Genomic DNA, 60,948 nt, shown 5'->3' with positions numbered 1-60,948 from the left:
ATACCACCAGATGCAGCTGTACAATTGAAGTACATCAACTCACTTGCCACTATAAAGCCTGCCACCAGACGCAGCTTCATTGTCACTTGCCACTCACCGATAGGGTTTTGATATGAGTCTGCAAGCAATTGATTATGGTCTCTGTGCAGTCAGACCTCTCTGCTAATGATAACCTGTATTTGCAGCCGCTCCCCAGCACTAGCATCACTGCCTCAGCTCCACCTCAGATCATCAGGCATTAGATTCTCACAAGGAGCATGCAACCTAGATCCCTCGCATGCACAGTTCACAGTAGGGTTCACACTCCTATGAGAATCTAAAGCCACTGCTAATCTCACACGAGGCAGAGCGCAGGCGGTAATGAGAGTGATGGGGAGCGGCTGTAGATACAGAGGAAGCTTCGCTGGCCCACCTGCCGCTCACCTCCTGCTGTGCGGCCCAGTTCCTGACAGGCCACGGACCGGTATCAGTCCGATACCGGTGGCCTGTTACAGACCGACACCAGTCCATGGCCTGGGGGTTAGGGACCCCTGCCCTAAAGGATGGTTTTAAGGGATATTCAAAGACAGATTATTATCATATTATAATAGTGATTCTTTTTTTATTATTTAACATGCGAACCCTTACATAGTACTTAAAATGTGTTGAGCACTTCTAAGTGAACTTTACAAGTATTAATTTTATCCTCCAAACAACCCTATGAGAGAGGCATTATCATTGTTCTCATTTTATACAAAGGAACTTCGGGAACTTAGAGACTAAGTCAATCACTTAATGTCATATAGTAGGAGAGTCGGGACGTGTACTCAAGCAGTGTGGCTGTAGAGTCAACATGCTTGGCCATGATGCCAGTCCTCTCAACCCTCCATCCCTCGTCCCCAGAATGCCAGTCACTGCTCGAGGTTCTGCTCCCTCTTTTGTTTACAGGCATTGGTTGGTAGAACGGCCCTCCACCCCATCCCATTCAGGGTGTTTAGCACAATGTCCTGAATTATATTGGGTGTGGCTTCCTCTTCTATATTTCAAAGACATTAATTTGTCACTCAAAAGTTACTGTGGTGCCTATTAGCACCAGCACAAGTGTGTTCTTTTTATACTTTATTTTTCTCAATATAGTAGGAGGGAAGACAATTGCTTATATTATAGCTGTGATGTATTTTCACAGTAGCATCTACAGTACTCATTTACTCACAAAATGCAGAACTTGATCTCACTCCTATTATTCTAGATAACAGTATTTTTCTTGTTATGTGGAACACTTTTAGAGTTACAGAATTAGCTGCAGCCACCTCTTCTGTCATATGCCCCTTCAGGTTACAGATACCACAGGATGGATGGAAGAGGATAACAAGATTCGAGAGGTAACTATCTGTGTGCTGAGGGAAGAATTCGGCTTTCAAATTATACTAAATACATTTTCAGTGTTTGAGACATCACATTTTGGATTGCTTTTGAGAGACTGAATGTACAAATACAAAATGGCCAGACCATACATGACAACAGAACTCTGACCTACAACCTCTGCAGCAACCAGTTCAAGAAGCCAAACCACAGTCTCTGAAGCATTCAGCCCAGAGATTGGGCTTTGGTCAGGGACGCCCAGTTCCCCTCATTTTTGCCCCTGCTTCCAGTTCAGGACCAGCCAGAGAAAGCCAAATATGCTTCCCAAACCACTTACCTAGGATACCCCGCCTCTAGTTAGTCTGCCTCCAATTTCCCCATGCCTACCACCCGGCTCAGATCACACCCGAGCATACCCGTTTTTTCACCAGAAAGCTTTCCTATGCCTGCCTTTGAGTTTCTGCCAGATTCAAGTAGGTGGTGGTGACTGATTCCCTTGCTATAGCAAGCCCTAAATAGCCTCTGCTATAGTCTCTGTTTGTCCTCATTTGTATAGTCTTTATTTCCACACTTTCAAGAGAAATGAATCTTCTCTTGCTCTACTTGCCAGAAAATTGATTATATTAGTTCCTCTTTTCCAATGGTGTCTGTAGGGATTGGTTGAAGGGTTGACTATAGTAGCATCTAGATAGTTGGAGGGTTTCTACATTTGTGTGAAAGTCGCCTTACAAATATTAGTTTTATCGTTGTCCTAAAATATTTTTACTTCCTACTACTTGTAATTGGATGTGTTTGCCCGTCTCAGTAGCATTAAAAAAAAAAAATCAGAGAAACAAACCAAAGATATTAAGGAGAGTTTTATTGTAAAGATAGACAGGATCTACAGTTTTACATTTTTCCAAGTCTACAAAAACTCTCAGAGTAGAAATTTCTTTATGTCTGTCATACCAGCAGACAGATTATTTATAAATTAGGGAAGGGGAAGTTCACTTCTTGGTAAACTGAGGTAGAGGAGGTGGCACCTTAATATCTTGGCCTTTCTCTAACTTCTTTTCACAATCCACCAGGTAATTGACTCCATCGATGACTATCTGAACAAGCTCCACCTTTGACAGTGAAAAAGATGAAAGATTAATTTGCATAGAAGACACATGCAAGGCTTTGATCTGTAGGAACAATACTGGGACAAATGAAAACTTGCCCTGTTACATGGACTTTAACAATTTCTTCTCTTTATTTCCCTAACGTTTTATGGGAGGAGAGGTGTCTGATGTTTATCGCCAGGGACGGGGAGCGGAGATGTTACGGGGTTTCTCTCAATCTTTCTGCAGTTAAGATGGAGTTACTACTTTGTGTGTAAGGACTTTTTAAAAATATGAAAACCATTAGTTTGCATCTCAGACACTTCTTCCCCCATCAATCTCTGTTATAACAGTTTGTCTAAAAGTAAAACTACACAGTGACACCCTTGTGATGTTCTCTGACCCTGATCTGAATTCTGACCTTCCACTAAGCTATCTGAGTACTAAACATGCTATAGTTCAGATATTATCATTTACACAATGAACGGCTTTCTGAAAATTGTTTAAACCCAAATGTTTGGCAATTAAATAATGCTTGTATTGTACCAGGCAAGTGTGCTACTTAAAGGAAACTGTGAATTATACTAAGATATACTTTTTAAAATTCCTGCTTTAAAAAAATATATGTTAGAACTTTTGTTTACAATTATTGGTTTTTCTTAAACTAGAGGACATCTACCTATGAATTTTTCCCTGGGAATCACCTCCCAAATAAATTATTTGCACTGCTCCTAAAGGGACCCAAACTAAGACAGGAAGGAATTACTAGTTAATTCTAGACAGCACTAAAATACATGATAAAACTCAAGAATGCACAGCAATAATGGAAGAGATGGTTAAGTGTTACAGCTGAACATACTTTAGGCATGACAGTGTCTAGTACACTCCCCACTTCTTTTCATGCATAAGGAAACTGAAGCCCTATGAAAGGGTTGGGCCAGAAAGCTAGTCATTACTAATAAAAGAAACACTGATTTTCTACTTAGCCAACTGACCTATCTCAGTGTTTATGAGGGTGTGGTGATGGGTCTCTCATTCACTGCCTGTGGAACTCTCTTGGTATAAATCTTCTGGTAGGAAACTTGGTCATAAGTAAGGGACCCTCATCCTTAACCCAGGAATCCCTTTCCTAGAAATATATCCTAACTAACTAATCAGAGTTGTGATTAGAGTTATGTATAGAGATGGTCATACAGTTATGTACAGAGATAGTCAAACAAAATCTCAAATAATCAGGGAGATATTAAGTAGATAATGGACCACCTTTACTGTGCTGTCATTAAACAATATGTTTTGAAGAATTATAAAAATTCTTTTATAAGAATTTTATTTATAAAATATTTATATTTCTTTTATTTAAATATTTATATTTTATTTATAAAATATTTATATATATCTTATTTATAAAATAAGAATTTTATATTCTTTGAAGAATTATAAAATTATAGGAAAATGCTCATGTTATAATACACTGGGAAAAGCTGTGTTATATCTAATATGTTGTAATAATAAATTCTGTAAAAAACGTTTTTTGAATAATTGTAAGAATGGAAGGCAATTTAGAATAATGTTCACAATGGTTATCTCAGGGTTGTTAGGTTGAACAAGTGGTTTTATTTTTTTTTTTAACACTTTTGGGAATTTTTCTAGCTCCTATAGATGATCACTTATTGACTTACAGTTTTCTAAAAATGATGAGTACTTTGCTTTCCAGTATTAAAAATCTAGTTAATATTAGAAACCAACAGGGCTAGGACCCAGATTTTCTTTATTCACTACACCACATTCAGCAAATTTCAGAAGGTGTAATATTTATATCTGCTTCTTCCTCAAGTATCAATACTTTACCAGAGCTGGTAGGACGCAAGCTGATTTAATTGTTTTGAGTGTTTTCTCCTTTCCTTTCCTTAGTTTACCGGTAGGAGTACCAACTGGCAATGAAATATGCAAAAGATGGCAGGGAAGAAGAAAGAGCAACAATAATCCACAGATTTAATAACCAGCCACTGAGTTATTAAGAGTTTTATAAGCGGCTTTTAAATTAATGATGGGCACAATACGTTCAATGGGACCACATCCAGATAAGCTGGGATGACTTACTGAGGTCAGGATTTGCTTAGGATTCTGCTTCCATGTTCATTAAATGCGCTCTTTGTGCTTTTTCTCATGCATCACTCCAGGCCTACTTATAGTTTATGAATCCCATTTATCCTATGTATTCACAGAATCCTAAGGATTATTTGATGAGCACAATCTCACACATACCTCATGCATACCTTATTTGCCATCTTTAGCCCTAAACATAAAATTTTACAAACTATCAAGTATCTAAAAACGTCAACGTGAAGATGATAGTATGTGACCTTCACCAAAGGAAATTCGGAATCAAGAGAAAATCCACTATTTCATCCCCCTCAGAGAGAGCACAGTGTTCTCTGACTCAGTGATGAAAGACTGTTGTCCTTTAGCATAACAGAACTCCCGCTGCTCAGGATTGCTGGAACAGCCCTGGGGGCAGGCAGGTGACAACCGTCCCACTGTGAATTCCTTCACTTGCTTATACATTCTCAGCTTACATCGTGCTTACCTTTATGCGTGGAGGACAAGTACTACAGAATGAAATGCTAACATGACTCAGGACTCAATGGGCAAAGAGGAGGTCTCGAATTTTGTGAATAAGGAAAGGCTGTTGAGTTTGCTTCTTTTCCTCCAGGCTGATTTTGGTAGTTCACGTTCGGAAAGTTAGAGAGATGTTACCTCTGATCGGCCAATTCGATCTATGTTGGAAATGTCATACACATCCGCCACTGCTTCCGTGTCCACACCACCTGTGCCACGCTTCTGGAGTCTCAGGTTCTCCAGGATCTTAGAAAATCGCGGATCCTGGGACAAAGGATAATACTTAGTGTCCTAAGAATCAAACTTGATTTGTCATCCTTGGCACACTTAGAAAAGACATATAATGAGAAGTAATAACAGTTAATATTTATTAAGCATATATTTACTATGTACCAGGGCCCTGTGCTGGAACTTACAACAATCCCATGAAGAAGGTATTGCTTTTACCTCCATTTCACAGATGAGGAAAATAAGGCTCAGAGGAATTAACTTGCCTAAAAGTACACACAGGTAGAAGGTAGCAGAGCTGTCATTAACTTCTATACTGCTATATTGGCATCTGGATGCCAGCTTTGGTGAGTTTATTATTCATCTATATAACACTTGTTACTGCTATAATTAAAATCATGACATTAAATCATAGTAAATAATTTTCTTATTGTAAAACAACTACACTCCGATAAAAATTAAAAAACATAATTTTCTTAGCATTGGAATTTTGAATAACAAATATTACCATACTTTTTTTTGGCCGAAAGCACATTTTCTAAAATTGTTTTAAAGTATTTGATTCACTTGGTGTGCTGTGGCAGAACTCTTAGCTGCCCACCAGAATCCTTTTTCCTTTCTTCCACAGGAGAGCTGAGGAAGTAACCACTGGCTAGGTTCTTGCTAATGGAACAAGCAGAAGTGAAGGATGCCACTGCCAGGCCTAGACCTTAAATCTTTACATGGACACTCCCACGTGCTCTCTCGCCTTCCCACAGGCTAGAGCGTGAGGCCTGACTGTGACCACGCTAAGGGGACAACATTCTAAGGCAGTGACCGTCCAAGTGCAGTTCCCTGACCGGCAGCATCAGCATCGCCGGGAAACCTGTGAGAAATCCAAGTGCTGCAGGTGTTGTCACAAGCCTCCAGGTGATTTTGCTGCAGGCCTGAGCCTGAAACCTCTGTATTGGGAGAGAGAGAGCAGAGTGGAGCAGCCGGCCTAACTATCCTGACTTGTTATATGAAGGAGAATTTAAAGTTCTTGTTCTTGGGACTTCCCTGGTGGTCCAGTGGTTAAGACATTGCCTTCCAACGCAGGGGGTGTGGGTTTGATCCCTGGTCGGAGAGCTAGGATCCCACATGCCTCGGGGCCCAAAACCCAAAAAACATAAAACAGAAGCAATATTGTAACAAATTCAATAAAGCCTTTAAAAATGGTCCACATAAAAAAAAATCTTAAAAAAAAAGAATAAAGTTCTTGTTCTTGAAGCCACTTCCCTTTTTTACAGCCCGTTAAAACTCTTATCCTACGGATACAAGTGTTTTTGAGACAAACAACCTTTTCTTGTCATTTTCTTTCATTAGTGCAGAAACTAAGGGTTAAGGAATTGGGCTGTGACGTTTTTCCCTCCACAAAGCAGTCCCAGGTGAGCCGATCCTGGTGGAACCCAACAGGGCCACTGGCTGCATGACATTACCTTGCTGAGCTTTGGGATCCTAACGTGGACACCAGCCCGTAATCCTGTGCCGAGGTTCGAAGGGCAGGTCAGAATGTATCCCAGGCGCTCGTTCCACATGAACTCCCAGCCTCGTTCTTGGATTAGGCGTTCTACCTAAGACAGGGAACAAATGACGAAGTTCTCAGATATCCATTCACTCAGCACATCCCAAACACCAGGGAAAGACGTGTGTACTGCACGTTTGCCGTGAATAAAACTTAGGTCAATTTATAGTACTACTTCTATAGTAGTAGGAAAAAGGAAAAAGGAAAGCTATCTGCAGTTTTTTTTTTAATTTATTTTTATTGAATGAAAGATTCTTTAAATTCTATAGTTCTTTACAATTTTCAAAAGTTTCACTCACATGATTTCATATAATCCCGTAATAACCCTTTTTCCCCCACTGCTATACTGCCCCTCCCCACTTCCGTCTTCCCAGTGGTAACCACTAGTTCTCTATAGCTGCGAGGCTGCTTCTTTTTTGTTTGAGTCACTAGTTTGTTGTATTTTTTTAGATTCCATATATAAGTGAGATCACACAGTATTTTTATCTTTCTCTGTCAGATATTTCTCTTAGCATGATGCCCTCCAAGTCCATCCATGTTGCTGCAAATGGCAAAATTTCGTTCTTTCATTCTGCAGTACTTCTTTAATAGAAAATTAAACTTCTTCTATCAAGATATTAAAATGGTCCAATCAAATTAGATGAACCATGTAAAGCACTGAACACAGTACCTAGCACATACTAAACACTCAATAAATGTCAGTTGTTATGCTTTTCCACATGAGCATAGTAGGAGAATATAGGAATTCTCATCAAGTATGGCTGTGGTCAGGTCACATATGAACATAGGTGCATCCTATACGGTCTCTATGCTTAGAACAGCCAAAATCTCTGTTAAAGAAATCAGAAAATAACTAATGATCCACAGACTTCTCTAAACCATCCTGCATTGGGAAGGGAAGCATAGGAACTTGCTAATAACAAAAAAAAAAAGTCATCTATTTTTTGAAGCACTGCCCTGGAAGTCCCACCCCAAAAGAGTGCCATGATCCCTAGAAAAGATTAGCCCCATCTTGGAAGTCACCATAATATCTTTTTTCAAGAATGAAAAACAAAGAGATTTTATTTTAGTGACTATTCAGAATTCTCTGATGACATCTTACCTCTTTTAGCCCACGACAGAATCGCTCAAATACTCTTTTCATATTGCCTCCTTTCTCCATAGAGATTACCCTGGTGTGGTCTTCCTCATTTATCCAGATGAGAAATGTCTTGTCATTATTATGCCTATTGAAGAGAGAAATACAGTGTTGAGTGTTAATTACATTTGTTTCAACACATGAAAATTCCCATTACCTCTGTAGCTTGATTGTTTCATTTCACCTTCCTCATTTCCTTAGATGGTCCTAATCTCTTAACTGTGCCTGAACAAGTACTGCAAAATAATGTTACCTTGACAGAATGAAGAGTAAGACCAACTCCAACCCTCAAAGATGTCATGTTTTCACCCAACAAGAACATAATCTCCCTCATCCCTCAGACTAGGATGACAATAATTCAGCCATGATAACATTTGGCTTTGATGCCAACAAGAGTGTTTTGCCTCCTAATAGATTCAACCAAAATCTTGTGGCACTTAAAAAAAGATTTTACCTGCAGCTCAACACGTTTGGGGTGCAGAAGATTTCACATATGTTTGCTGCGTAGATCCCGCCTATCCACCCCCACTGAGCAGCTGCTCCCAAACACTTTGATCTGGGATCCTTCGGATAGTGTCATAATAACTTACCAAGGTTTAGGAATCAAAGTGGCCTGAGGACTCTTGGCCAAGATAAAATATGTGTACACTCAATAGCCACTCTTCCTTGTAGAGTTTTGCTTAAATCCTCAATATTTACTTTTCATTTTCTGCTCTTTTGTTTTAATGTCATGAAACAGATTCTCTGGGAGGTCAAATAATATGAAGCTAAGTTTTTCTTAAAAAGAAAGTATTTTTTCTCATGCACAATTCATGCAAAACAGCTAACATTCCCGCACATTTGGAAACATCATTATACTTATATATTACACACACACACAGACACCCACCCCCAATTTCTAAGTACTCTATCTTCTCCATCTAGCTCAAGCTGGGCATGCTGTCAAGCGCAGGTCACAGCAACTTCAGGTTAGGACAAGCAGCGATCTGAAGGAGAACGTCTGCACACAATGCAAATGTGAAAATGCTATGTCCATACCAGATTCCCCTGGCATCTGGCCAGTCACGGGCCATCCCAGCACAAGTTAGTAAAGGGGATACTGGCTTATCAAATAGAAAGTGGTCCTGCAGGCCCAAAGGGACAAAGCAAAAAGAAGAAATTGATGAGATCAGACACAATGGCAAACATCAGGTGATCAACTTTCAACTCACTAATAATGGCTGCGGTCTCTCAGGCAGTGCTTCTCAGCATTGGCTGCCCACTATAATAACTGAGAGCTTAAAATATTCTAATGCCCAGTTCCCATCTCTCAGAATTCTGACTTGTTATTGGGTGCAGCCTGGACATCAGTTATTTTCAGGTGATTCCAGTGTACAGCTAAGGTTGCAAACCACTGGCTTAGCCCAGATGGAGATCCGTAATCACTATGGAGTGTGTCTACCCCACCAGCACCAACCCCATGCAATGGCAGAGTGGGCAGTGAGTGAGGGGTGCTATCCTGAAAAGTGTTCTATACAGCTGCATTCTCCATGTTACTAGCATTGTTGGTTTATTATTATCATTCCTTCCATTAAAAAATATTAGAGATGTAAAATAATGATCTGTAAATAAAAACAGTCACCATTCATGTAATGTTCACTATGTGCCAGGCTCTATGCTATGTACTTTTATTTCCTTTAATCCTCACAGCAACACTCTGAGGTAAATGTAATCATTCTGTTTGGTAGGAAAAGGAAACAGATTGAGAGAGAGGAAACCTTTCACAGCTAGAAAGTGGCAGAGCCTAGATGCAAACCTAGACCTGTATGACTCCCAAGTATGCCTCTAACTACAATATGCTGCTGTGTAGACCAAAATCAGATCAAAATACTGTGTGTACACAGTAGGAATATGAATATGGACACCACATATTACACTGAAGTCAGAAATAGAGAGGACACGGGAAGATCTACAATCTCTAAGCGGAAGGGGTTGGAGACCTGAGCCAGGCCAGGCTTACGGACTATCATTGCCCAGGAAACAGCACGCCCTTTAACCTGGCAACCAGAAGTGGCTACTTGAGGCAGAGGAGGGCTTGTTCTGTACCAGAACAAGAGGAGGGGACCAGGAGACTGAGGCCTCTAGACCACACAGTTGCCCACCTGGTTTGGAAATGGGGCATATTTTGTGGCATCACATCTTCTGAAACGACAGAAGTTTGTTCCTGCTTTTCCTTGGAGTTTAAAGTTACCTTTGAAAATGCCATTCTGTTTCAACTTTGCTACAGGGAAAAAAGGAAGGGACTTGAGTTTTGTCTACCCTAGTGTTAGAGGGAAGCCATGGAGACCCTGTGGAGGCAGCAGGAACCCCAGAGGCCAGCTCCAATGTGAGTCAGGGCAGGCCTTCCACCTGGATAATTCCCTTTCCAGAAGCTTCCTGGACTTTGAGTGTGGTAATGGAGACCATCCTCCAGGCACAGATGGGATTTTCCACACCCAATTGTTCCTATTTATCAACAAGCCCGGGGATCCTCCACTCACTCCCACACACCAATGGCAACCCACCATCCCATTGTTTCCTCGGCAGACTTTATCCATAGACCATCTCCACTTTTGACCTAAGCTTTTAAGGCCTGCTTTTCCTTCCTTAGACTGACCAGCCTAAAGCCCCAGCAAGCTCCCAACCAGAGCAGGGGCCTGAGCTCCGCGGGAGACCGCCCCGCGCGGGTCAGGGCTCTCTCGGGCACAGCCCCGCCCCAGGCAGCCCACGTGGTTCGGGGTCACTCACATCGATGAGCCGCTGCTGGTCCTTCTCCGTCATCTCGGACAGCCGGTAGTAGCGGCCGGCCAGGTCCCCCTTGAGGCCCTTCAGGGCCATGACGGTCACGTTCTCCACCTCCCTCCGCTCAGCCCGGGTGCAGGCGGGCGGCAGGCTCAGCCCGCGGATGCTGCGGCCCGTGCGCACCCGAGATGACAGCACGTAGCGCTCGTCCAACTGCCCATGTGTGATCTGCGGAGCAGAGCGCGGGGTTACCGCCGCGCCACGGCCACGGTGGCCTCCAACCCGCTGACCAGGGGACCCCCGGGCACTGAGCGCGTGTGCATGCTGGACACATCGGGCGACTCTGGGGGCAGGGAGGGGTCTTGGAGGGAAGTCAAGGGAGGAGCTACTTTACACAGCGCTGTCTGCAGTCCTTTACTCTGGCTACGTTTGGGGTGAAAAAAGGAATTGTTCTGGGAAAGGCTAAAGTCTTCAGTGACCACCACTACGCTGGTGGTAGGAGGTAAGAAAAACAGACTTTGGGACCTTCCTGACTGTCTCAGTGGCCCTCTAGGGAGCATGGTGTGGGAGGGCCATCACAGAGCTTTCAAGGGCATCTGACCCAGGGGCCCTTCTCTCCAGTTCTCCTCACCTTGGACTCTGGAGTGCTGGCTTCATGGGAAGGTACAGAGGTGGCTGGAGCCTACCTTGGATTCGTTCAGATCCGTGGGGTGCTTCATCACCCTGGGGTCATAGCCATTGTGCCTCAGCTTGATGACAGGGTCAAAAAGGTCGGCAAACACCTGCAGGAGGGACGGCGCTCCTGTTTCCTCTTGAATTGGTTCATCATTTGCTCCTATTTATCTTAAGGGCCAAAGCTGATGCCCTCCTTCTCTGAAATTCTCAGTGCAACCATGCAGGAAATAGGTGTGAGACCGGATTGATGGTTAATAATAACGATACTAATTATAGTAGTAGTACTAGTAGGTCGCATATACCAGAGGAAACCTCTTTGAGGCACCTTGCCCCTTGGGAGAGGGCAGGGCTACAGAACTCTGTCATAGTAACCTCCTCCCTAGCGGTTCTGCCAAGTTCACTGCCATCAGATGGAGCAAGAAAATCCTGTGTTTAAGAATTTGAGGGTTTTCTCCAGAAGCTCTTGCTTTTGTGGGCTAAAAGAAGCTGCCAGCTCAGAAGCTGAGCAGTTTTGTGGTCAAAAGGGACGGTCGGGTTCTAGAGTTTAAGCAATATAATAAATTTGTGGAAAACCAGCTGCATAGAAAGAAAAGTGCACAGCAGCCATTAAGGCAAAGCAGGGACCTGTTACCCTGTGAGGACCTTCCCCAGCACAAACTATCTCAAGTGAAATCTACTTTTTAAAAAACCAAAAACTGCAGGAACATCCTTTAGGTAAAATAAGGTTCAGAGAAGTCAAACAGAGCACCGTGCCGCCTTTGGGAGCTGTGGGATGTGGGTCCTGGGAGCCAGCTCTAGTCTGGGACTCTGGGAGCCCAGAGGTGGGCACTGCTGTCCCTGAGTGAGCTGCTCGTCTAGTCTATTCAAGGTGGTCCTCTCCCTCCTCTTGATGGCTGCCTTCCCAGGGAATCACCTTCAGCTCCCTGCAACAGAAGGCGCAAAGGGGGCACACCTGAGGGAGATGGGCTGGAGGTTTTTTACTGTAATTTAGAAGCTGCTCTGGCGGCTGAGCTCTAGATCAGCAAACCATCCTGTGCTTCTGACCCAGGATGAGGATGCAGAGATCATGGGATTTCTCCAAGAGGCTCAGTGAACTCAGTAAGACTACAGGGGGCTGTGTAATCAGTAATTCCCAAACTAAACACACACGGAACCATCCTCCAGCCTCAGTAAAGTTCAGCCACAAACACATCTCCTAATGCCTTATCGGTGAATACACAAACAATAAAAACATCAAAAGATTTTATTTTTTCTGTACTAATTCATCCCCTTGACAAGCTCTGAGAGCTGGTTCATGCAACTCATTCCTCGGTGGGGAGGGATACTACAGCAGCAGCAAAGGAAACCCTGTCCCTGGGAAGCTGTAGACCTCACTGTTCCAGAGAGCACTACAGCTGTTCTGTTGAAGCTGGCTTCCCTTCATGGGCGCCCTTCCTGAGGAAACAGCAAGTTGGTCCCACAGAGAGAACCCAAAGCACGCCTCACACACACACTACAGAAGCGGCAGCCAAGAGTTTTACCTCATAGGACTCCTCGTCACCAGCCACCATGCCCACGGTCTTTATGAAGGGGTGGCCGGGGTTATCCACTCCAGTCTGGATACACTGGTCCAGGGTGTAGCCATTGGGCGTCACCTTGTTGCGGAGCTTGGCGTAGATGGCCGGCGTGAGGCACTCGGCCATGCAGTTGTTGTGTTTGCGTAGATCAGGGTAGTCTGCGCTGCGTGAGGAGGAGAGGGGCATTCAGTGAGCAGCCCCTGGGCAAGGGGCCTATGCAAGTGCTTTGTTTCTGGCCAGCCATCCTTCCACCAGGCTCTCTTCAGCCAGTGGGCAGAGGAAAACTGGCTCGGTCATGATTTAAGTAAGCCAGATTTTAAAGACTAGTTCCCTGAACTGCCAGAGGGATGGACCTGGCCCTGCCTAAGGAGTCCATTATGCTGGCTGCAGGAGCCCACAGACTGTGGCTTATGTTTACGTAAAGAGGAAATAGGGTGAAACGATTAGAAAAGAAATTGAAATCGTATGTAGACTTTTTTTTTTTTTACACCCAGAAGTTTGGGTAAATTACAACAACTACATTTTGGTCCCTTAGGTCTGTGATAGAGGCTAACAACCCTGTGGGTAGAACTACACAGAAATTCATTGATTTTTCTGTCCTCTGTCTATGATGCAAACTCTATGACTATCTGCTTTGTTGAGAACAGTGCCTGCCTATAGAAACAGGCATTCAGTAAATATTTGTTGAAATAATACATAGAAAGAAATCAAATGGGGGGGGTGCCATCTTACCCTGGGATATGTACTGATTGAAGAATAGAGGATTCAAGACCACCACAGGTTCAAACACAGGTAATCTCACATAAGGAATTCCTGAGGTATACGGTAGGTGCCAGTAATTCCCTCAGAGTTCCTAATTCTCATGAAAGCCAGTAAATGTTTCTGAGAAACACCTCAGGCCTTCCTTGTCTCTTTCATGCACAGCTGCCTATATGGAATCCCTTAAAGTCAGCATCCACTCCAGCCCTATCCAGTGTGGGACGTCTCAGCCATGACAAGGTCCCCAGGGTGGAGAAAACAGTCCATCTTCATGCCACTTCTCTGCTTCCCTTCTGCAAGGTCCTTTAAAGCTGATACTTAGGGACTTCCCTGGCGGTCCAATGGTTAAGACTCTGCGCTTCCACTGCAGGGGCCATGGGTTTGAGCCCTGGTAAGGGAACTAGGATCCCACATGCTGCACAGTGTGGCCGGAAAACAAATAAAATAAAAAGCAAAGAAGCTGATACTTAAAATCAGTGCTGTCGCGTCACGTTTTCCAGAAGGCAGTACAGCATGAGTGAGCCATGAGTCTGGAATCAAGGTCCCTGGGTTCACATTTGGCTACACCAGCTGTGTGAACTTGGGCACGACTTAATTTTCCTAAGCCTCCGTTTCATCACAAAGGGACTCTAAGAGGAATAAAATACTCTGCATAAAGTGCTCAACACGCCTACACATATTCAACAAAGGTTAGCTCCGACTGTTATTACTATTCCACTAGAGCTCAAGCTCTGGGCAGGAATGATGACACTACACATCCCTGGATTTGCCACAGGTCACTGTGCTTAATGAGTCAATTTGATGTAGTCACCCTCAGAGGCAAAAAGAGGGGCCTCTGCCGACAGTTTCAGCAGAGGAAAGCATATTTCTGGCTGGCATTTTGGTGTCGTTTTAAAGCCAGGAGGACTTACCTTGGAGGGAATAGCCTGTGTTGTTCCCGGGCCTCAGCACACACGTTCTGCCGTTTCAGCAGGTACCCAGTAGTCAGGGCACTGGTGCCCAAGGTAGCAAATAACAGAGAGGCATTGCGGCCAGTTAGCAACTTCGAGAAGGTACTGGCCATCCTTCCTCTTGGATGAGTGTCTGGAAAGCAGAGAAGCTAAAGATTATTTTTTATTTTAAAAAAATTTTTGGCCACATCGTACAGCTTGCAGGATCTTAGTTCCCCGACCAGGGATTGAACCCGGGCCCCCGCAGTGAAAGTACCTATTCTTAACCTCTGAACCACCAGGGAACTCCAGAGAAGCTGAGAATTAGCCTCACAGGATGGCCCTGAACCACGGTACAGAGAACAACAGGCAAGAGAAAAACTGCAGGCGACTTAGCCTGTTTCGTTGTTTTGTTTTTCTTTCTTCCTTTCTCCCCAGTCCCCTTCATACTGCTTAGGAAAACCTGGGTAGTTTTTTTTTTTAATTATTATTATTTTTTTAAAAATTTATTTCGGCTGTGCTGGGTCTTCGTTTCTGTGCGAGGGCTTTCTCTAGTTGTGGCAAGTGGGGGCCACTCTTCATCACGGTGCGTGGGCCTCTCACTATCGCGGCCTCTCTTGTTGTGGAGCACAGGCTCCAGACGCAAGGCTCAGCAGTTGTGGCTCACGGGCTTAGTTGCTCCGCGGCATGTGGGATCCTCCCAGACTAGGGCTCAAACCCGTGTCCCTTGCTCTAGCAGGCAGACTCTCAACCACTGTGCCACCAGGGGAGCCCCTACCTGGGTAGTTTTTAGACACTGAGAATGTCAAACTGCTTGCAGTCCTTGCCATTTTCTCCACTAATATGATATAGCGGGAAAAACCCAGAGGATTTCTACATCTGGCTGCTTGACAGCCCAGGTGCTCTTTTGGACTCTGCCGCTACACAACTAGACCCTGAATAGAATGCATTGCTGCGCTTGTAAGGCATAGAGGAAATTGTTTCCAAACGAGCTTCATTTTGCCCAACGCACAGCAAGCCAAAATGCCGAAACACTAAGGTCTGCAGCAAAGAGAGGGTTTATTCACAAGGCAGCCAAGGGAGAAGATGGGAGAACAAATCTCACAACCACTTCCCTGAAAGCAATGGGCTTGGGGTATTTATGGGATAACAAAGAAGCAGGGTGGTCTGGGAGTGTGGGGAAGGATGATTGGGGAAAGGTTTGGTAATTGCTGTTTTGCACAGGTGTAATAAAGCTACACACCTCTGCAGGTTCTGAGGGTAGAGTTTTCAGCCCTCCTATGTCAAAAGGTCACTGACATCCATGTATGCCCAATTGGATGGTTGCTGGTCCTATCTAGTTATAACCAGCTCCGCTTAAACTAGACACAGCTGAGTCGACGTTCCTGGAAAATAACTGGCAAACATCTTATTGTTTAGGCTAGGAGCTGCTTGGTGGAGATGCTAGTCTTAAGACAACCTTGATTGGTGAAGGCAGGTGGAATGGATTTGACTAATCATTACTCGCACTTGCAAAGTCTCTAAGGACCATTCTCCTACTTTGCTCACCCCAGATGAGTTGGTGTTGGAGCTCAGGTTTGGGTTATCTTGAGAGTGGATGTCCATTTGAATACTAAGGTCTGGATACCAGCAGGGAGGTGGGGAATTGAGTCTAAGACTACCCAGTTGAGCTAGGACCCTTGAAAGGGGCTAAAGTGGTCCAGGGTCAGGAGCCCTCCAGCAGAAATGCACTCAAATCTGCTCTGAGGAAGGTATACTCAGTTTAGGCCCTGCTTCCCTACAGAGTAAGATCAAGCAATAGGCTCTTGGTCAAAGATCACCAAGCACACAAGGAGGCACCATGAATGGGAGTCAGCAGAAGGAACGGCCACAGATTCAGACCTCCAATGACTGAAGATACTGGAATTGTCAGACAAGAATATAGATTAGCTCTATGTGGAATGTTTAAAGAAATAAGTGATGAAATCACAATGATGAGCAAGCAACAAGAGACTATTAAGAATAATAAACCTGATTTGAAAGAGAACCGGAATGAACCATGGATATAATACAGCTGAAGACAGAATAAATGAATTGGAAGATATATCTTAAGAAATTATCCAGAATGTTGCACAGGTAAATAAGAAAATGGAAAATATGAGATAAAAGAGGTATAAAGGATAGAATGACAAGATCAAATACACATCTAATGGAAGCCTCAGAAGGCAGAGTAGAGAAGCCATATTTCAAGGGAAATGGCTGATAATTTTCCACAGCTGATGAAAGACAAAAATCCATGATTCAAGAGGCATGACATAAGTCAAGCAAAATTAAAATAATCCACACATACATAAATAACAGTCAACTGCAGAATATCAGTAACAAAGATATCAAAAGCAGTCAGCGAGAAAAGACAGTTCATCTATAAAGAAAAAACATCAGCTGATTTTTCAACAATGAATAATGGAAGCCAGAGATATGGTGTCCTTACGGGGCTAAGACAATAATTATCAATCAGACTTGGGGACACAGTCAAACTATCTTTCAGAACATGTATAAATCAAGATAACTATTTATGGGACTTGCCTGGTGGTGCAGTGGTTAATAATCCACCTGCCAATGCAGGGGACATGGGTTCGATCCCCGGTCTGGAAGATCCCACATGCTGTGGAGCAACTAAGCCCATGCACCACAACTACTGAGCCTGTGCTCTAGAGCCTGCAAGTCACAACTACTGAAGCCGGTGCACCTAGAGCCCATGCTCCTCAACAAGAGAAGCCACTGCAATGAGAAGCTCGTGCACCACAACAAAGAATAGCCCCCATTCGCCGCAACTAGAGAAAGCCTGCGTGCAGCAGTGAAGACCCAATGCAACCAAAAATAAATAAATATATTTTTAAAAGATAAATATTTATATAATATCACCAGGGATGAAAATCAGATACCCTGCTGTGTCTGCTACTGCCCAGAAATCAGAATGGACAATTAATCCACAGTATCACCCAGTGGGGAGCTATTTATCATGGATTGTTGAGTGGAGAACAATAGAGCAGGTAACTCTTAGTACTCTCTCATTATATTGGTCTCTGTGATGCCCACATAAAGGAAGGGTGGAATTTTTTCCCCTTGTATTTAGAAGATTACCAAGGCTCTGCTACAAGATTCTCCAAGCACAGGTGGGTTGGATGACTGCAATGAGCCTGTTGAGAGTATGGTTGTGGTATGAAAACCTGGGCTATCCAGCAGACGATAAACTCCTCTAATAAGGTGAGGTCAACATGGCCTTATGCACAATTCTAAGAGTAGCCTTCTGAGGTCCACTTTCTTCCTTGATTGCATTTTGGGAACTGGGATGGGTTCATCAACTTTGTGCTTCCAGGATCCCCACCTGGAAGTCTTTACTTAACATTTTTTGAGCTAGGGAGAAATTCGAACATCTCAACTAAAAGCATCAAAGTCCTTGAAAAAAATTAGGAAGTTATTTTTCTACGTTAGCCCAGGAAATCAGATTATCAGACAGCCTTTCCTCAGTGCCATTTCTAAAAACAATTCCCTCAATCGTAAAGACAACAGGAATTACTTTAGTAATCAGCAGGCAAGATAAATGGGCCATTTCTCAAAGTCGTTCTAGGGATGTGTAATGGCCCAACATTCATCTCATCACATGTACTTCTTTGCTCCCTACTAGACTGGGCTGTTGTCCATCTCCTTCCAAGAGTAGGTTAGTGTTCCTCAACGAACAGCACCCAGGCTTCCTGGCTCTCGTACACAGCAGGTGACACTAACTTACATCTTTCAGACCTGTCTTATTTGCTTCCAGACCCTCCAATCTGCTTTTCAAGCAGAGAGGCAATACTGTCTTCTATGAGTTTTACCACAGAACTCACCGAAGTAAAGGAAGTGTTGCCTGAATTCTTTCCAGACGATATATGGGTCAAAATTTAAGCCAGCCCTAAGTTAATAAGAAGTGCGTTGGTTTCTGAGTTTGGCTCAAATAGCTTGACTTTTATTTTTCTTTCTTTAATTGGCTTTAGCACTGACAGGTGTTCACATCAGCATGTTTGAGAAGATAAATCCGAAGAGGTAGAGTCAGGAGGAAGAGGAGGGGGTGTGTCTATGTGCACCCCACTGACCACTGGTGGTCTTTAAAGGTCTTCCTCTTTGTAAGGGTGATCTGTGGGCAGGTGTCTGACTCAGAATATTAATGTTTGAAATGTCATCATATCCATATTTTAGTTTCATGGAAATAATATTAACATCCAAGAGTTCTAACATCATGCTGGTGTCTGGGCAGTGATGCATGATTCATGGTAATAATCCCGTGGAGGCTTTGGTGGCAGCAAGACGAACAATCCTAGAGCTGAAATTCAGAGTACCCCTGCTTTGATTCCTCGTAGAGAATTGACACAGACTCAAAGCTTTGGTGAAGAATTCCTGTTCCTTTGACTCTATGTTTTTCTCTCTCCAAGATACAATGAGACATAGAATTTCTCTACTGAGGTCCCAATCGATAAACTTGGGTATGAGACTGAAACAAGGGTCTCATTGAACAGGGTAGTAACTTGGCAACGGCTGAGCCATGCTCCCCAAAGACCCAAAGCCAGGCTTGCAATGAAATCACTTTTCCTCATGACTAAACTAACTCTCTCTTGCATGTTAAAAGTTAGTCTTTGAAAAGCTGCACAGGCAGGACATTGTTTTGTCTTACAGATTCCTCTGTTACCCAGGAGGCCCCAATCTTACATAAGCACCATCTACAGCTAAAATTCCTGCTCAGGAGAGACTTGATTTGTTATTTGCACAGATGGTAACATGTGGCATAAACAAGTGGAGTTGGAAAGAGGTATGTAAGAGGTAATCTGTGTCCACCGAAGGGGTCAGTATTTGGCTTTGCCTAGTTTCCACACGTGGTAGTTCTATAAATCAGTATGTTGTGTGAAACCACTGGAACAAAAGTTTGGAGCATAAGAGATCTGAAGCTCCCTTACAAGCTTTTTAAAGTTTTTCATTCCCTCCATGCCCCTAGTATTAGCATAACACACTGAACTGTTTTGTCAAGAGATCACTGGAGAGAGGAGATGAGGGGCTGGAACAGCTGTGGTGTTTCTCCAGGGACAAAAGCTTCAGCACCCAGACAGTCTCACTGTGGGCGCCACGTCAAGGCTGTGGCGTTTGCTCTTCTCTTTGCCAGATCTATGTGGGAGAGCAGGTGTCAACTGAGTGGGCGATGTGAGGCCAGAAAACGGGGCCAATCAGAGAGCTGAGCAGATGGGGGAGCAGAGGGCTGGGGGGAGAGGAACATGGGCAACAGAGAAGTTGAGAAGCCAGCTTCCCTCAGCCTTGTGAGACCAGCAGCCAGTGTTCCCTGGGAGAGGAATCCTGATCTATTTGGGGGAAAAGAGGCAAATGTCAACTAAAGAAGCTCATATTCAGAATTTTGTGAAGGCTCACACAAGCACATGTGCACATACATTCAGGGACTGTCATGGGGACCCAGAACACCTAGGACCCAGTGGGCTGGCCCGACATTCGGATTGACAGCTCTAGAGCCTATACAATCTCAACTTGAAAATATACATACATATATATATATATATATATATATACACACACATATATATATTCTAATATAGATATTACTTTTTAAGATATCAGTTTTCTGTCCGTACTTTTGTGCTAATGCAATAAACCACACTAATTGGTTCTAGTAAAATTATTGTTACTGTTTTAGTAAAAGTATTGCTTCTTACTGCCCCTCAACTAGGACTCTGCCGTCCATTTTTCCCTGTCTGACTGGACCACAGCCTGGTGCCTTGTCCCCACAAAATCTCCCTGTGCCCTTCTAGCCTCAGGTGATGGCTTTCTCTCTGAGTTCCCAAAGCATTCACGGGCTGCTCACTCACTTGCACTTGAGCTGCATAGTTTTTTTGACATTTGTTGGTGAACTCAATTGTCCTGTATCTCCTGTCATGTTAGGGAACTCCCCACTATGTTCGGATTATCTTCCCAGCTGATGGGTAAAATCTTCAAGGACAGGAACTCATCTGCCACAGATCCTTGCACATAGTAGCTGCTCAGTAAGCACTTCCTCCCAGGCTTTACATAATTATTTGTGAGCAGTGCTCTGCCTGATTTCCAGAAGGAGGATATCATACCAGCCTCCTATGTATCTCCTTTTAAATGCATGTAGGTCTAAGGGAATGGGTCCTTTTCCCTGGGCTATTCTCCAGGGCCCCTTACTAACCTGGCTCCTTTACTCCCAAGTACTTCTCACTTTTAATCTGCTATGAAGCCCCAGGCCTGGTATCCAAGCCAATATAGAATCAATTTTGTGAGCTAGCTTCCTGGATCAAAACTGGAGAAAAAAAACCTACTTACATAACACTAAACATGTCCCTTTCAGCTACTGATTTTGAAATCCTATCATAAAAGCAACTGAGTGAGGCTGGTATGCAGGTTTTCAGCATTTCCCTGCTCAGGCTCCTGGTCTCTGTGAGCTGCCCCTGAGCCAGGGTAGCCCAGCACAGGCTCCTGACCTCTCAGCCATGACAGGCTGGCTGCCCCGCTGGGAGCCCACTGAGCCCATCCTCGGCGGTTTCCAGGGGTGATCCAGCGGATGCTACCCCACAGATAACAGACGAAGCATCACTGCATGCCCTTCCTTCCTCCAGGGATCCTTCTCAGACTGAGCGGTAGGTGGGGAAGGAGGGGTCAGATGAAGAGAAAGTGCTAGGTGTTGGGGAAATTTAGGTCTCCCGACACCCAGAAATTTCTCTCCAAAAGACAGAGGAGAGAAAGAAAACAGCTTTATTATTGACTAAGCACGAAACCAGACTGTGATGCACATCAGCTAAAGAGACTGGAAAGACAGAACAAAATCTCACCCTCTTAAAGAGCCCACCTACGCCTGTTCTTCAGGTAACTCAAGTAAGAGGACATGACAGCACCATTTGTCACACAGAATTCACTCTAAATTCACCTGATCATTGGGGTGGCCATTTGTGTTAGTTAACTGCCTTTATCCAAAGGGAAAATGAGCTGTTCCCATCTCTCTGACAGCAGGTCTTTACCACTGAGCCTGGGAGATTGGGTGCTATCTTCCTGGTGTTTACATTTCAAAGAGATGGCTCCCAGGCCTTGGAGAAAGACAGTCCTGGGTTGTTAAGCTGGCTGGAAGCTTACTTAGCTTTGAAAAACATTTAAATACATCTCAAAGGGGCAGAGACAGAATTTACAAGTTTTCTAAAGGAAATGCTCTAAGAAAAGGGAAGGGAGCATTCATTTTGTTATCTCCCTCTCCCACACACTGGGGAGGACGGTGTCGGGAGCTCAGCAGGGCTCAGGTCAAGGATGGACATCACTCAGAGCTGACCTGGCACTTGGCACATGTAAGAGAAAAGACCCAAAGACCACAGGACTGGGTCATAGTTTTTCTTGGTTCTCAAGCCCACTGGCCCGCATGTGGTAAGTTCTCAGAAAATGCTGGATGAGTGAGTGAACGAACGGCCATAGAGACACTGGGGTGGGAAAGGACTTTAGAGGTCATTTAGCTCAGCCCGAATGCAGGAATCCTTTCCTTTCAGCCCTCCTTAAATAGCAACAGTGCTGGGGATCTCACCACTTCCTAGAGCAACCCATTTCACTGTAGAATAAGTGGAATTATTAAAAATCCTTTTCATATCTTAATAAGGGGGGAAAATTAGTACTTTCAAGTGCCAAGTACTTTCTCTACAACAACCCCAAGAAGCAGATATCTTGCCCCATGTCAAAGATGAGGGACCTCAAAAACAGAGAGGTTAACTGACAGCCAAAGGTCACACAGCTAAAGAGAAATCACATGTATTGAGTTTCAGTAGTAGTTTCTTATTTAAATGAAGATCCTGTTTTTATTTATCAGGTTTAATAACAAACAACATTACAGTATGTTTGGATGGAGTTGCCAGACATTTCTAGCTACCTCTGGTTCTTTATGCTGTCTCAGGGATAATGGATCGTTTCTCTCAATCAGGGTTTCCAGAGAGGGCTCGAGAGAGGATAACTGCGGGGCCAAACAGTCAACCAGCACACAGGCCTCGTTCTGGGCAGCTCTGAGGGGCAGAGGAACCAGAGGGTGTGCCCTCGGGGCTTCCTCCACCTTCCAGGAACACCAGTGACCACAGACTTCCAGAGGCCATCAGGCAGTGTGGGTCACGGTCACCGTGAATGACACTGATGTGCTCTGGGGGAGAGGGGTCACAGTGGGCAATGATGGAGGGAGAGGCAAGACAGGATGATAAGATGGTGAGGATAGGTATCTTTTTACTTATTTGTCTGATAAATATTTAAGTGCCTACTATGTGGCAGCTTTTACAGAGCTCACAGTCTGAGGGGAAAATTCTCGTGTAGCATTTACTTTATGCTGGGCACATGGTTCTGTTAGCTTTATGGTTATTACCTCATTAAATCCTCACAACAGACCCATGAGGTTGATACTCTTATTAGCCCCATTTTACAGATGAGCAAATGGAGGTAAAGAAAGGTAAAATAACTTGTCCAAAAGCACACGGTTTGTGAGTGGCAATACTGGGATTCAAGACCAGTGGTCTCTTTTCCTAGTCCACGCTCTTAACCAGCACCCGACCTGGGCAACTACCAGGCAAAGGGTAAGTGTTCTTCGAGGGGAACCAGAGCCCCATGGGAGTCCCTGGGAGGGCCTGGAGCTGGCCCAGCTCACTCAGCTATACTGTTTGAGGGAGCTTGCCTGGTCTTAATCAGACTGAGGTATTACTTGCTTCCACCTGCCCTGGGACTAGTACCCGGACACAAACTGTAAAAGATCAGAGCAGAAACAATGACTAGACACCGCACACCCATATGCATAAACAGATGACTATAGAGGCCTGGTGCATCGCCTCTCTATGGCCGGCTGCCTTCCAGCCATCCTCCAGGTGGGAGAATGGCCATTGCCCTCAGTCCACACCACACTTAATCTACTTTGGAATGCTGCAGAAAGGAAGAGAGGAAGAAAGGCTAACTGTACCCCCTGTTTTATGCCTAGGTCCAGTATCTTCTGGATGAGGACAAAGCGTCCTGGACCACTGTCACTCATCCAGATTTGGCTCTGAGGAGATTCTATAGCAGTTAATTCCCCTGAAATTTAGAGTTGAATTACACTGGGACTGAATCTGCCTAGGATGTGTAGTGGCTGCCTGTCCCCAAAGGTCCAGAGAAAACCCATGATGTGGGGACAATGTTGGCTGATTCTAGATTCCAGAACACCTGCAGCTACTAGGGGCAAATCCGAACGGGGCCTGGCACTTATGAAGGACTGAACATCTGCTCACATCTGTTACTATCACTGTGCACTCCTTTTGAGAGGTCACCTCTACAGGCTGCCCACAGCGTGTTTGAGAACATTCTCCCTTCACCTCAGCAGCAGGGAACTCGGCTTCGTTCAAGGGCAGGGGGGCTGAGGGCTCCCTCGCTCCTTCTGACAGATGGAGGGTTACCTACTGAACACATTGAGAGCATCCCCCAGAGACTCAGGAAGCCCGCACCTCCTGGGTGTGGGGCAATTGCAGAGCCTGCCTGGATCCACAGCATCCTTGGGATGCTTCTGCCTGAGACCCTTTGTCTTGAACCTTAATCAGGCCACTTCCTGGGCCAGGCCATTTCCTAGTGCCTCTCTGGGTCTGCTCAGCCAAGACAGGGCCTTTTCCCTCAGCCCCCCTCTCTCCTGAGGACGCAGGTGCCCCCTAGTCCAGAGTGGGGTACTCAGCCAAGCAGGGGTGCCTGGTCCTGCAGGGATGTGTATCCCTGATAGGCCAGCCCTGGTTCTCTTCTCCAGCCCACAGCCCTGCTGTGCCTGCAGCTTGCTCCCAGGCACCCTCCCTTCCTTCAGCCCTGATGTCTTCTAAGAGCCTTTCTGCAGGACAAGTTACACCTAGCTGCTCCAAGTCAGGAATTCTGCTCTTGGGGAGACAGGTAAATAAAGGCCCAAGCTAGAGGGCAAGGTGGGGTCTTCTTTTGGTCCTAAAAGGCTCCTGCTGAGTAGTGCTGGGAGAGTTAGGGGCAGGAGGTGAGGGGGGAGCAGCTCTGCGTGGCCCTCTCCTCTCTCCCTGGCTGTGATCAGAATCACCTGGACTGCTCTGTGAGCTACTGCAACCATTTTGGAAAGTGAACCAGGAAACATCAATTAACATAAAAATGTGCATACCCACTGGCCCAGCATCACACTTTGGAAATCTGTTCTGCAGAAATAGAGCTGCCAGGGCTTTCCTGGTGGGGAAGTGGTTAAGAATCTGCCTGCCAATGCAGGGGACACAGGTTTGAGCCCTGGTCTGGGAAGATCCCACATGCCACGGAGCAACTAAGCCCGTGCACCACAACTACTGAGCCTGTGAGCCACAACTACTGAAGCCCGCGCCCTCAGAGCCTGTGCTCTGCAACAAGAGAAACCACCACAATGAGAAGCCCGTGCACTGCAACGAAGAGTAGCTCCTACTCGCCTCAAATGGTGAAAGCCAGCACGCAGCAATGAAGACCCAATGCAGCCAAAAATAAAATAAATAAATTTAATTTTTTCAAAAAAAAGGCTAAATTTCTAAAAAAAATAAAAATAAAAAAGAAATAGAGCTGCCAGTATACAAGGAGAGAGGCACAAGGATATTTAGTGAAGCACTATGTGTAGTGGCAAAAAAAAACCCTAGAAGAAACCTGTCTATCAGAGGGAGAAGGGTTGTATTAAATGTGACACATTCAGACAATGGAATATTCCACAGCTATTAAAGAATCAGTTAAAACTGCCTCCACTTTACCTGGATGCATGTCTTGCCATAGTCTTAGGTTAAAAGGGAAAAAAACTTGCAGAGTAATGAATATGAGTGGTTCCAATTTTGTAACAATGATATATGTATATATGTATTTGCATATATTTGTAAGAACATCAAGAAAAGTACTAAAGATGATTCTTCAAACTGCAAAAAGCATTACTTCAGAGCAACAGACTTGGAGTAGGCAGATTATTAATTTTCTCTTAATAGAATTCTGTATTGCATCACTCGTAAAAATCAACATGGGTTGCCTTTATGATCAAAAGTAAATAAATTAAAAGCTAAAAAAATCAACTGTGAAGTGTGCTAAAAATCCAGATTTCCAGGCTCCATCTTTTGAATGAGTGGCAAGAATGGGACCGTCACAGGTATGTTGTATAAACTACACAGGCAATTCCCAAGCCCTGCTAGGTCTGGGAAGCCCATGAATCGCCTACCTGAGCCTCAGCAACTCCTTCTCTATAATGGGTTTGATGAGACCTCTCCCTGAGCTGTTGTGAGGACTAAGTGACAGGCCACAGTAGGCACTGAATAAATGTGAGTCCCTTCCCCCTAGTGACCCTAAGCCTATGGGACAGCTATCACTCTCTCCCCACAGCCACCCCTGGTCATCCCAGACTGGTCTGCCCCTTCCCTGAATGTTGATTTTAGTTTACATTTTTAGCATTTAAAGTGTTTCATCTAATTGTTCTATTTTGTAATCTGAGGACGAGACTTGATTCCAGAAGGAGCCCATCATATACTTTCCGATCCACTGCTCATCCTCTGAAAACCAGCATCAGGGTTCGCAAAATGGATTTACTCAGTTGGGCTCCCAAATTCTTCCAGACTCTGACCTTTTACCCGGCCTTTCCTTCCACCTGGAATGTCCTTTCCATCCCTACATGCCCAGTCAACCTTACTGTCTTTTTTTCTTTTTAACTATCATTTACTAAACTCCTAGCATGAGCCATGCATCCTGCAAGAGGTCCTTACAAACACTGTTTTCAGTCTTTGAAACAATCCTTCCAAGTAGGCATTATTTTGTAGATGGGGAAAACAGAGAGGTGAAGGGACCTGCCCCAGGTCTTGGGGTCAGCACCTTGATAAAGCTGGCATTTGAACCTAGGCTTGTCTTTGGCCCCGGATGCAGGCTCCTTGCAGACCACAGCACCTCACAGGTAGCCCTGCACAGACCAGCAATTGGAGAGAAACCACCTTTGTGGTTTAGGACCTGGGATTGACACAGATCCCTCCATTCAGGCTCCCAAGACCGCAGACATGCACTTACCACAGCAGCTTCTAGACACAGGATCATCACCTCGGGGCATGTGACTCCCCCAGAGTCCCAGATGTTATAAGCCTGCTCTCTTTCCTGTCCTCAGGCTTCTGCTGAAGTGCCCAGATCCCAGGTGCTCCTTCACCCTCTCCACTCTGACGCCAGGTGACCAAAGCGCCTGCCAGCCATGCAGGGGCTGCTGCGCCAGCCTGCCTTTCTCTTGAGGAGACGGGGCATGGACTTTTCTTCTCTCTCCTCCCCTCCTCTCTCCTCTCTCCTCCAGAAGTAGGGCTTGCAGGGGTGAGGAGGGAGGGAGTCTCTAGCCCTCACCCCATAGAAGCTGTCTGCCTCAGCTTCCCTAACTTGGAATACCTCATGACTCTTGATTTGAAAAGCACTGTTTACAGCAATAGGGCTACAATCTGGCAGAACTGCTGGGCTCCAAGCCAGGGAGATTTCAGTACGGGTTGCAAGATCACAGCCAAAAGCAACAGTGTTGTGGTATTCCTACACTTGCCCTCTCCACTAAAAAACAAGAACCACCACGTTAAGCCCCTTTGTCACTGTGCCCAAGAGCTCTATATCTCTGTCTCAGGCAGGCATACTGGGAGTCTGGGTCCTGGTTTAAGGGTTTTGTCTGGTTCTGTGACATCCTAAGATGTGGAGGCCTTAGGTTCTGTCATGGCCTCAATTCTGAGCCTCCTGGTCGTCCTGAGTATCCTGGATGGAGATGCCATAGGTACCATTCTGCTGACTCAGAGTTATTTTTGGTCCAGCTGTAAATGGCATCCATGTGTTTGAGCTCCTTGGAGGGCAAAGGAAGACCGGGGGAGGACCACGTGTCAGCTTTCCCTCCAGAGAGCGTCACCCCAAAACAGAAGATGTCCTTGGGGTTGGACCAGCTCCACAGAACACTCTGAACAAATTCTTATGATGCCATTCGTGGCCAGCAGAGAATGGCTTTCCTTCCCAGTTCTAAGGGAGCAAAGAGTTCAAGTTACTTCACCACCACCGGCTATACTGGTACCCTAAAAGGCACCCTTGGGCATTCCTGTTCCACTCAACAAGTAGAAAGTCATAAGCAGAGGGCTTTATGGTCCTTCCCTGTAAAACAGGTCTTTCCTAGGCCTCCTGGTGATGAAGACATACAACCATCACCGGGTTTGCCTCTCAAGGATAAGTTGTTTTCAAGAAAGTAGGAAACTAGGAACCATCTAGTCCTTTGAAATGCTGTAAAGGAGTGGGACCCTCCTTCCCTGCCCAAGGAAAGGAGCCCTTGTGGCTTCCCAGGCAGGAATGGATGTGACCTCCAGCAGTCACCTTCAGACAGGCTCCCTGTGGGATTCCTGGCTCAGGGGCAGGAACTCCCAGAATGCTGACGCACGGTCCCACGTGATTCCCTCTGGGAAGACAAATGGCTCCTCCTCTAAGGTGTGGCAGAGATGGAGACCCAGTGCCTCTGAGCCAGGGGCAAAGTGTGTCTCAGAAGCAATCCTCCTCTTGCCTCTGAACACCCAGGACTCTCCATTCCTTATCTCACCCTCACCCCACATTTCCTGTACTTGCCTCATCCACCCCTTTAGGAAAACTGACCTGGCCTCTGGCCCACTGTCTAAGGCTAAGATTTGGTCATGATGCTGGCAGAGCTAATTACTGATTGGCCCAGTAGCTAGACCTGATTTAAACTGGTTAATGTTATTGCTAGAGATTGATTTTTGAAATCACTTACCCATTAATAATGAGCTAAGGAACTGTTTTCCCCCCACTGGAGGTAAAAATGCTATAGAATTGACCTACATGTGTTCCATCTCTGGCAAAGGACTGTTCTTTGCTTGCTTGCTTGGCTTACTGTCAGCCCTGTTCCTGTCCCTTGAGTGGGTGACATGGGTGCATGTGACGCTCGTGCCCTTTGCTGGAACAGTGCCTTAACCCACAGAAGGGTTAGCTCTAAAGGCTGGGGTTTTGGAAAAGGTGCCTACAAAAGCAGAAGACGAAGTGGAGTGCTCACACAGCCTAATAACGCCCAGATATCCTGTAAGAGCCTGCTTGGGAGGCTCAAGAAGCCCCTTTGCCAAGTTCTGGTGGTGGTCATGTTCTTCTCCATGAGCACAGAGAGAACAGACCAAGGACACTAGCTCAGAAACAGAGGAAGCATGATTGCTGCAGATAGGAAAAGTGGCACTTCTGGAAACAGCCCACCAGGTGAACTAGCGTAGCCTTGTCATGAGGCCATTAACTGCCACCTCTGGTGATTTCACCTGACCCTGTGTGGGTCAGAGACAGGGCAATGCTCAAGGGAAGGTCTAAAGGGCAGTGCGGAGGAGGGCCGAAGGGTTTTGCCTTGTTCTGGTGAATGTCACTCTCCACACCCAGCAGAGTATTCGAAGGCAGAGATGTCACCCACTCAAGGGACAGGAACAGGGCTGACAGTAAGCCAAGCAAGCAAGCAAAGAACAGTCCTTTGCCAGAGATGAAACACATGTAGGTCAATTCTACAGCATCTTTACCTCCAGTGGGGGGAAAACAGTTCCTTGGCTCATTATTAATGGGTTAGTGATTTCAAAAATCAATCTCAAAATGCTAATAAAAGGGAAAAAAAATCAATCTCGAGGGGCTTCCCTGGTGGCGCAGTGATTGAGAGTCCGCCTGCCGATGCAGGGGACACCGGTTCGTGCCCCGGTCCGGGAAGATCCCACTAGGCCGTGGAGCGGCTGGGCCCGTGAGCCATGGCTGCTGAGCCTGCGCGTCCAGAGCCTGTGCTCCGCAACGGGAGAGGCCACGACAGTGAAAGGGCTGCGTACCGCAAAAAAAACTCTCTCTAGCAATAACGTTAACCAATTTAAATCAGGTCTAGCTACTGGCCCAATCAGTAATTAGCTCCTTTCCAGGGCTCCAGAATGTTCATTTTTAAGTTAGCTTACCCCAAGTCACTGATTTGCACCTCTTTTGATGCTGCTGAGGGAAACCATTCTCAAAACTAATGAACTAGTTTCTACAAATTACAAGGGAAAGGAAGTTGAAGGCTAAAGTTCCCAATTCAGTGGCATTTAGATTTTTTTTTTTTCCATCAAGAAAAAGTCCTGATTCACTATGAAAAACAGGCACCGCAAGCAGGGTGCTGACACGGTTCCAGCACCTCGAGCGCAGCTGTTCCACGGAATGGCCACCTGCGCCTGGGTGCAGGATGGCTCAGCCAAGGACAGACGCTCTGCCGGCTTCTTTAGAGAGTTACCATGAAGTCTTCACACAGGAGCAGTGCCCAGGTTCCGGCCTACAGCCCTGGGTCCACTGCTCACAAGGCCCCACCCTGGCTCTAGCAGTAACCCCACTTTGGAGGAATAAAGCCGAGTTTCACAGCCTCACTGACCTTGGAGCCGGGAGTCTCCCACGTCCTGCCTCTCGCGAACAGCCCGGGGCTGTAAGGGGAGGGGCGGCGGCCCGGCCTTGAAAGGGCTCCCGGGCGGGGCGGGGCCGGGAGGGGCAGGGCGGGGCCCGTCTCGGCCAATCCCGTCTGAGGCCTCGGGACGCACTTGGTCCCCGAGCCTTGCCCTTGAAGGCCGGACCCCGACTCTTCCGCCGTTTTCTAGCATCTGCCCTTTCTCTGAAACGTTTCCCTCCCCTAAATCCGGTGCTGGAGGCTGCCTCTCCCCGAACTCTGCGAGGGCTTCCTAGGCCCGCAGCCCAGCTGACTGGCTGCCCAGGCCTGCCGGCCCAGGCCTGCCGGCCCCGGCCTCGGGGTGGAAGGACCGTCTGGAAACTGCTGCACCTGTTAGGGAATTTGTACCTATCTTCCTTCAAGAGCCCATCCCTGGGGCCCCGGTTAGCTGTGGAGGATGGTCCCTTCTTCCCAGGGCCCTCCCCTTTTCCCTCTCCCCTCTCCCCTCTCCCCTCCAAGCTAAGGAAGACGTGTAAAGCTCCCTCTCTCCAGTTTTTAATCATGCTCTGAACCAGGGACCAGGACATCTCCTTCCAGCTCGTTGTCTGGGGCCTGGATTCAGGGACAATCACCTGTCTTCTAGATCAGGCCATCTGAAGTAGATTGCTAGGCAATCTCACTTTATATCCACACCAGCTTAATTTACTACCCAGAAGGTCCTGCAGGCCATCGCCCTGCTTAAAAATAGCCCTCCTTGGAACATACACCACAAACCAGAAAGGTTGACTGTAAATAGCAATGACCTCCCAGGACCTTGGACTGCAGCCCTGTATTTCAGAGGGAGCTGCCCAGGCCTCTGGTGATGGTCACGTACCCAGCTTCTATGGCCACGTGCACATCACCAGCTGATTCCTTTCCCTTCCTTCTCAGGACCCAATCCATGTACAGAGGGGATGATGGAGCCCAGGAATAACCTCACATCTAGAGGGGTTCTCTTTCAGAGTCTCCACCTCTTTTAAATATGACCCAAAGCAAAAAACAAATATTTTACCTTTGCATGGGGGTACTGACTGGGAGAGTGCATGAGAGGGCCTTCTGGGGTTGGAAAGTTTCCTGATTTGGGAGCGGTTGTATGGGGGTACACACATGGAAAAATTCCTCAAGCTGTACACTTAAGATTCTAGCACTTTACTGTGTATTGGTCTTACCTCAGTTAATATATATGCCATCATTATAACCTAGCTTACAATGAATTGAAATTTTTACAAAGTGATACCCTTTCTGCATATGATATACTCAGATATCTTCTAGGCTCTCCTACGTTCTTTCATTAAACAATTGCAGATTGGGACCAACCAAACTGTTCCTCTGAAGAGTTAAGAGTTCCCAGTGTGCACGTTCTGTCCTAATGGACCATGGTCCCTCCGGCTCCCCTGGCAGAACAGACAGCAAGCTAGAGGTCCGTGGGGCTCACCAGCTGCTGTTTCGCTGTTTCATGGCAGTTCAGGCATCAGATGAGATAAATCCAGTGAGCCTGAAATAGCCTAGATCCCAGATCCAGAGAACGGCGAGGCTTTTGAAGAGCATGGAGGTGTAGAATTTAAAGGATGGCAGTTGCCATCTTTCTTTTTTCCCAATTCCTTACTAATGGACATTTAGCCTCCCCCCACCTCCCACACCTTACCTCAACCCCTCATCTTTTACAGTGTAACTTTACATAAGTTAGTAAGGTCAGAAGAGAAGTTGGGACCTTATTAAGAAAAGGGGTGTGGTATCTTCTTTTGGGGGCCTAGTCATCCTCACGCTTACGATAAATGTGGTGTGATGGGATGGCAGCCTCCACAGGTGACTCAACAGAAATTCCAGATTTCCGAAAATCCTTCAGATGTGATCTCTGTCATATGACACGTACTCCTTTCTTATCATTGCCAACTCCCTTCAGAGGGTGAAGGCTCTTTCCACACCTAGTGGCCAGGGTGGCCATGTGGCTTGGTCTTGCCATAGGGACAGGAATAGAAGTGAAGTGTTTAACTGCCCTATCACTTGCTCTAAAGGAGATCTCCTGTCGTGGGCTTATTCTCTTTTCTGTTCCCGAATCCAGCTGGAGCCTGGATTTAGCAGGACACAGATTTGACCAGTAGGCAAGGGCGATGCCGTAAGGAATGACCAAGTAACAAGAGGAAAGGAACCTGGGTTCCTGAATCCCCACCAGGCTGATTGCTCATTTCAGAAATGGAAAAGGAAACCAATGGGACAGGAGAGACCTACATTCTTCCTTTCCTCAGTTCCCTCTCGTGCGTGCTCAACAGCTGTGTCATGTTTCCTTCAGCTCTAAATGTTAGGACAACTTCATCTACTTGAAAAAAGTTTAAGTATTTTCATATGTATTATTCCACGTAACTATTGCAGTAATTCTAGATGGCTCAGGGGCTCATCCAGGGTTGGAGCCAGTGACGGCTGGGCCAGGCCTCAGCACCTTTTCTCTCCACAGCCTGTTTGTCAGCTGCCATTAGGTGAACAGAGCTGTTTGGACAGTAATGAGTTCTGTGCCTGGAGGTGGTCAAACCTGGGTTGACGATGGCACAGGAAAGGCGTAAGCCCTGGAAAGACAGTGGAACTAGATGACCCTTTATATTTATTTGAGGTCCTCCAAATTCTCTAATATTTTGGTACCTGCAGCATGGCTTCCTCTAAACCTTTTCCCCCACCGAACTTCAGAAGCATAACAAAAGAATATCTGAAGGAGCCCATTGTGATGAAAGAGACAAGATAGAAAAATGCTAAAAGAATCAAATGAAGAGACTAAGGAGATTTTGGAGAATTCGAGAAAGGCAAAGTTTAATTTGCATACAGGCATAACCCACACCTCACCCGGCAAGTGTTAGGCCACAGCACAAACCCCTCTGGCGGAGTCACAAATGTCCACAGATTTGCAAAGCAACTGGACACAAACAATATAATTCTCAAAGTAACACATGGGTTTGTCCATCACACACACATACAAATCACAAAGAAATACACTTAAATCCTCTGCAGAAGAGAGATGAGGATGGTAATCAAGTTACCTCACATTTGGACAGCACTTTACGGTTTACAGTCTAATCCATTTTGCCCTCATGACAGCCCTGTGAGGTAGGCAGCACAGGAATCACTATTAACTCCATTTCACAGATGAAGAAACTGAGGATCAGAGAGGTTTCAGCACTGGCCTAAGGCTCTAGATGTAGATCTGAGCCGCGGACTCAGGGCTAGGATGCCTAGTCCAGTGCTCTTTCACAACTGCCTTTCCATGGAAAACTCAACGGTGGTGTCAAAGACAGTGGTTCAACATCATTTATTGACGAACTATTATTTTTCTTGAGCAAGTGAGATCAAGTACAATCAAATCAACCCTAATATTAACGTCATGTGGTGTGGTAGCCAAGATGAATAATTTTCTGAATCATTCATGTGTTTATACCTACAACAAAATGGTTGTTTTCTACTTTAGCTCTGCCCTGCCTTAATTTTAAGTCACTGACAGACATGGAGAAATGACACTCTGATTAGATTTCATTGACTCAAGTCTTATTACCAGGATTCACACAGTGGTGTCTGTAATCAAGTCATTATTTAAAGCTACAATCTGTTGTCTTTCTGAAATGAAAATGAATCCTATTCACTTACTCCTTCCGGCTGTGGACATTAGCCTAGCTCTATCCTTTAGCCATAAATAATATGTTATCTTTTATACCATTTCAACAGCAGTAAAAATGATAAACTTCACAGGCTGGTTTTTAAAAAATCTTATAAAGTGAAGGGAAAGGTTTTTTTCTTCTTTTTTTCCCATCCAGGGGGAATAAAATAAAACTTTGAAAAGCTAAATAAAATCCTTTATTTTAAAATAAAAGTTAATTTTATTAGGAACAACCCCTCTATTGCATTACTCTTTTTAGTTAAGAATTTAAAAGTGGCCCAATCATTGCTGACCCATGGTCTTGTCTGTTATAGCACTGTGAGAAAAAAAAAGAGGGGCGGGTCCATCATCACCCACACTCCAAACTGGAACATAAGGGAGTTTTCTCTGCAAAGGTATTCAGTATCTGTACTGAAATTTAGCAAACAGTAGTGGGGACTTGGTGTCAAAGCCAGTTGAAAATACTGCAACAGTTGTTTAAAATTCCCTCTTTAAATTCCTTCAGAGAAACACTAAGGAAAAGCGACAACATTCTACTTCATTCCTAAATCTGTGTAATATATTGACTTATGTAAGAGATTTGTCCCTGTAGCAAAACCGGATGTTTTAGTTAATAACCAAAGGCATCTCCTAAAATCCCCAAGATAATTTCATTGACAGTACAAAATGTGGGTATTCATCTGAAAGCAAGAAACTGGATTTTACTTCTGATTTTCTGGGTTCATTTTGCAAGAATATGTGTTCCCTACTTGGCTGTTAGGGGCTGACCTCACATCTACTCATAGAAATGGGTCTCATATAATAGAATATAAGCAGACACAGCCAGGGGTGCACGCTCCAACAGTCACACAAAGCTTGCAAGGCAGAAGAGGATGGGTGCTTTAAACAATCAAAAAGAAACCACAAATTGCTCTTGGGGATTTTAAATGTGACCAAATTGAAAAATGCACTTTCCTCTCCCAGCTGGCCCCCAAATAGTGCAGGTCATCAAAAGCAACTCCCTTGGAGGTGGAGTTCTCTCTCTTGCAGCTCCAGCAAGGCTTCAGACTCTACGAAGCAGAAGGAGGGGTGTGTGACTCTCAATAAAATGCAAAAGGTCAGCATAGACTACTGACAGTGCCCAAAGTTGACCACTGGGGGGCGCTTCCAACATTCTGCAGGAAATAGGCCTGAAAGCTTTGGGTCACTAGTTGAGGAAAACCTGTATGCCAAAAGGGGAGAAGTATTTGGAAATTCCTCTAGTTCCTATTTTTCTCTAATAAGAATGGCTGCGGGCTTCCCTGGTGGCGCAGTGGTTGAGAGTCCGCCTGCCGACGCAGGCGGACACGGGTTTGTGCCCCGATCCGGGAAGATCCCACATGCCGCGGAGCGGCTGGGCCCGTGAGCCATGGCCGCTGAGGCTGCGCGTCCGGAGCCTGTGCTCCGCAACGGAAGAGGCCACAACAGTGAGAGGCCTGCGTACCGCAAAAAAAAAAAAAAAAAAGAATGGCTGCATTGCCTCTGCAACATTTGGGTCAGAGAATTAAGGGTCCAGACTTCCAGGGACAGTGCCCACAGAACCACACCCTCCCTTCTGGAAGACTTTGGGGATTCTAAGGGCAGAGTCCGATGCATCAACCTTTCTGCATGTTGCTCTGCCTGAAACTACTATGTGTGTGGTCCTTTCACTGATTTGTCCTGATTTTAGTTCACCTTCAAAACTATGTTTTTGCACCAAGAAAGTTAACCTTTACTTTCTTATTCTTTTGCAAGACTTTGAGGTGCTTGGTGCAATTGACATATATTAGTTCAAACTCTGTTTCTGAACATTGAGAAACAAATTGTAAGTTATGCATTGTTAGGATCCAAACAACCCATGCTTCTTATCATGCATCAAGATGCATCAACCTCTTATTTGAAATTAAAGAGAAAAAACAAGCAACTTTTTTTTAAAAAAGAAAAATAAAGCATCCATAAGTCACCCTCCTTGGGTTTAGTGCTATCCTGTTGGCTAATATGAGCTATTGAAAATATTTTTGGAATGGTCTTCAAATATTATAAGTATTTTCTTTTACTTACTTGATATTTCACTATATAGTTATGTACAGACATGGCCCTTACCATGCAGGAAAAATGTACATTCTCCACCTCTGTGGGACATTATCAGTTCCCTGGGTCTTATGAGCCAGCAAGTTGAATTTATTAGTCAGCTGTCAGCTCTAACAACATAATTAAAGTGCAAAGAAAGAGAGAAAGCAGCCAGGTCAATTTTTTTTCATTGTCTGCATCAATATGCTTCATGCCTGCCAGATGCCATAGGCTCAGGTAACAATAACTCTATATCTTTTCTCTTCTTTGAAAGCAGAGGTCTCCCTGAGAAGAGAAGAGGGAGGTAAACATGAGATAGCCCTATTTCTTCAACAACCAACAATCCTGGGAGAAGCAAGGTTGCTTTCCCAGCCTAGGGTAGGAGGACTAACCCCTGCATTTGGTTTTCTGACACAAGGGCTGTTGAGTGGTTGGGTCCATTTCCCATATACTTACAATATTTTCACTCAGAAATGTCTCAAAATTTAAAGACTGAGGAAGAACCGTCTACCAACAGCACACGGAAGGGTGGGTTTTAAAAAGAAAATCCCACTAAACAGCTTTTTTTAAAAAAAAAATACAATCAACGTTCATAGTGAGGCTAAAAATGGTTTGTGTAAATCAGAATAGATTCCCACATTACCAATGGCGGGGGGCAGCGGGGTGGGGGGAGGGAAGAAAACAAGCACAGCAAGGTGCAGAGATGATTTTTAAGTGTATCTTTTCACTTAGCATTGAAACCCACTCTTCCCTGTAGCACTTTGTGGCCTTTTGTCATATTCCACAGTTTTGCCGGTGAGGTGCGTGGGCATCGTTTTGCAAAGCCTGCACCTGTCTCTCCAAGGGCATTGGCTTCCTGGTCTCCACAGCCTCAGGAAGAAGCCCCCCACTCCTCCACCTCGAGAGAGCCACTGGCTGGGCTCCGCAGGGGCACGGCTACTGAGTTTTTAATTATGGAAATGTTACGTACAAATCCACTTGACTTTCAACCTGTCTTCCCTGTCCTGTTGCCTAAAGACTGAAAGAGCAGTTTCAGAACATGCCATTCCTCCAATATAAATATTTATGATGCACTGAGGACCATGCACATGCTGAGGACTGAAATTGCTTATGTGTCGGCCCATCCCTACAGAGGCAGCCTCGGCTCTTCTGGAAGCCTGTAACAAAGGAAATGTAACAGAAGCAGTTAAACCCTAGGAGAAGACTGGGAGGTGCACCGGGCCAGTAAAGTGCTAGCGAAACATCACAAGCCTTTTCTATGGACCCTCGTCCCCGAGTTCTAATAGAATATGCAGCAGAGTTTCAAATTCCCCTTCTTACCTGCTTCATTAAAATGGCTACCAGCACCTCCCGTCTTATATTCCCTCATGCAAATGTGCCCTCAGCTTTGCCAAATATCAATCTCTTCACCTTCCCACCCAAGTCTGAAGCATCTGTCTTCCACTCCAACCAACTGGGCTTCCCTGGCTGGAGACAGAATTCCCGTTTGGTTCCATCATCTTGGGGGGACAAAGGAGACTGGCTTCGTCTCCATCACCCCCGTCCTCCCTGCACTGTGGGAGGCGTGGCATGCACAGTTCTGTCCCTTCTGCTTTCCACGAAAATTCCACCGACTCAGGGCAAGGCTGGATCGTCAAGCAGGGAGCCGAGGTTCAATTTTTAGAGACAGCTCATACAGTGTATCTTCATCTATGATGAGGGCTTTGTCAAGCAAGTACTGAGTGACCTGGAGAAAAAAGGGGAATCCCCACTTTGAGTTTTTTCACAACACCAGTACGTACATTTTCTGGATGGAACCCGACACAATTCAACGTTTTCTCCTAAGCATTGAAATACTTTAGGTAACTAAAAAAATTATGAATATATTCTTACTATAAAAAAAAAAATCACACATCTCTAGTCCTCTGTCAACTCCCACCCCCAGGCACTGCCCTCAAGAATTGCCACTGTTATCAGTTGGCCTGTATTCTCCCAGACATTTTTCTGTGTCTTTCTAGACATTACCATGCACTTAACAGAAATCAATTTTTCCCCTTATAAGTGGTATCAAAACGATACATTTTATTCTGCTTTTGTCAAACTAGAAGTCGTGGAGAGCTCCCCATGTCAGTACAAAGAGCTCTAACTGCTGTGCACCATTAACAGTGTCACATATCAGAGTTTATTTAATGATCTCATATCGATGGGTGTTTGGTGGCTGTCAATGTTTCACTATGACACAAAGTTACAGTGAAGTCCTTGTTAGCATGTTTCCTAGTGCTAACATGTGAATGGTCCTCTAGACACTGGAAATGAAATGAAAGGAAAGGATATGGAGATGAACATGTTGGAACATGGGGTAGCTCCGTGAAAATATTTCTTTATTTTTACTGAGATATAACAGACATAAGTAAAATTAATAGCTTGATTAGTTTTGACAAATGTAAACACCCATGTAACTTAACATATATAGCATGCTAGAGAATAACTCCATCAGCCCAGAAAGTTCCCTCATGCAGCTTCCCAGTTGACCTGCTGCCAGAAGCAATCGCTGCTCAGATTTCTATCACCACATGTTCTGTCTGCTCTAGAACTTCACGTAAATGGAATCACACAGTATGTACTCTCTTGTGTCTGGCTTCTTTCACTCAGCATTATGTTTTGAGATTCATCTATATTGTAGTGTGTTTCAGTGGTTTGTCCTCTTCCATTGCTGAGTAGTGGGTCCAATGTATAGATATTCCACAATTTGTTTATCCATTCATCTATTTATGGACACCTGGGCTGTTTCCAATTTTTGGCTATTATTAAGAAATGCTATAAACATTTTATACAAGACTTTTAATGGGCATTTAATGGGAAGTTTTCACTTCCCTCTTGGATAAATACCTGGGTCATTAGGTAGATGCATATTTAACATTTCAAGAAACCTCCAAATGACACAGTTTTTCCAAGAGGTTGTACCGTGTTACTCTCACCAGCAGTGTATAAGAATTCCAGTTACGTGGTATATCAATTTTTAATTTTAAAACGTAATATAAAATGACCTCCAAAACGGTTGTACCTATAGTACATAAGAGCACCTGTTATCCCATACCCTAACTAATGTTTGCTGTTATCAATATTTTAAAAATTTGTCTTTCGATAGCTGATAATGATGCTTCATAATCTGCATTTTTTCTTATTAATGAAGTTGAACATTTTCCAAATATTTGTTTCTTCTTCTGTGAGTTACCTGCTTATAGCTTTGTCAATTTTCCTATTGAGTTGTTTATGCTTTTCTTATAGATTTATAGGAATACTTTTATTCTGTCTCTTTGTTTTACATGTTACAAACATTGTCTCCTAGTCTACTGCTTGTATTTTGACTTTTGAAACAATTGCCCTTTGTCATATAGAAGTTTTAGGTTTTGATTCAGCAAAAACTTTATCAAGCTTGTCTTTTACAGATTTTGCATTCTGTGTTTAGGGTCTTTCAAACCCAAAGGTCATGAAATTTTGTCCTATATTTTATTTAAATAATTTAATATATTTTTAATATTTAAGTAGTGAATTCATCTGGAATTTATTTTTGTGAATGGTATAAGACAGAGAGCCAAAATTCCTATTCCATTTATACAACGGTCAGTTTCTTTCTGGCGCTTTCTTTAAACATTTCCTTTATCCCATATTAGATTTTCATATAGACAAAATCTGCATCTGGACTTTATCCTGCTCCATTGAGTTTGTATTCCTGTGCCAATATAGTCCTGTTTTATTCAGTACAGTTTTAGTGTCTGTATCTGGTAGGGTAAGCTCTCCCTTACTCTTCTTATTTTTCAAAAAGTCCTTATTTTTTTGGCCTATTAAAGCTTCCTTATGAGTTTCATAATAAGTATGTCAGGTTCCATGACTAATAGGGATAATTGGCTGTGAGTTATATGGGAATCTTCTGTCTCACCTTCTCAATTTTTCTGTAAAGCTAAGATGATTCTAAAAAATAACGTCTATTAAAAAATGAAAAGAAAAGAAGGAAAGAAGGGAGGGAAGGATGGAGGGAGGGAGGAAGGAAGGAACAAAAGTAAAGAAAGAAGAAAGAGGTAATAAAGGCCAGTTATGGTTGGGATGGAGCGAGGAAGGGGGTATAAGACGTGATATGAATCTTGAAAGATGAGTAGGGACCACATAATGCAAGACTTTTTGGACATATCAAGATTTTTTTCTTTCCTTATCCTAAGAGCAAAGGGAAGCCAATAAAGCAAACAACTTCCACTGTGTGTTTCAGAGAGTTCTATCTGGCTGTAAATTTGTAGAATGGATTTACGTTCTGTAGACCAGGTAACAGATATTGGTAGTTTGGACCAGGGGTGGTTCCAGCTTCACAAGAAATACAGGATGTAAAACAGATAGAATTTGATGATGAATTGATATTCTTTTTGCTTTCTTTCTTGTTTTTCTCACTCACAGTTACCAAAGGTTTGTCTGTTTTATTGGTCTTTTCTTTGAGTCAGCTTTTGGTATTATTGATCTCCTCTACTGCTGTTTCCAATGAATTAATTGCCACTTTTTTCTTCATTAAATTCTCTTACAACCACACAATATTACCTTTGGCTGATGGTCTATTCGATAGGAGGTCTGCTGGAACTGGCGTATCTCTCTGATGATGTGTGATATCTGACAGAGAAACAACAAGAGCAAAGCCTAAGTACTGCCCCTGTAATGCAGCACATTCTTCTGGGAGCCCGTCCCAGAGAAGTCAGTCCCCTCCTCCAGTGAGGTATCTGGAGCCCTGTCCCATCATGCTCCAGGCCCCAGGGCTTTCTTGTCCTTTAATGAGCCACACAAAATGTTAACAGCAAGGAAATACTGAATTCACCATCAGGGAAACAGCTGGCATGGGGCGGCCTCAGGTTCAGGAGTGGCAAGCCCTGGGTGCTAGTGTCCATGGGCTCCTTGCTTCTAACTTGGTGCTTAGAACCCAGCTGTCCAGCAAGAAGCCTCAGCACCTGTCTATCACTGGTCAGTCCTAGAAAGTCATCCCTGGAGCTTTATTCCCTACCCTCTTTGTCCAGACTGCAAGCTGAAATGGACCTGCGAAAAATCTCCTGAATCACAGGTGTCCACCACCAGTGTCCACCACCTCTTCACCTCGAGCGTAAAAAGCAGTGACCTTCCATGACGTCGCCTCTTCTCTGTAAGCCACTGATGTAACTGAGACAGCCTGATTGTATGAAATTCTCACCTACCATTCTCATCTTGGAGAAATTGACGAGGCCTTCCTCAGTAAAGTTTGGTGTTCCTTCTTCAATAAATGCCAGGTCTGTCAGGTACATCCCCAGATAAGGAACAGCAGGGGGGTTACAACTGCAAGACCAAGAGGTACTGTTGTCATGCTCATCCCCACAAGTGTCCACTTACCTCCCGATTTAAAATAAATAGGAAGCAAATGTGCTGCTCCCACCCTGAAGAATAAAGTCTTTTCATTCCATTTTCAGAAGCACACTCACGATATGCAGAGTTTTAAATATGCCTCACGATAGAATATGATACAAAATTACAGCCCATGCTTTACTATGTGTTTGAGACAATGGTATTTCAAACAACAGGATGTCTTACAGACAAATACTAACGTTTGCTAGCGAGACTTGCTTGCAGTATTTATCTGCATTGGCCACACTTCTCTGAGGGGTAAAAGCATGTAGGAAAACCCCATGCCCTCACCTCATTAAAGTGCAAACATTCCTTAAAGAAGTGGGTGGAAAAAAACATCAATGTAATTAGAGCTTGTAAAACTTGTTCTCTGTTTTAGTTAGTACTTAAATGTTTTAGAAGGTATAGACTTAATTAATATCACAACTACATGCTAAAGTGAGACCTTTGCTGTTTGGAAGGGGGATGAACTTGTTTTTCTCAAGATGTCTAGAGGCTGAGAATATGGCCTTTTGATCCAGAGTGAACTGGGTTTGAGTCCCTGCTTGACCACTTACTAAGTGATGCAGGGCAAACTCTCTGAACCGCAGTTGTCTGTAAAATGGAGACAATAAAACTTATCTCTTTAGTTTGCTGTGAGGCTTAAATTAGACACATCAAGCACTTCACATAGAGTCTGTCATTTAGCAAGTATTCAGTGAATAGTTCTTGTGCTATTGTTGTCACTGTTGTTACTATGAGTCTTTCTTTCTCTCAGGGCATCACAGGACAATATTTTCCAGAGTAAGGCAAGTATGTGCAGTAGATGATAAGAAAACAAGTTGCAAGAGAATACGTTTTATTCTCTCTCTCTCTCTCTCTCTCTCTGTCTCTGTGCACGCGCGTGTGTGTGTGTGTGCGTGGGTCTGTAGAAAGAGAGAATGATCCAGCAATAAAAGGTCAAAAATACATAACAATAATCAATAGGCACTGGAATATTTAAATTTAAAAAATCACAGGAGGGCTTCCCTGGTGGCGCAGTGGTTGAGAGTCCGCCTGCTGATTCAGGGGACACAGGTTCGTGCCCCGGTCCGGGAAGATCCCACATGCCGCGGAGCGGCTGGGCCTGTGAGCCATGGCCGCTGAGCCTGCGCGTCCGGAAGCCTGTGCTCCGCAACAGGAGAGGCCACAACAGTGAGAGGCCCGCATACCGCAAAAAAAAAAACAAAACAGGAAATCACTGTGTTTAGATTAACAAATACCAAGTCAAGAAACTCTTCATAGTAAAAGAGTTTTATTTACTCTTTATGTGGTTTAATTTACTATGGTGATATTTTCTTCTTATTTGGAAAGCTCTGCATAACACGAGTATGTCCATAAGCTATTTACTTACTGTATCCACAGTATTCCAAATGAAAAGGGAAATCAGAAAAAAACCTATGTGATGGAAGTTGTTCCCATTTGTTTTTCTTTTCAAGCCAAAGTAGGAGGTAAGTGACTATTTGTACACTATAAAAATTATATAAACATATTTGTGAATTATGAATAATTTAATATTAAGATAGACATACTTTTTAAGGGTTTCTCTGAGATTTTTAAATCTTCCTTCAGATGAAATAGTCTTCTGAAGCTTGTCCATTAGAGCCTTTGTCTAGAAAGAAACAAATAACTTAGTATGTCATGAAAATATTCCTGTGGTTTGGTAAGGTGGTAAGTTACCAAAAGATGCTCAGTTCTCTTCTACAGTGGCAGTTACTGATACCTTTGCCAGACTATTGTGATGTGATATGACTTTCAAAGTATAGAGGGGGGCATTATATTTAAATTTAATGTTTAAAAAAAGGAGGAAGAACACGTAAAGAAAAGTGACTACACTAATCATTGAGCCAAAAAGACAGAAAATGTGTAGAAAAGAAAAACCGTAATGCACAAGAAACTTAGGAACTTAAAGAACTGAAAAGCACATGTTGAATAGAGAATCTTAAAGGAGAAGTCTTGTGTCAGGGAGTTTTCATGATGAATCTTTTCAACTGTTAATTTCCAAGTCATCAAAGCACATATTCTGTGCTTGGCTATGGACTGACCAATACCGACTCTGATGAAATGTGACATGTGTGTGACAGGATAATATGCTCTTTGTATCCAGTGCCTAATGGCTGGGGCCACCACAGCGTTAGAGGGAGGCAAAACCCAGCCATGACCAAGGGGTCAGTGTCCAGCTTTTGGATTCTGATATAGCTGTTTGAAGCCCACTTTAAAAATACTATTCCATAAAGACGCAGACGTAGAGAATGGACTTGAGGACATGGGGAGGGGGAAGGATAAGCTGGGGTGAAGTGAGAGAGTGGCATGGACATATATACACTACCAAATGTAAAATAGATCGTTAGTGGGAAGCAGCCACATAGCACAGGGAGATCAGCTCGGTGCTTTGTGACCACCCAGAGGGTGGGATAGGGAGGGTGGAAGGGAGACTTAGGAGGGAGGAGATATGGGAATATATGATTATGTATAGCTGATTCACTTTGTTATACACAGAAACTAACACAACATTGTAAAGCAATTACACTCCAATAAAGATGTTAAAATTTTAAAATAAAAATAAATAAAATAAAAATACTATTCCAATACCCATTCATCATAAAATCTCTCAAAAACTAGGGAAGAGAAAGTAGCTTCCTCAATTTTATGAAAAGCATTTATAAAAAGCCTGCAGCTAACACCATCCTTAATGGTGAAAAACTGAAAGCTTTCCCCCCAAGATCAAGAACAAGGTAAGAATGTCCTCTCTTACTATCCTATTCAACACAGCATTGGAAAGTCTAGCCAGAGCAATAAGGCAAGAAAAGGAAATAAAGGCATATAAATTGGAAAGAAAGAAATAAGATTGTTTCTATTTACAAGTGACATAATTGTCTATGTAGAAAATTCCAAGGAAACTACAAAAAAGCTCCTAGGGCTAATAAGTGAGTTCAGCAAGGTTATGGATACAAGACCAACACAAAAAAAATCAATTACATTTGTATATACTAACAATGAATGTGTGGAAACCAAAATTAAAACCACAAGAACATTTAAATATCTCCAAGGAAAATGAAATATTTAGGCATAAATCTAACAAAACAAATACAGGACTTGTATGTTGAAGATTTCAAAATGCTGATTTAAGAAATCAAAGAAAACCTAAAGAAATTGTGAGAAATACTGTGTTTATGGACTGGAAGACTCAGTGTAGTAAAGATGTCAATTCTCCCTAAATTGATTGGTTTAATGGAATTCCAATGGACATCTCAGTAAAGTTTTTAAGACATAGTTTTTATCCTAAAATTTATATGGAAGTCCCAGCACTTAAGGTAGTTAAAATAATTTCAAAACAGAAGAATAAAGTGGAGGAATATAGAAAGAATTCTCAGATCTCAAAGGTAAAAAAACCAAACAATCTAATTAAAAAATGAGCTGAAGACATGATTAGGCATTTTGCTGAAGAGGATATACAAATGCAAACAAGCACATGAAAAGATGTTTAACATTATTAGCCATTAGCAAGTGCAAATTAAAACAATGGTGAGATTTCAAAATGGCTAAAATTAAAAATAGTGATAACACCAAATGCTGACAAGAATGTGGAGCGGGCTTCCCTGGTGGCTCAGTGGTTAAGAATACGCCTGCCAATGCAGGAGATACGGGTTCGAGCTCTGGTCCGGGAAGATCCCACATGCCGCAGAGCAACTAAGCCCGTGAGCCACAACTACTGAGCCTGTGCCCTAGAGCCTTCGAGCCACAGCTACTGAAGCCCACATGCCTAGAGCCCATGCTCTGCAACAAGAGAAGCCACCGCAATGAGAACCCGCACACAGCAGTGAAGACCCAATGCAGCCATAAATAAATAAATTTATATATAAAAAAAAAAGAATGTGGAGAAACTGGTTTACTCATACACTCCTGATAGGAATGTAAAACGGTACAGCCTCTCTAGAAAAGAGTGGAAGTTTCTTACAAAACTAAACACACAATTACCATACGACCCAGCAATCGCACTCTTAGGCATATCCCAGAGAAATGAAAACTTATAGTCACATAAAACATATTCATGAATGTTCATAGCAGCTTTATTTGTAATAGCTGAAACTGAAAACACCCAGATGTCCTTCAAGGGGTGAATGGTTAAATGAAATGTCATATCTACACCAGGAGGTACTGTTCAGCGATAAAAAGGAACTAAGAATTGATACATGTAACAACTTGAATGGATTTCAAAGGAATTATTCTGAGTTTAAAAAAAGGCAATCTCAAAATGTCATATACTGCATGATTCTATTTATACAACATTCTTGAAATGACAAAATTACAGAGATGGAAAACAGATCTGTGGTTGCCAGGAGTTAGGGAGGGAGAGGGGGGAAGGTGGCTGGGGCTATAAAAGGGTGGCAGGAGGGATCTTAGTGATAGAACTGTTCTGTATCTTCACTCTGGTGGTGATTACATGCATCTATCCCTGTAATAAAGGCACACTAAACACACACACACACACACACACACGCACACACACAGATGAATACATGTAAAAGTAATGAAGTCTGTATAAGATTGGTGGATGGTACCAATGGTTAATTTTGTGGTTGTGATATTGTCTGTAGTTATGCGAGATGTTACCACTGGAGGACACTGGGTATAGGGTGGAAGGGATTTCTATTATTTCTTATAATTGCATATGGACCTACAGTGATCTCAACATTAAAAGTTTTTTAAAAACAGTTTTTATAAAAGCTGTGGCTTTTATCTGCAAGGTCCAGGCTTTATTCACAGAAGAATTTGCCATTTCTAGGGGCCAAACTTGGGATTCTTAGAGCATTCCATTTTTACTAAGGAATGGGGGGAGGGGATAAAAGATATGACTTAGGCTTGGCTTCTTGCTACATAGGGAGGAATTTAAAAGGCTCGGAGAGAGCAAAGAAAATAGAACAGAGAAAGAAGCAATGTCTCTGAGAGGGGCTTAAACCCTCAGAGGGGGCAACAGAAACCAGACAGCTTTGAGGAAGTGTCAGCAGAATATATGCTATTCTTCCTGCCTGAAACCCTTGAGGTGGGCGCCCTGAAGACACCCTTCACCAACTTTGGGTGGTCACAACAAGGCAGGCACAGTGGTCTGTGGAAGAAGGATATGCAGAGAGGGCCTGGCATAAACACTCCTAGCCTCTGGTGCCCATGGGACATGAGGAGCCTAGAAAGTTGCCCCAACACCCTTTGAGAGGGTCAAGTGAGTTATCTAGTAATGAAGAATTAGCCTGCCCACTAGGGATCAGCAAGGAGCACCACAGCCTGTAGTAGAGGTAATACGCACCCCATCTCAGAGAAGCAGCAGAGCCAGTGAGAGACGAATGGGAGGTGAGGTCAGCCAAGCTCCCTGCATGCAATAACCATGCCATGTTCCTGGCAGGGTAGGGTGACCATTTGAACACCAGGCACAGGCAACTCACAGCGGCTTGTACCCAATGACTAAACTGCCAAAGACTACAGCAGGAGGCCAGCGGGTGCACACAGCCTTCCACAAGCCCGGAAAAGCCCTCCCTAACACCCACTGACACACAGGGGGAAGAGCAGGGGGGAAATGGTGATGTCACTTGAATCCTGAAATTATCTGAAGGAAAAAATAAGCGTGAACAAGCTAAGTCCAATTAAAAGAAAATTAAGAAGTTATATTTCTTCACATTCAAGTCATTATGCCAAAACTTGACTACCTGAATGACAAAGAAGAGGTGAACATGGAGGCCCTCTCTCCCTGGTCTTTGGCCCTAAGGCATTTGTACCTTTACTTTGAGGGAGAAAGAATGGATCCACGGACATCACCGTGCTCACTTGGAATCAATGCGCCCTCCCTAAATGATTCAGGGAACACCTCCTGACTGTCAACCACATTGTCTGAAGTTGTCCCCAGATATGTTGTAATGAATGTTTTGGTTTGTATTTTCTTTTCTAAATTAACCATTTAGAAACACATATGAGCAGAATCAATTAAGTGGTAAGAACACAGTAATTACCCATGTTGGCACCTTTCTTTGGCAACGGAGCTGCACATTTCAGCTAATTATTTCCTAATCAGTAATATTTATCCTGGCTCTGGTCTCCCAGTCTCTCCTCCTCGCGGCAGCGGGAGGTGTCGCCCACTGATGCTCACCTGCTTGGACACCTTGGCCCAGGTTTTCTTCAGCCGGTAGATGGCACTTCTGTTTAAGGCTGAGGTGATCTCCAGCACGCCATTGTAGTTGTGCAGGCACCGGCAGATGTCCGCCACGGCCACCCACTTCTCAATAGCATTGGCTCGGGAGCTGACATCCGCATAATTCATGATCTGGGAGGCCACCAGGTTACTCATCTGAGACAATGGAAAAGCCAAGAGAGGCCAGCTAAGAGCCAAAGCAATTCATGCAGGCACGATACCTGAATTACCTACAGAAATGTCAGCAAAGCAGGTGTCAAGGGATGCGAGATCATGGTCCATTTAGATATCAACCTTCTGAAGAAACTAAAGTCTGTAATGATAACAATAACAACACACGAATGAACACCTGCTCATCCTGAGTGAAGAGAGGGGTTGTTTGGGATCAGCTTGTTGGGGGAAGAGGTGGTTTTGCTAATCAGTAATTTTGATGGAGGAGTCATTTCCAATAATTATTGAGAGAATGGCAGAGAACGAGCTAACCCCTGAGGAATGGCAACCTTTGCAGATCAGGGGTTTCACTTCTTGGGGCCTCCCCCAATGTTCCTTGGGTCCCAACGGTGTGGGGATATTCACTCTAGGAAGCCTCAGTTATCACAAAGAAAACACATTTCCTCCCAATCAAATCAAACTCTAACCTACCAACTCTCAAACCAGAAACACTTAGGTGCAGAAGAGAGAACATCTGCATCTTATCTTGCTGAATTTTTTTTCCACCAGCAGTTAAAGGGACCTATAGTTTCAAGGCTAAGTAGTGTAATTCTATTAGTTCAAGCCAAGAGAAAAAGAGGCAACTTAAGAAACTCAACACTCAGGATAGGGAAAGGAAAAGACTAGAACAGGATTGATTAGTAATAAAGGGAATCTGGGGTCCATAATCTTATATCCATACACTAAATCTGATGAGTACACCAATTCTTTGATAATTCCATAGGTATTTTAAATCTCACAGGGCCTCAGAACTATCATTGTGCATATTTATTAAAGAAATTATTTTGTACTGAGCACCTAGTAAGGACCATTCTTTTAGGTTGTGGGAACAGGAAAAATAAATAAATCAGTCTCCCTGACCTTAAGGCATTGAGCCTGGTTAGGTGGGAAGGTGAGGAGAGGCAGACAGAAACAAGTAAATACCACAAAGCAAAATGCAAAGCTAGGGCTGAGTGGGGGGCGGAGCTTGAGAAATAGAGGCAGCATGGGGCAGGTGGAGGAGGAGGAGAGAGATTGTGCCTGCACTGAACCCTGAAGCGTGAGGAGAAGCTAGCTACTGCTTCCCATCAAAGTAGAGGAGTGTCTGCAAAGGGACAGAGGGGGAAGGCATGGTGGCATGGAGGATCTGGCAGCTGTCTGAGGAGCACGGGGGTTGGTGAGAGACAAGGATGACAGGAGGCGGGGCTCCTGTAGGCCAGGTTGAGCGGCTGGGGCTGTATTGTGAAGGTGAGAGGAAGCCACTGACAAAATTTCATCAAAGAGATAGAATTAGATGGGCCTCCGAGAGAAGTTATTTCCGTGACACTGTGTGAAGAAAGGGTTGGGTGTCAGTGAGATGGGGGTAGGGAGATAGTGAGTTAGGAGCTCCTGGAGAAAAGAATGAAAGGCCAAATCAAGATTATGGCAGTGGGAAGGGAGGGGAAAAGAAGAGTCTGAGATGTGTAGATTTAGGGTTCACTAACATGTTGAGGGGTGAACGAGGTGGAGAAAGGAGAAGAAGCGGTCGAAGATGACCTCTAGATTCCGTGCTTGGTTGAGTGAGTGGCTGGTGGGGCCATTACCCAAGACCAAGGACAGAGAATAAGATGAAGAAGCAGGCTTGGTGGGTCTGGGAGGAACTCTGATGATGAGTTCCATCTGCAATCTGGACACAGTGCAAGTGGCCACCCAAGTAGAGACATGTGGGTATGGAGCCTGGGACTGAACCTCTGATTTGAGTGTCCACTTCATCCCAACTGTATGTACAGCACAGGCAAAAAAGAAAACAAAATAGGTTTAGTGTGTACAGAAGGGGCTCTGCTTCTCAAAGAGTGGCCCAGACAGGTCATGTGTCCTGTCCTTTAGGAAGCAGTGACATTTGATGCTTGCTATGTAATAACACCTATTCCACATGTACCCTCAGCAAAGCACTGTCTTGGGAATTTGCACTGTTGTTTTGTATTTTGATTCTGGATGACATTAATTTACCTACAGGTTTCCTGGTAGTCTTTTTTTTTTTTTTTTTTAAAACATCATCTTTAGTAGAATTGAAAAGGGAGCCTTCCCTTTGCCGGGATAGGCCTGAAGACATTCCAACACCTGTGGCTCTTCCACAGGACTAAGACCAGTAGGACAGCACCAATAGGGAGGAGGAGGGTATAAAAGCAACTCCATCTTAACTGCTGCAGAAGAGCAGAGGGGGAGATGGACCGACAGCTGGTTACCTCTGCACGCAGTCTCAGCATCACTGTAGTTACACTCAGAGAGGTTCCAGTACACCCTGGAGTGTACTGGGACTGAATATTCAGTAATAATGAGGAGGAGCTGTAGCAACCCAGCCTTACCATCACCAGTACCACCAGGGGCCAGTGACACAGTGCCGTTAGAACCAGTCAATCTACAACCATGAAGTAATCATGATCATGATAAAAATAATAGCAGCTACCTATGCATCACTGAGCACTTACCAGACTTGTGTACCATCAAATGTGAACTGGAAGGTAACTGGAAGTTATCACATCGCTGTGAACTCTTAGAGGATATTTAAGCTTTTTTTCTTTTTTTTAACATTCCAGCAGTTTTGTTTAAAAAGTGGGTGGAAGACTTCTTTTAATTTAGAGAAGGCATCTCAAGACCCTGATACTCATCTTCCTATAACACTCCCACCCAAGGTTTTATTTTTATGGTTACTCACATCATTGAAATGTTGGCTGGTTTTCATAATGTAAGGTGTTCTTTCATTTTTATCCAGCTTCATCCACCCCTGCCCAAGAAATTCTCTGAAAATTCAAAACAAAACACAAAATCAATTAAGTTTTTTAAGGGTGCCTATGATCCTGAATAATTATTATGAATATTATATACATTAAGCTTGACATTGCCCAACCCTGCTGCTCCATCTCAAATGAATTTTAGCTCAATTCTACCATTTCACCACTTGATGCCAAAAAGAAAAAGATTCTTCAGTTTCAGCTTTCTCTTATAAATGTTTGGAACCGGGTCCCTATTAGGATCATTATAAAGGCTTCTCTGAAATTGGAAAACAATGACAAGAGGAATAAAGAGCTTAAGTGCTAACTCAGAAACTAAGACCATTTTCCCTGGATCAGCTTGAAAAAATCTTAAGCCTTAGCAGAAGGCTTGAAAAATCCATCACTACCAAAAATGTTAATCAAGAACAGCATGTTTTCCTCCACTTTGCTCTGACAGTCTCCAGGAGAATGTCAATTCCATGGGCAGGGACTTTCCTTTGTTCGCCCCAGAGTCCAGAACAGTACACGTGGTAAGGGCCGAATGAACAAATGCTGGTGTTAGCACTTTGCAGCCCGTTCATGTGACGAAGGCAGTTACGGTGGTGGGAGCTCAGCCTGGAGGAAGGTCTGTCTTCTGAATAACATCCTGCTCCTTCATTTCACTCATGAGTGGGTCACTGGATCACAGCAAGCGAGGGACAATCAAGCTGGAGCATACAGGAATTATTTTGTCAAGGCATTACCAAAATTAAAATGAAATTACTCTGACACATTCTTAATCCACCAATGTTGACTGAGTCCCTTGATGTGGGTGGTACTGTTCCCATCCTGCAAGGCTGTTGGACATAAAGATGTGCTTTTTCCACGGATGAAAATTGGTACATGTTCACAGCAGCAGAGAGGAGGAGAGGTGAGAAGGGTCCCAGGAAGAGACCACACCAAGGGCAACCACAAAGATTCAGCCTTTGCTGTTTCTCCTCTTCCATAGTGGTCATGCTCCCCTCCCTCCTGAATCCTCACTGCACTGAAGGATAGTCAGGAGATGGGGGGAAGAGGCACTGCACTCCTAACTCAAGTCATCAAATAGTCAGTGGGTTCATTTGTACGGCCAAGGGGCCACGTTCCTTTCTTCCCCATGTTCATGGATGGGCCTACAATTGCTGAAAGTGGGAAAGAAGATAAAACGCATAAAAGAAAAGTCTGCAGGAGCATCTTCCGGCCCTGCCCCTTCTACTGTAGCTCTGACCACCAACACGGCTATGCCTGAGCCTCCATCATCCTGGATGTCCTCTTCTCTACATACGACATGGACCACAGTCATACCTCTTACCCAGCCCCTCCCATACATTTCATTTAGTTATAATTTCACAGGGGACTTATGCCAACAGTTGTTATTTGTCCAAACAAAGGCCTTGTTTGTAGAGCTGCTGATTAGGACAGCAGGAGGGGGCTTAAAGAGCCTCCCTTACTCTGCACACGAGACAGTTAAAAGGCAGTAGTGACACAGATGCTCATTACGTGACAGCGTTCACTCGGTAGATACCCACTCCAAGTGTGCTCTGTGCAAAGCACTGTCTTGGGAGTCTGCGCTGTTCTGGAGTCTCGATGCTCAGCAATACCACCTGCTGATTTATGGACATGGGGGAAAAATTGCAGCAGAATTCACAGAATTTCCCAACGTCAGTGTTTCTCAAAGTATAGTCTTAGCTCACGCAGAATTATCTGGGATTCTCACTGAAAATGTAGTTTCCTGGGCCTCAAACCTACTGGAATCAGGATATCTGGCGGGGGGGTGGTCAGGGGGCGGTACCTAGGGATGTACATTTTTAACAGGTTTCTCAAATGATTTTAGGCACCATGAAGTTTGAGAACCACTGTTATACTGTATTGCGGTTTCTATAACACAAAGATGTGAGAGGACAGAGAACTTCGCCTTCTATGGTAACCGTAGCACATACAGAAACACAAGACTGACCATCCTGAGAGTTCCCAATATTTCTACCTAAATATTTCCAACAGAAAGTGGAACCAAAAGACATTCAAGCGGGACCAAACCAACGTAAGACTAAGAGCCACAGCTCTGCGCACACGCCACCTGCTGAGGAACAATGTCAGCTGTGAGGCAGCCCTGCTGCCGCGAGGGCACACTCACTCGTACGGAATGCTTCTGAAAATGACGTGGTCCAGGAGGGTGATCTGCTCAGCCAGCTCCATGGCCGACAAGGTCTCAAAGCACTCGGCCTTCGGACAGTCCGTCTGCAAGAGATGAGGGCAGGGAATGAAACACACCGGAAGCAAGGTGCCTGCCAGCTCCCTACAGCTGCTTGGAGTACAAAGTCCACCCTAGATCCCAGCTATGAAGAAAACGGCAGAAAGTTCAGAAATAACAGCCGGCATTAACATCATGGACCAACCGCTAAACCCCAAAGCCAAATCTGGTTCTTCTCACACAGTTGCAGCGACAGAATATACAGTCCAGAACCCAGTTATCCGTTATGGGCACAGTGCTTGCCTTTGAGAGGTGAGTCTTACATATAATTGTGCAGGATAAGATCATGGCTGAACTTACCAGTTGAATTATGTCCTCCAGTTTTAGGTGGATGTCATCTTGATCATCTTGTGAAAGGGCCCTAAAAAAAAAGTCAAAATATCCTCCATGAAAAGAAAACAGACATCCCAGAAATGAAATGACGAAATGCAGTTCAGGTTTCCCTGGGGGGAAGTCGGAGGGTTCCGGTCTGCGAGGCTGTGGAGACGTGAATTGAAGACAGAGGGTCAAGGAAACAGGAAAACACACATGTTAAAGGCAGAGGACGATCATCAAGAGAGCTGACTTATAACACGGAGCCAACCTGTTACATACAAGTTGTAAATAAAACACCCACTGTGAAAGTGAAGCAGAGGGTAAGCTGGTGCTTTGCGTTACTGAGCGGATCTATGCCACGAATCTGGGTGCCTTGCGTTGCTATCGGTCAGGGTTTCTAACAGGCCTAAGTGTCCCATCCACAATCCTCCAGCCCCTACCCTGGCCCCTCCCTGCTGAGGCTGAGGCAGAAGATGCAGGCATAGGTAGACCAGAAGCTCAGGGGGGTTCCTGGGTAGCAAGAGTTCAAACAATACCAGGTAGAAAGCCAGCAGGTGAACTCTTCCCCTTTGCTCCCCAGATGGGCTTTCCCGAGACACATTTGGTACTGTATCCCCACACGTGGTGTTATTCAGCTCTCAATAAATATTTTTTTGATCAGTGACAAATGAGTAACTGAATACATAAGTTAAGGTGGGTGCTGGTTCCAGAGTGACAGTGATACTTTCAAGTCCAAGAGAAGTTCAGGGTCCAGGAAAATTAACCTGATTATATAACTTGCCATCTGGACCAAACACTTCAAGTGTCCTAAAATGAAGGCATAATCACATATTAAAAGTATTAAAATATTTAAACAGTGCCCAACCATGTAGCCTGTCTGCTGGAGGACACTAGTTTTAAAAAGCAACAATGATGTGATGTTCTATCGTGTTCTGAGTTGATAAAAACAAAACTATCACCCTCGAAAACACAAAATTAACTGAGGAGGGTAATTGTATGCTCATTACATGCCAGGCATGTGCTAACCATCTGACACACACTCTCTCCTATATCATTAAAAATCCCTATAAAGTAAGCATTATTATCTCCATTTTATAGATGAGGAAACAAAAGCTCAAAGAAATGGACTAACTGGCCCAGGGTTCGGTCCAGTTTGCTTTCCTGTTGCTCTTGCTTGTCACGAGCAGGCTTATGAAAGACACCACTTCAAAGGTCCAGCATAGAACACACACCAGAAAAGGTCAATTCCTTCTCCTCGATCTTCCTTCTCTCTAACAAAAGTTCTTGGCTGTTTACCCGGGAGCAGAATCCTTCTAGATCACAGGAATGGCAATCCTCTTGTCTGCAATTAGCCGTATCATTTGTGAGAAGAAAAAGTCACCATATGCTAAAGGGAAGATTAAGGTGAGGAAAAAATAAGTAAACATAACTCTTTCTCCAAAGACTGTTACATCACACTTAAGGGTTAGACACGGGAAAAGTGACTCTTTCCCAAAGCGCATGTCATCCTTTCTATGGTAGCCTGTGTTCTTGGAGAGAGATCAGTGGCCTTATAACTATGTGTACCCGTGGAAAAGATCCTTTTTATGAGGCTGGGCAATATTCTTAGCTTGGAAAGAAATGGTCCAGAAGTTATTTCGCTTCTATCAAATGTTTCTCTCCTCAACGATCTTACGCTAATGTTCCAAGATACATCTGGTCCCATTCAGTTACCTCACATTTCTCTCTTCAAAAGAGTCTGCCCTGTAAATCAAAATAAATGCTATCTCTTTCGAAAATGTCCCCTTAGAACAAAAGTTCTTAATCCTAGAGTATCACTAAATAATCTCTAGAGGTCCACAAACTTTTAAAAATGATATGCAAATGTTTGCATATATTCATATGTTCATTTTTCTGAGAGGAGACTGCTTCCATCATATTCTTTTGGGGGATCCATGACCCCCAACAAGGTTAAAAATAACTATAGAAATGTATACTCTGCCATAAAATGGCATGTGACATTTTGTAAAATACAAAAGATTTTCAGTATTATTATTAAGGAACCAGCTCCAGAATTTGATTGCCCACCCATGAATTCATTAGTGATGGCAAGTCGAATTCATTTTTCTTTTTTTTTTTATGCTTATAGTTACAGTTTTATTTTAAAGGATGTAACTCGGGAACAGCCAAGTACAAGGAAGAGATGCATAGGGCAAGTCGAATTCTTAAGGTAGATGCGACCCGAGGAAATAGAACAATATAGAGATGTGTTTAATAAATGAGGATGATCCAGCTGTCAAAAAACACTTTGCACCAAAATTAAAAGTGATTAGAAAGTAAAGAATGAAATTGATGACTAATTATCTTTGAAGACATTTTCAAGCCAGGAAAGGAGGTGAACAAAATCCACCTAGTAAGAGAGGTAGCCCCTGACTCCAAGTAAGAGTAGGAGCAGGACGTCATTTTGGTGTAAAAGTTCTAATGGGGCTGAACAAAATAAATGCTACGCCTAACACCGACATGTCAAATATTCTTGACCTGTAACGTGTAAACATCCACAGTGAGTACCTTAGCTGGATGTATCAAGTACCTTAGCTTGATACAATCGCCTGGATTCCCTTTGATTCTGGTAAACTGATTCGATTAAACCAAGCAAAACCTTTATCCTGGCCTGTTCATTTGAATACCTGGTTTATTGTATGAAGCAATTTGAAGAAAGTAGTTTTTCTTCTACAAAAAAAAAAGGAGTCTAATGCTGCTTGGGGCTGTGTGAGGTTTGTGGGTCCCCTTTTCATGACTGAACCCACTCCGGTTGACCATCCAAGAAGTCAATCATTGTTCCTTTTCATTCTATGGCATGTTAGTTGTCTACAAAAAACACTATACTGCATAGATTCAGAAGCCAGCTGGTCAGACAACGTTGGAGGGTCGTGGTATTTTAGGAATATAAAAATCTTGAGCAGAGGTTTTTATTCACAAACAGGGCCTCAAACTACCTATGCTAATTAAACTTCTTCAGCATAAAGTAATCCCTGTGACACTGTGTAAGGAGGGGATGATTCATCATAGAAGGCTTTCACTTTACTGCATTAATGTATTATGTGTTTAAATACATGTGTCATGTTTATATCTCACTGTTATATGACTTGAATGCATCTAAATCTTTAACATCGGGATTTTTTTTTTTTTTTTAACTTCTCACAATCCTAACTTGTATTTGATGGGAGGTGCGTTCAGAAACGTTCCCTTCAGATGTGAAGGCCTCTCTAACCCTGGTCCAGTTCCAACAGAGGATGGATTTGCTTCTAGTCTTCTGACTACCTTAGAGTTTGATGAATACTCCAGGATCCTGGGTTTTCCCCACATGTATCACTCATTATGATCAATTTAATATTTATGCACTTATAATGCAATACCAGATAAAAAACTTAAAAGGAAACGGGATTATGCAAATTCTATAACTAGAAAATTTCCCCTTCAAGTGTAGAAATCATGTAGTCTTAAAAACAGAGCCAAGAGCAACTGGCCTCTGTCCTCGAATGGGCCGCTTGCTTGCTACTGTGACGGGCTGGCCTGGGCCCATGGCATGGCCTGCCTCAGACTCTTCTCCTCCCCACCTTGTGAATGGTTTAATCTCATGTTGCTTCTGGGACCTGCCAGACCACCTCTTCCTTCCCATGCTTTCTCAAGCATGACTTTCCTTCCTGCTGGGCTTACTGGAGCCCACGGCTACCTATGCTCTGGCACTTTTTTTTTTTAAAAAGGCAGATGTCCATAAATGCATGGAAATGTTTAATACTAAATTCTCTTGGTTTCAGCTGAAAATAATTCCCTGTTTGTTTTCAAATTAAGAAATGAACTAACAGGAAAATCTTTATAATTTTCAGGTTGTTAAATAATCCTTTTTATTTCTGTTTCTTTCTCATATACCCCCATGATTTCTTTTTTTTTTTCATGAAGAGATTTCATGAATGAAAACATTCCTTCAGTTGATGGTTCTGTCTAGGTCTTACCTCCTACTCTACTTTCTAATCATTTTGACATGATTTTTAAAAACACACATTTCATACATATAAACATAAGTATCGGATATGTAAAATTATCAAACCCCCTAAAAACTAATACACGATTTATTCCTCCTATAATCACAATCTCATGTGCTGGGATAGGGACCCTCATACATAGTGCAAGTGGAATGAATTACTTGGTTGGAGAAATTCAATCAAATATCAGTTGTCTTCTTGTACCAGGGGGTATTTTTTGTTTGTTTTGCTTTGTTTTCCACAAATCTATTCACTGGCTTGTTGGGAAGATAAGTTAGTGCCCCAGGGACTCAGCTGATTCAAACTGTGACTCAGGGTCTGGCTGTCTGCTCAGCTGATGGGCTGGTGACCCCAGCGGCATCTGTCAGCTTTAGTTGACATGTTCAGGGCTAAACAAAGCCTTTGGTTTTGTTTTGGCTTCATGGGAAGAAAGATGGTGAGAGATGGGAGAATAGGTGGGATAGTGTAACATCTATTCCCTGCTTGGCTCTGCAGGTGGCTTTTGAATTCTTACGGTGGAACCAGGTAAGATGTGAAAAGCGCTGTTTTCACGAGAGAGAGACTCTGGGTTGAGTGAGGCTGCTCTGGGACCCAGGTGGCACAGGGACAAGGCAAGTGGCATCTTTCTCAGCTTTTTGATAGGGAAATGGTGGCTTCACAAGACTGCCAAGCAGCATTTTCCACAGAAACTCTGCTGGCACTGAAAGGTCTCTCCCTCAAGGAGCCTCAGGGCGGTAAGCTTGAATAAAGATGCTGAGGCAGGAAAATGACTGGGTTCATTCCTGAGCACATATTTCTTGAGACTTTCAGAATACCTGGAAGACTCTGCAAGGGACTAGAATTCTGGGTGGGCATTCCACCAGTGGAATTGCTTTTTTGTTTTGTTTTTTATTTCCTTTTTTTCTTTTACAATATAGCAGTAAGTGGGTTATGACTATGGGGGTTTCTTTGGTAAGAATTTTATTGAGATATAATTCATATACCAAACAATCCACCCATTTAAAGGTGTGTGTGTGTGTGTGTATATATATATATATATTTTTTTTTTTTTTTACTATTTTTTTAATACTGGAGTGTAATTGCTTCACAATACCGTGTTAGTTTCTGTTGCACAACAAAGTGAATCAGCCATATGCATACACATGTCCCCATATCCCCTCCCTCTTGAGCCTCCCTCCCATCCTCCCTATCCCACCCCTCTAGGTCATCGCAAAGCACCAAGCTGATCTCCCTGTATTATGCTGCTGCTTCCCACCAGCCAACTATTTTACATTTGGTAGTGTATATATGTCGATACTAGTCTCACTTTGCCCCAGCTTCGCCCTTCCACCCCATGTCATCAAGTCCATTCTCTATGTCTACCTCTTTATTCTTGCCCTGCAACTAGGTTCATCAGAACCTTTTTTTTTCTTTTTTTAGATTCCATATATATGTGTTAGCATACAGTATTTATTTTTCTCTTTGTGACTTACTTCACTCTGTATGACAGACTCTAGGTCCATCCACCTCACTACAAATAACTCAATTTTGTTTCTTTTTATGGCTGAGTAGTATTCCATTGTATATATGTGCCACATCTTCTTTACTCATTCATCTGTCAGTGGACACTTAGGTTGCTTCCATGTCCTGGCTATTGTAAATAGAGCTGCAATGAACATTGTGGGACATATCTCTTTTTGAATTATGGTTTTCTCAGGGTATATGCCCAGTAGTGGGATTCCTGGGTCATATGGTCATTCTATTTTTAGTTTTTAAAGGAAGCTCCATACTGTTTTCCATAGTGGTTATATCAATTTACATTCCCACCAACAGTGCAGGAGGGTTCCCTTTTCACCACTCCCTTTCCAGCATTTATTGTTTCTAGCTTTTTTGATAATGTCCATTCTGACCGTTGTGAGGTGATACCTCATTGTAGCTCTGATTTGCATTTCTCTAATAATTAGTGATGTTGAACATCTTTTCATGTGCCTCTTGGCCATCTGTATGTCTTCCTTGGTGAAATGTCTATTTAGGTCTTCTGCCCATTTTTTAACTGGATTGTTTGCTTTTTTGATATTGACCTCCATGAGCTGTTTGTATATTTTGGAGATTAATCCTTTGTCTGTTGTTTCATTTGCAAATATTTTCTCCCATTCTGAGGGCTGTCTTTTTGTCTTTTTTATGGTTTCCTTTGCTGTGCAAAAGCTTTTAAGTTTAATTAAGTCCCATTTGTTTATTTTTGTTTTTATTTCTGTTACTCTAGGAGGCGGGTCAAAAAAGATCTTGCTGTGGTTTATGTCAAAGAGTGTTTTTCTGTTTTCCTCTAAAAGTTTTGTAGTGTCTGGTCTTACATTTAAGTCTTTAATCCATTTGGAGTTTAGTTTTGTGTATGGTGTTAGGTAGTATTCTAATTTCATTCTCTTACACGTAGCTGTCCAGTTTTCCCAGCACTACTTATTGAAGAGGCTGCCTTTTCTCCATTGTATGGTCTTGCCTCCTTTGTTGTAAATTAGGTGCCCACATGTGAGTGGGTTTATCTCTGGGCATTCTATCCTGTACCACTGATTCTATATTTATGTTTTTATGCCAGTACCATATTGTCTTGATTACTGTAGCTTTGTGGTATAGTTTGAAGTCAGGGAGCCTGATTCCTCCAACTCTGTTTTTCTTTCTCAAGATTGCTTTGGCTATTCAGGGTCTTTTGTGTTTCCACACAAATTGTAAGATTTTTTGTTCTAATTCTGTGAAGAATGCCATTGGTAGTTTGATAGGGATTGCATTGAATCTGTAGATTGCTTTGGGTAGTATAGCCATTTTCACAATATTGATTCTTCCAATCCAAGAACATGGTATGTTTCTCCATCTGTTTATGTAATCTTTGACTTCTTTCATCAGTGTTTTATAGTTTTCTGAGTACAAGTCTTTTGACTCCTTAGGCTGGTTTATTCCTAGGTATTTTATTTTTATTTTATTTTTTTTTGCGTTACGCAGGCCTCTCACTGTTGTGGCCTCTCCCGCTGTGGAGCACAGGCTCCGGACGCACAGGCTCAGTGGCCATGGCTCACGGGTCCAGTCGCTCTGTGGCATATAGGATCTTCCTGGACCGGGGCACGAACCCGCATCCCCTGCATCGGCAGGCGGACTCTCAACCACTGCGCCACCAAGGAAGCCCGGTATTTTACTCTTTTTGTTGCAATGGTAAATGAGAGTGTTTCCTTAATTTCTCTCTCTGATTTTTAATTGTTGGTGTATAGGAATGCCAGAGATTTCTGTGCATTAATTTTGTATCCTGCAACCTTACCAAATTCATTGATTAGTTCTAGTAGTTTTCGAGTGGCATCTTTAGGATTTTCTATGTATAGTATCATGTCATTGGCAAACAGTAACAGATTTACTTCTTCTTTTCTGATTTGTATTCCTTTTATTTCTTTTTCTTCTCTGATTGCTGCAGCTAGGACTTCCAAAACTATGTTGAATAAGACTGGCGAGAGTGGACATCCTTGTCTTGTTCCTGATCTTAGAGGAAATGTTTTCAGTTTTTCACCATTGAGTATGATGCTTGCTGTGGGTCTGTCATATATGGCCTTTATTATGTTGAGGTAGGCTCCCTCTATGCCCATTTTCTGCAGTTTTTATCATAAATCGGTGTTGAATTTTGTCAGAAGCTTTTTCTGCATCTACTGAGATGATCATATGGTTTTTATTCCTTAATTTGTTAATGTGGTGTATCACATTGATTGATTTGCATATACTGAAGAATCCTTGCATCCCTGGGATAAATCCTACTTGATCATGGTGTATGATCCTTTTGATGTGTTGTTGGATTCTGTTTGCTAGTGTTGCTGGATTCTGTTTGCTAGTATTTTGTTCAGGATTTTTGCATCTATGTTCATCAGTGATATTGGTCTATAATTTTCTTTTTCTGTGATATCTTTTTCTGGTTTTGGTATCAGGGTGATGGTGGCTTCGTAGAATGAATTTGGGAGTGTTTCTCCCTCTGCAATTTTTTGGAAGAGTTTGAGAAGGATGGGTGTTAGCTC

The 60,948-nt window shown here is 43.7% G+C and overlaps 2 protein-coding genes across 2 annotated transcripts in view; both read right to left on the bottom strand.

The window, feature by feature from the left end:
- Positions 1-2,187: 2,187 nt before the first annotated feature.
- On the bottom strand, positions 2,188-30,090 carry CKMT2 (creatine kinase, mitochondrial 2). The gene is made up of 10 exons (XM_065875434.1): positions 30,046-30,090; positions 14,613-14,784; positions 12,907-13,105; positions 11,398-11,493; positions 10,718-10,939; positions 8,990-9,075; positions 7,916-8,039; positions 6,728-6,862; positions 5,181-5,306; positions 2,188-2,447 (listed from the first exon to the last, which is right to left on the bottom strand). The coding sequence occupies exons 2-10, from the start codon at positions 14,762-14,764 to the stop codon at positions 2,328-2,330; spliced, it is 1,260 nt and encodes a 419-aa protein (XP_065731506.1). The 5' UTR covers positions 14,765-14,784; positions 30,046-30,090; the 3' UTR covers positions 2,188-2,327.
- A 7,340-nt stretch (positions 30,091-37,430) lies between these two features.
- RASGRF2 (Ras protein specific guanine nucleotide releasing factor 2) overlaps positions 37,431-60,948 on the bottom strand; it is a 234,112-nt gene continuing 210,594 nt past the window's right edge. Inside the window, exons 20-27 of the mRNA XM_065874125.1 lie at positions 52,893-52,953; positions 52,476-52,579; positions 50,266-50,350; positions 47,340-47,537; positions 42,736-42,815; positions 41,002-41,119; positions 40,361-40,429; positions 37,431-37,523 (exon numbers count right to left, since the gene is read on the bottom strand). Of these exons, the coding sequence (XP_065730197.1) occupies positions 37,431-37,523; positions 40,361-40,429; positions 41,002-41,119; positions 42,736-42,815; positions 47,340-47,537; positions 50,266-50,350; positions 52,476-52,579; positions 52,893-52,953 (808 nt within the window). The remainder of the gene's footprint in view (positions 37,524-40,360; positions 40,430-41,001; positions 41,120-42,735; positions 42,816-47,339; positions 47,538-50,265; positions 50,351-52,475; positions 52,580-52,892; positions 52,954-60,948) is intronic.

This window comes from Phocoena phocoena, chromosome 3, assembly GCF_963924675.1.
Source record: "Phocoena phocoena chromosome 3, mPhoPho1.1, whole genome shotgun sequence".
Classification (NCBI taxonomy): Eukaryota; Metazoa; Chordata; class Mammalia; order Artiodactyla; family Phocoenidae; genus Phocoena; species Phocoena phocoena.
The sequence above is the reverse complement of the archived record's forward strand: the minus strand, read 5'-3'. Positions and strand labels throughout refer to the sequence as shown.

Excerpts from the sequence above, each read along its gene's own strand:
- CKMT2 (XM_065875434.1), bottom strand. The coding sequence starts at position 14,764 with ATGGCCAGTACCTTCTCGAAGTTGCTAACTGGCCGCAATGCCTCTCTG. Across the intron at positions 6,863-7,915 it reads TCTGTCGTGGGCTAAAAGAG|GTAGAACGCCTAATCCAAGA; the intron begins GTAAGATGTCAT and ends TCCCTGTCTTAG. Across the intron at positions 2,448-5,180 it reads ATCGAATTGGCCGATCAGAG|GTGGAGCTTGTTCAGATAGT; the intron begins GTAACATCTCTC and ends TCACTGTCAAAG.